This window comes from Perca fluviatilis, chromosome 17 (assembly GCF_010015445.1).
Source record: "Perca fluviatilis chromosome 17, GENO_Pfluv_1.0, whole genome shotgun sequence".
Classification (NCBI taxonomy): domain Eukaryota; kingdom Metazoa; phylum Chordata; class Actinopteri; order Perciformes; family Percidae; genus Perca; species Perca fluviatilis.
In genome coordinates, this window is record NC_053128.1 from 30,378,984 (window position 1) to 30,450,255 (window position 71,272).

General features: G+C 41.5%; 3 protein-coding genes across 4 annotated transcripts; 1 reads left to right on the forward strand and 2 right to left on the reverse strand.

The window, feature by feature from the left end:
- Positions 1-2,997: 2,997 nt before the first annotated feature.
- ddx56 (DEAD (Asp-Glu-Ala-Asp) box helicase 56) lies at positions 2,998-20,126 on the forward strand. The gene is made up of 14 exons (XM_039779707.1): positions 2,998-3,109; positions 6,095-6,256; positions 7,626-7,780; positions 9,323-9,493; positions 9,768-9,858; positions 11,757-11,998; positions 13,199-13,345; positions 14,436-14,549; positions 14,729-14,823; positions 16,376-16,449; positions 17,327-17,416; positions 17,538-17,643; positions 18,188-18,291; positions 19,775-20,126. Exons 1-14 carry the CDS (start codon positions 3,053-3,055, stop codon positions 19,853-19,855), a joined length of 1,689 nt encoding a protein of 562 aa, XP_039635641.1. The 5' UTR covers positions 2,998-3,052; the 3' UTR covers positions 19,856-20,126.
- Positions 20,127-21,150: 1,024 nt separating this feature from the next.
- On the reverse strand, positions 21,151-52,281 carry aebp1a (AE binding protein 1a). 2 transcript variants are annotated; one of them, XM_039779690.1, is made up of 21 exons: positions 51,987-52,281; positions 51,620-51,896; positions 44,941-45,216; positions 43,531-43,590; positions 41,413-41,472; positions 40,210-40,269; positions 40,045-40,104; positions 36,302-36,379; positions 34,428-34,537; positions 32,744-32,883; positions 31,596-31,680; positions 31,362-31,506; positions 29,713-29,792; positions 29,495-29,618; positions 29,209-29,405; positions 27,145-27,318; positions 26,910-27,035; positions 26,572-26,818; positions 25,968-26,107; positions 24,650-24,749; positions 21,151-23,153 (listed from the first exon to the last, which is right to left on the reverse strand). In XM_039779690.1, the coding sequence occupies exons 2-21, from the start codon at positions 51,870-51,872 to the stop codon at positions 22,588-22,590; spliced, it is 3,081 nt and encodes a 1,026-aa protein (XP_039635624.1). In that variant the 5' UTR covers positions 51,873-51,896; positions 51,987-52,281; the 3' UTR covers positions 21,151-22,587. The 2 variants fall into 2 exon arrangements, with proteins under 2 accessions (XP_039635624.1, XP_039635625.1); XM_039779691.1 differs by lacking the exon at positions 43,531-43,590 and having other exon boundaries at positions 51,620-52,281.
- Positions 52,282-58,543: 6,262 nt separating this feature from the next.
- Positions 58,544-60,472, reverse strand: pnx (posterior neuron-specific homeobox). Its single transcript, XM_039779062.1, has 2 exons — positions 60,355-60,472; positions 58,544-58,983 (listed from the first exon to the last, which is right to left on the reverse strand). The coding sequence occupies exons 1-2, from the start codon at positions 60,470-60,472 to the stop codon at positions 58,544-58,546; spliced, it is 558 nt and encodes a 185-aa protein (XP_039634996.1).
- Between the last annotated feature and the right edge of the window lie 10,800 nt (positions 60,473-71,272).

Consider the following 71,272-nt stretch of genomic DNA (forward strand, 5'->3'; position numbering starts at 1 on the left):
TTTGAAGAACCAGGAGTGAAGAGTTTGGATCCATTCAAATTGACGAAAATAATTAAGAATCAAGTTGGCGAGGTTATATATGCTAAGATTCTAAATGTTGGCAATTTATTGATAGGATGTAACTCTGAAGAGCAGATTGGAAGAGTTTTAACCCAATTGTCTTCTGGTCGGCCATGTACTTGTTGTCCTGGGTCAAAATTATCACTTTTTCTTTTTTTATTCTCCAATGAGAAGGCCATGCAGTAGTGTGACTGTTCCTCATTCACATGCTGACATACAGAGCAAAGAATTTCCAGGGACTGATGTGGTGGTGGCTGAACACCCAAATGGACACCCACAGTGAAAAGGTGTTAACGGTCCCATGGCATGAACATTTCACTTTAAGAGGTTCTTTTTAACATTAATATGAGTTCCTGATCTCGAGAACTCCAGTTTTCTACTCCCAGATCAGCCTGGTATCTTGAGATAGAGAAAATTTGGAGCCGTTCGCCAAACGACCGACCAATCAGCGTTGGTTTTGAGGCGGGTTTAGGTGTGATGCAACGAGAAGCGACTGTTCAGTCTAAACAACGTGGCGGCTTCCACGGAGGAGATGAGCGTAGCTATCGCAGCAAGTTTTATCCAAATTAGAAAGTATTCCTTCATTGAAAGAAGAGCCAAAAAAAAAAACAGCACTGGAGGCTTTTCTCGGAGGAAAAGATGTTTCTGCTCTTCTCCCGACTGGGTGGTGATAGACAGATGGTTTATCCAATCAGCTAACCAGTATTTTTGCCCCTTCCCAAAAGTTCTCCAACGGAAAGTTCCCAGATGGATTTGCCGAGCAAATGAGAAGCGATCCATCTGGTGGAGTCAGGTTAAGAGAATACAGCCCCAAAAAAAAAAATTCCCCCCCAAAAAAGACACACAATACAGCTATCTTTCGTATCAGGGGGACATGAGGGAGGGAAGCTAAATCATTAAAAAATACTACCGTGTTTCTACTGATACAAAGCTTAATGCTAATCGGTGAAGTATCCCTTTTAAAAAACAACATTAGCAGTAAAGGGCTCCAGTCCTGCCTCACATCCAGGTTACGTCTCCTTCACCGGCCCCTGTCCTTAACCCTCGTGTTGTCTTCACCAACGTCCATGAACGTGTCATTCTGGGTCAAAATTGAAAAATGCACCTTTTTTTGGAACTTTTTCTGACATTTGTTTCGCTTTTTCTATGTTTTTGGCGCTTTTCTTTACGTTTTTTGTCCTTCTTTTCAACGCTTTTTTTATTCATGGTAAATAAACCTAATTTAAATGACATTATACCTCATTTTTTAGTTTGAAAAAAAAAAGCTGATATTATGAATTATGTTGACTAATAGAATAGTTAAGATCAGAGGATGTTGAGTGAATCACAGACTGCTTTATGTCAACGTTTGGTCAGGATGCTGTTTTGAAACCATTTAAAAAAAAAAAAAAGTCAAATTCTATGAAATTAAATAAATCATCCAAAATTCAGTGGATGTAATCATTCATTTTACCTGCGAAGAACATGGATGCATGGATGTATGTGTTGTATGGGTTCCATACAACGTACATGCATGCATCCAAATTATTTTGGGGCAATTTGGTTGTTAAAAAAAACATATTTCTGATATAAAAATCCCTGAGGACAACACAAGGGTTAAAGGGACATAGAGACCAATGGAGCAGGAGGCCACCTAGATGGGGGGCAGGACCCGAGCTCTCAGGGCCACCTCAGTGGTCAACAGCGTGAGCTCCCAGCTAGAAGGAGAGGGTTTTCGGTGATCGGGCCTGAGCCTTTCTGAGTTTGTGTCTTGTCTACTGTGGCTGTATGTTTGGGTTTACCCCGGGCGCTCCGGTTTTCTCCCACATTCAGTCCATATAACATCAAATAACTGATTCAATAAAAAATAAAAGTAAAATTGTCTTACCTGTTTTATCATTTGCTGTTAGAGCTGTAAATATGCAACTCCCAATGAAATTCTGCTGATTCTGTTAAATATATGAATACCAGCCAATAAAAAAATCTTGTTACATTTAAGTTTCACACACCAGTTTCAACATATAAAAACTACATTTCCATATTTCGCAATGTCAGTGTGCACCATACCACGAAAATGCGTGTGAATGCTAACTAGCTAAATTGCTAAAGATAAACTGGATTAATAGCTTAAATCTTTAAGAAGAAGTTGAAGTAGTGAGAATAGTTGGAAAAGTGGGAATGGTTTTTAATAAGTATGAATTTAATTGACGAGTTGAATAACCCCATTAATGTAAAAAAGATGTGGAATAATGAAATTTAAACTGTCTAAAGCTAAACTGGATTGCTGGTTAAAATGTGTAAGAAGAAGATGAAGTTGTAAGAAAAGCGGAAAAGTGATAATTGTTTTAATTAATATATCTTTAAAAGATGAATAATAGCCATATTGTATGGAAGTTGTAGGTGTTACAACAGTGGCACAGCGGTGGCAAACGACAGACATATTACTGTCTGTAGTTGCAATTTGACTGTCTGGCAAAAATGCTGCGTCATGCTTACTAATCAATTCATCTTTTTGGGCCCTCACATGAGGGCCCCCCCAGTCCGACGCCCCTGATTTAGCATTGTAAACGTTTCGAAATAAAAGGTAATGACACTGCAGGGATAAAGCGATCTCAGAGCGATCAAATTAAACTTGGGCCTATTGATCCATGTGATATTTTGCCAAGAATTTCAGGAATTTTTTGTATGTAATGTTTTGTTTCTTTTTATTATCTGAGGAGAACAAATCTGATTGAAAGAATATGATAGATTTGTATTCTTGGTTATTTTGATTTAAATTATTTTTTTTGGTATTTTTTATGTTCTTTAAGTGTTTGCATTTATCACTTTATCTTTCTTTTACTTGTTAGTGTTAGCGGCTTAGATTAAAGTTTGTTTGCCAAAAAAAAAAAAAGAAAAAGAAAAAGACGAAAATTAAAGGGATCTTGGGAACACGGAGCTTTAGAGGAGGGACTTGAAGGCACCATGACGTAAAAATCTTGCGACGCACGTGTGAGAGAAGTGAGGGGCAGAGATGGCTGCTGAAAGACTTCAGTTCCATGAAATGGGCTTGGACGACCGTCTTTTAAAGGTAACAAAGCGTCTGACATTATCCGTACGTGTGAAATAAACTGTAAGGGAAAGGTCAGCCCTTCAGCGGGAGAGTAGGAGCCGAAGAGAAGTGACGGAAACTCGACGTAAACACAGGAGGAGAGCCTCAACAAACTCGTCTCGTGTGACGGATGTAGCCTAACGTTACTTAACATGAAATTGCCTTGTTATTTGTTTACATCCATGTACCGTTATATCCTCTCAGCGCGAGATAAAACGGTACATGGTGTCAGTATTTTATACATCTATGGACATGTTTGAAGACGTTTATCAGATATACGTCACTAAAAAAATGCTTCCTCCATTGTATTATCTCCAAGGGAACTAGCCTAGGTCTCATTTTAAATGTATGTTTCCTAGGGGTGGGAATATAGCTGGGCAATATATCGATATTATATCGATATCGTGATATGAGACTCGTTCTCGTCTTAGATTTTGGATATCGTAATATGGCATAAGTGTTGTCTTTTCCTGGTTTTAAAGGCTGCATTACAGTAAAGTGATGTACTTTTCTGAACTTACCAGACTGTTGTAACTGTTCTATTATTCACCTTTACCCACTTAAGTCATTATATCCACATAACTGATGATTATTTATCAAAAATCTCATTGTGTAAATATTTGATGAAAGCACCGATAGTCAACACTACGATATCGCTGCGTTATCGATATCGAGGTATTTGGTCAAACGTATCGTGATATTTGATTTTCTCCATATTGCTCAGCCCTAGGTGGGAATCACCAGAGGCCTCACGATACGATATCACCACGATTCTTATGTCACGATACGATATTATTGCGATTTTAAACATATTGCAATATTCTGCGATATATTGCAATGTATTACCTTTTTTCCAACTTCAAATTTTTCCCAATTTAAAATGATGTCCCCAAAGGAAACTTTGTCAACATCTGTTTTATCTAAAAAGATACATGTCTCTGTTTGTTCATCTCACTTCAATTGTATTGCTACAAAATGGATACAAGTATAGCCTATAATAAAAGATCGATACTTTGCGTCTGTGTATCGATACAGTATTGCCACGGAAAATATTGCGATACTATGCTGTATTGATTTTTTTCCCCCCACCCCTAATGTTTCCTACAGCCCTATGTTTCCCACAGCCCTATGTTCCCAAATTTCTAGGACATTTTCAAAATTAGGTCTTGTGTTCCTACATTTCCCTTCAAGGGTTAGGGTTAGTGTGGGTTAGGGGTTAGGCGAACATAGGGCCTAAATTAGAAAACATTTAGAAATGTGGGAACAAAGGGCTGTGGGAACATAGGCACGCTCCCGGTGCAATATGTTAAAATCACTTGGAGTTTTAAACTACTTGAAACCTACACTCTCAAATTTGCCAGCAAGACCATTTTCTTGACTCTAGACATTGATATCCCCACAATGGCTGAACTGATTTACACCATTCAAACTGCTTTTGAAACGTCCAACAACCCTTTTGTATATTGCAATTAGAACCGCGATGATAACCCTTCCCAATCTCTGACAATGTTAGTTTATATCAAGAGACATTTACACTACCGGTCAAAAGTTTGGGGTCACTTAGAAATTTCCATTCCACTCCATTACAGACAGAATACCAGCCGGTCTGAGTGGATGGCTGATCTTTAATGCAATATCTACACGGTGTTTCCTTTTGTAGGATTTATTTTTTTATTAAGGTCTGTCCAAAAAACCTACACTTAGAACGGACCCACCGCGGTGACGATTTTGGTGGAGCTGTTTAATAGTCGACTCTGAAGAAAGCAAACGTTTTGACGATAAACTCCATCAACACAACAGTATGTGGAGTTAAACTGGACGGGCCCAATAACCTCTGAATAGTTCTAAGTGTTGTTAAATTGCAATGTGGGGGGTGCATTATGTCGGCAGGATAATTTAAAAGGCAACTGCGACTATATTTTTTTGTACAGCACTATTCATGATACCGTGGTGGCAGAAATTTTGCCATGGTGGGCCGCCACTACAAAATCTACATATAGGAAACAGTGTCTACATTGCCCATTATCAGCAACCATTCATCCAACGGTCCAAATGCCCATTCTGTTTACTAATCTGATATCATTTTAAAAGGCTAACTGAGAAAACATTGGAGAACCCTTTTGCAATTATGTAAGCACATGTAATCTGAAAACTGCTGCCCTGGTTAAAAAAACAATGCAACTGATCTCAGCTGGTATTCTGTCTGGAATGGAGTGAAATGGACATTTCTAAGTGACCCCCAAACTTTTGCCCGGTAGTGTATAAATATTTATTTTTTTATTTTTCAACTTCCATACAATATGGCTATTATTCAACTTTTAAAGATATATTAATTAAGACAGATGTAAAGTGTGTCTTGTGTGTTTATATTAGGATAATGCTGTATTTAGAAATGGTCCCAAATGTTGATAACTGAAAGCAGGGGTTCTTCCCTGGTGCCCAAAATGTTTTGTGTCTTCATTTCTTTATTGTATATTTAAAAAAGAATCAGGCAATATATCAATATTACATTGATTAACGTGTTTGAGACTAGATATCATCTTAAATTCTGGATATTATGCACACAAGGCATAAGTGTGCCAGTCTTTTCCTGGTTTTACATACTGCATTACAGTAAAGTGATTCCATAGATTGTTCTAGCTGTTCTATTATTTGCCTTTAACCACTTAGTCATTATATCCACATTATTGATGATTATTTATCTAAAATCTAAGTGTGAAGATATTTTGTTAGAGCACCAATTGTCAACCCTAGAATATCGTCGCATTATCGATATCGAGGTATTTGGTCAAGAATACCGTGATATCTGATTTTTTTTTTTCCATATCGCCGAGCCCTAGTTACATTAGCTACATACATATATTCATATCTCAAAGCTGTCGAAATAAGACCTACGTATGGAAATTGCTGTATAATAAAAAAGTATTCAGACATCTAAAATGAATCCTTGTTGTCATGATGTAGGCGGTTGCAGATCTGGGCTGGTCCCAGCCCACTCTGATCCAGGAGAAGGCCATCCCTTTGGCCCTGGAGGGGAAAGACCTTCTGGCCCGAGCCCGCACCGGATCAGGAAAGACTGCTGCTTACGCCATTCCTGTCATCCAGCGCATCCTGGCCTCCAAACAGGTGAGAAAATCAACCTCAGGAGGAGATTAATTCAGAGATTTTCTCTGTGTGGTACATGAATGATTATTTTCGGGATTAATTGATAGCTTGCTTGTTCTATGAAATGTGGATCAGTGTCCCAGAGGAGAGACTAGAACATATTCACATTTAACAAGCTGGAATCTGAGAATTTGACTAAAAACGATTTTAGTCACTGGGCAATAGAGCTGGGCGATATGGAAAAAAATCAAATATCCCAATATTTTTTACCAAATACATTGATGCCAATATTGATATCGGTGCTTTCACAAAATATTTACACAATGAGAGTCTTGATAATTAATCACCAATAATGTGAATACAATGACTAAAGTATATAAAGGCAAATAATAGAACAGCTACAACAGTCTGGTAAGTTCAGCAAATGACATCACTTTACTGTAATGCAGCCTTTAAAACCAGGAAAAGACAACACCTATGTCATATCATGATATTACGATATCCAAAATTTAAGTCTCATATATCGATATCGATATATTGCCCACTTAATTTAATAGTTGACAACTAATCGATTAATCTTTGCAGCTATAATACATAAATACATATCACCCGGCTGTTTCCTCCTGACCGCTAACTCTGTGTTTGTTAGTGTTATTATCACAACACGTATTTCCCTATTACATCTCTCCATAATGTGAATATTCTTATGTGCAATAGTTTATTAATTACATGTGCAATATCTGACATTATTGTAGTCTAATATGTTTCAGCCACTTGTTCACTGCGGTCCAATAGCATCTGTACAATCCATGATTTTAGCAACATAATCTTTTTGACCCAGTCTTATACACTTATTAGTCTATATCGGCGACGTTTCATTTATTGGGATTGCTCCGGTGACGCCGGAAATTCCACCGGATGGCCCTCATTTCGGCCAGATGTCCGTCCCCTTCCTCTGTCTCTGTGTTGGCGTTCTAACCTCCGGTGGATTTGTGAGGACTATGGTTAACTGCTCCTCAGATCTCTGCAGGGTAAATCCAGACAGCTAGCTAGACTATCTGTCCAATCTGAGTTTTCTGTTGCACGACTAAAACTACTTTTGAAGGTACACCTGTTCCACCAAAACAAGTTCCTTCCAGAGACTATTCAGCAGAGGCACCGTGGCTCCGTCCGGCGCTTGGCTCCGCCCAAGATGATTGTGATTGGTTTAAAGAAATGCCGATAAACCAGAGCACGTTTTTTCTCCCATCCCGGAATGCTGTGTGGACTAGCCAGACCCTCCTCCGCAGCGCTGTGGAGGAAGGTCTGGCAGTGCGATTGGACTGTGAGCTACTGCAACTCAACAATTTTCCCCGAGGGGTCACTAAAGCATTCTGGTTGTGATCTTCAGAGCGTCCGAGAGCAGGACGTCAGAGCTCTGATCCTGGTTCCAACCAAAGAGCTGGGTCAGCAGGTCCAGACCATGATCAGGCAGTTAACGGCGTACTGCTCCAGGGACGTCCGAGTCGCCGACATCGCGGGGAAAGCTGACCTGTCGGCACAGAGGTCAGTCCACACGTACATTACACACAAATAAACAAAAATACGCACAATACGCATTTGTGTGTGTGTGTATATACAATGTTTTCACATCACCACAGCAGTTGATCAAAACTGCAGGCGACAATACCTCGTCTCAAAAATAAAAGTACTGAGTTAGACAACAAAGATAAAACCACACCGTGCCGTGGCTCCGTTTGGCGCTTGGCACCGCCCAGGAAGATTGTGATTGGTTTACAATACCAGGTTTCTCCCTAAAAAGGGAGTTTTTCCTCGCCACTGTCGCACTACATGCTTGCTCTTGGGGGAATTACTGGAATTGTTGGGTCTTTGTAAATGATAGTGTGGTCTAGACCTACTCCATCTGTAAAGTGTCCTGAGATAACCCTTGTTATGATTTTATACTATAAATACAATTTAATTGAAATTTAAAGAAACGGCAATAAACCAGAGCCTGTTTTTCTCCCATCCCAGAATGCTGTGTGGACTAGCCAGACCCTAGTGTTAATTTCGTCAGACGAGACGAGACTAAATATGTTCGTCAACAACCTTTTTTTCCATGACTAAGACGAGACGATGACGAGACTGCGCCAATGTCCAAAAACGCTGACTAAGACTAAATTAACATGCATTATTGTTGACGAAAAAAGACGAGACTAAAATGTTTTGCATAAAATAAAAACTAAGATAAAATCTCTCTTCATTTTCGTCTACAATCGTCTACTTTTTCATCATGAGATAGAATATTCAGCTGTTACCGAGACCCGGTGCTACGGCACCGACAGGTGCCCTAACAACTGTTATCTACCGGACCGAATAGCAACGCAGATTTTGGTTCCACTTAAATGCCTGCGCTTCTCTCTGATGCTCCGAAACGGACGTTAGAGTCAACCGAAACATCGCTGCATGGGGCGCTAGTTAACACTACACTTGGCAGCAAGTAACGTTAGCATACCGTTAGCTAGCAGTTGGAGTAAACACGGTTACAATCATTGACATATATAAAATGCTGACAGCTAAACGGTGTAAAGGTTTGTCTCTATTTCACTGTGTAGGATTCCAACACGAGACGTACGACAGTCTGTAGCTGCCGTTGTCTGAAAAACAACACATATGTTGCGTTCACTTGAAATACGCCTCGCCAGTTTCGTGCTGCATTTATTTTATTGTAAAATATCCTTTTCCAATGCAGTGGTTGTTTTTGTCGTTTACTGGTGAAATAAGGAAGAGGCTCAATATTTATATAACTTTATATAATTTATTTATTTTTATAACTATTTGACTGAAATGGTTATCAGAAATAATGTATTTAAAAAAAAGACTAAAATGTTTTGACTAAAACTTGACTAAAATGGCGAGACTTTTAGTCGACTAAAACTTGACTAACAAAAATGTTTGGCACAAGACTAAGACTAAATTAAAAATAGGTGACAAAATTAACACTACCCTCCTCCGCGGCGCTGTGGAGGAGGGTCTGGCGAAGCGAGACTAAAAACTATATATGTATTGATTGGTCATGGGTTGATGCTGTCTGCTGTGTTTGAACAGGCCTATCTTAATGGAGAAGCCCGACGTGGTGGTGGGCACGCCGTCCCGCGTGCTGGCCCACCTCAACGCCCAGAACCTGGCGCTGCACTTGTCGCTGGAGACGCTGGTGGTCGACGAGGCCGACCTGCTCTTCTCTTTTGGCTTCGAGGCAGACCTGAAGAACTTGTTGTGGTGAGAAGACACAGACAGGTTTTTAATTCACTTACCGGAGGCAGCTGCACACAGTTCAGTGGCGAGTTTGAGTTCTTTCCGATTTTCTTTGGCTTGTGACTTCTTAAAATGACAAAGTTAAGGCCTAAGTGTTGATATGAGAATAATATACCTTCTCAGACTGATGTTTGTGATAAACTGGATTAAGGATGAAGTGTTAGGAAATCAATGACAGGGTGAATGCAGATGCATTACTAAATGAACCTGTTCTCTGGATTTTGTTGTGTTTTCACAGTCATTTGCCGAAGATCTACCAGTCGTTCCTGATGTCGGCTACTCTCACGGAGGATGTTCAGGCCTTAAAGGAGCTGCTGCTACATAACCCTGTAATGTCATTTTCACATTCACATTCTTAGCAGGGCTGCACGATATGAGGAATATCTGCGAAAACGTGGTTGAATATCACGATAACGATATTACTTAGCTTTTAAATCAACAGATGTTAAAGTGTGCTCAGTTCTGCTGCTTTCAGTATTCTACTTAAATACAACAAACTGCATACAAACAAATAAAAGCAAACCATTTCCAACTTTATTTTATTGAACATTGATTTGAATATTAAAGCTAACACTTAAAAAAAAAAACTGAAAGTTAGATTTTAAAGTGCAGTTTTCTGCTGATATTTTCTTTCAGCTAACACAAAAAAATTCTGAGTATCTTTCGCGATGTGTCGCAGCCTTTTGCGATGCCTTTATTGCGCAAGTTGTTATCGCTATGACGATAAATCCATATATTGTGCAGCCCAGACGCTTTGGCCACATTGAACGCGTGATGTATGCGGACCGTTCGCGGAGCAGAATGTATCTTTTTATCAGGCTACGCGGGCTGCGCACACACAGCGTAGGATTGTGTGAGTCACAGGCGAGACGGCGAGCGTTTGCTTTGGGAGTTTGTTTATTTATTTTTTAGGAGCCGGCACGGCGCTGTGAAACTCCAATCCACTGTCAGCTGTTATCAGAGGACGCAGATGAGGGGGAAAGAAGAAATAAAAACAGTAACTCTCAAAATGAAATTGCCGATACGCTCACTGTCATTAAATCGTTTCCTGTATATCTGTAGTTTAATTTAAAAGAAATATTGACACTTGATCCATTTCTGCGTAGAAGGGCAGCTTCTTAAAAAATATAATTAGCAGACGTCCTATTTTTACACTTGGAGAGCAGATCTCTGCGGCACATACGCACCACTTAGGCGCTGCTCTAGTGCCCGGTGTCGCCTGTTTCATTTATTATAGTGGAAGCGTAGAGTTGGAACATCCACCCCGCATACGTTCGGCCGGCTACACGCTGCCTGCGTGGCGTGAGCGTGTCAGCTGCGTGGCTGTTTATATTTGGGCACCCATGTTAACAGGTCAGAGCTTACACACTGCCTGCGTGACACGCGCGGCTCGTAAACGCGTGCCTCCTAGAAATAGGACCGACGCCTATTTTTCATGCGGCATGCTAGCGTGTTGGAAGCGTTTCCAGGCAACATTGAATAGGAAAAGATGTTAATATGTTGTTTAGACACTAAAACACATTAATAAATGACATGTTTTGAAAGTCTCGAGGTTTTGACATAAATGCAGATATGAATGTAATTAAAAAAAAAAAAAACTAAATATTCTGGAGCCTATTTTGCTGTCAACACTGCCGACGTTGTCTTTGCTGTAATCAAATCAGTATATCTTTATGTTTTAACATTTACTTTTATCAATGGGAAACATCCATGTGTCCAGACAAGGCTAGCAGCAGCAGCAGTGCCTCGTCAGACACCTTTCTGGTGTGTAAAGACAAAATCAGAAATGCCACGCTAACGCCACGCTGGCAGTGTGTAACCGGCCCTACGCAGGCAATGTTGTCGGCCCGTAAGTCTAACAAATGTTGTCTGTGTGTTACAAAGTCTCTGCTTTAGAAAAAAAACCGCTGCACAGTGTCTGTTTCTTTAAAGCAACACTAGAGAACTTTGACCGCTTCGGTCCCCCTACAGGTTGGAAGTGGAATTGTCCGTTACATTACATTGTCCAGTTCATTCGAACTACAGATCGGCTACCCAATCTGGCAAACTTGCATAATGTAATGTAATGGACAATACCGCTTCCAACCTGTAGGGGGACCGAAGTGGGAAAAGTTCTCTAGTATGTCTTTAAGTTCCTAGTAGAAGCAGCAGTAACACATCAGAGATGTTGCACAGAGTGTAGTCGGCTCCGGTTCTGTCTTCATACCTGGGTCTGCGTCCTCCTCAGGTGATCCTGAAGCTGCAGGGCTCTCAGCTCCCAGACAGCAGCCAGCTGCAGCAGTACAGCATCAAATGCGAGGAGGAGGACAAGTTCCTGCTGATCTACACGCTGCTGAAGCTGCGGCTGGTTCAGGGGAAGACGCTGGTGTTCGTGGGAGCGGTGGAGCGATGCTACCGACTCAAACTGTTCCTGGAGCAGTTTGGCATCCCCGCCTGCGTGCTCAACTCGGAGCTGCCCATCCAGTCCAGGTGAGAGCGGAGAGGCAGACCGGAGTTACTTCTCAGATGTCAGCTGTTCATCCCCTGTCTCCGGATGGGATGATGTTGAATGTAGGGCTGCAACCAACGATTGTTTTCGTTGTCCAGTGTTTTCTCAGAGTCAGAAAAGGTTTTTATTTTATTTTGACAATAAGTTGCACTTGAGGAGCAGTTAACCATAGCCCTCATAAATCCACCGGAGGTTAGAACGCCGACACAAAGAATAGCCCAGGGCAACGGATATCCGGCCTAAATGAGTGAAATCCGGCGCATTTTCGTGCCGCGACGGAGCAATCCCGGAAGTGGAACGTCCAGGATATAGACTACCGTTCAACTAAATCAAACTGCTGGCCCAGTTATCTATGATATCCAAAATGTAAGATGATACATAGCCTCATATATCAATACCGATTTAATATTGATATATTGCCCAGACCTACTCTTGATTTGTGTCTTTCTTACATTACATTACATGTCATTTAGCTGACGTTTTTCTCCAAATCGAGATACAATTGCTATATATGATGAATCGCAGCCATCGCCACTGTCTGCTTTATTCCCCTATAATGCCCATATTTAATGCTGTCTTTTTTTGTAACTTTATCCTTCAACTGCTATATAGTTTTTCTATTACTAGATCTACATCATTCTCTGATATTGTCCATATTTAATCTTGGTCTCTAGACTTTATCCTTGCACTATTGGACTTATTTGCACTATACCACCAGGACACCCCCTCTCATAGAGCACCCTACCATGCAGACACAGGGTCAGTCCCTGCCCTGTCACTGCAAGCCTCTCATGCTTATACAGCCCTTAATACATTCATGTGGATTTTTTTATTTAGTATCTTTTCTTTTATTGTCTATATTATTCATGTGGATCGGTTATTTTATCATCCTGTTTATGATGTATGTGTATGTTGTGTGTGAGGTCTTTAAGCCACTGGGACCTTGAATTTCCCCTTGTGGATCAATGAAGTATCTATCTATCTATCTATTTATCTATCTATCTATCTTAGTCCAAGTCACATTCAGCAAAGTTCAATACGTACAACTCAGCAACAAGAATGTCGGCTGAAATTTGCCGTTCAACTAAATTAAACTGCCGATCTAGTTATCTATACAGTACGACATGTTAATCCCCTTTTCTCCTGTTTTATATTGATGTTTTCCCGCCACACTACTGCAGGTGTCACATCATCACCCAGTTCAACCAGGGCTTTTACGACTACATCATCGCCACGGATGAACAGAGTCTGGCCGACCCCACTGCCGCTCCCCAGGCGACTGCGGGCAAAGGGAAGAAGAAGAAGAAGGGCACAGAGCGAGGAGGAAGGTGAGTTGAATGAGATTCTGTTCAATATAACAATCACCCCTGCAAGTTTAGTTTCCTTCTCAGAAACGTTGAAATGTCTGTGTGTTTAGAACTACAGCTGGGTATCGGTAAAAATATTTGATGCCGATACCAATACTGTGACTTTGATGCCGGTTCCAAAGCGAAGAGAGATCATGCAAATAATAGGTTGTTGTACTGAGGTTTATTTTATTTTTTAGATTTCTTTTGGGGCATTTTAGGCCTTCATTTGTGACAGGACAGCTTAGACATTAAAGGGGAGAGAGAAGGGGGAATGACATGCAGCAAAGGGCCGTGGGTCGGAATCGAACCCGTGGCCTCTGCATCGCGGACTGAGCCTCTGTATATGGCCGCACACTCTACCAGGCGCCCATTTACTGAGGTTTTAAAGGTCCCATGACATGGTGCTCTTTGGGTGCTTTTATATGGACCTTAGTGGTCCCCTAATACTGTATCTGAAGTCTCCTTTATATAGACCTTAGTGGTCCCCTAATACTGTATCTGAAGTCTCTTTTATATAGACCTTAGTGGTCCCCTAATACTGTATCTGAAGTCTCTTTTATATAGACCTTAGTGGTCCCCTAATACTGTATCTGAAGTCTCTTTTATATAGACCTTAGTGGTCCCCTAATACTGTATCTGAAGTCTCTTTTATATAGACCTTAGTGGTCCCCTAATACTGGATCTGAAGTCTCCTTTATATAGACCTTAGTGGTCCCCTAATACTGTATCTGAAGTCTCTCATGGGGGGGCCAAATTCTCTGGGCGGGCGAAGCAGAGAAAGGGGAGGTAACCTTGCTCCTTATGACCTCATAAGGAGAAGATTCCAGATCGGTCCATCTGAGCTTTCATTTTCTCAAAGGCAGAGCAGGATACCCAGGGCTCGGTTTACACCTATCACCTTTTCTAGCCACTGGGGGACCATAGGCAGGCTGGGGGAACGCATATTAATGTTAAAAAACCTCATAAAGTGAAATGTTCATGCCATGGGACCTTTTAACAAGATTGCCGAGTATGCGATGGTCAGTTTTGAGAAGGAAAGAATAAAATGTCTAACTGCTGTTTTTTAAAGGACGAAGGACAAGGAGTATGGAGTCTCCAGAGGCGTGGACTTCCAAAATGTCGCCAACGTCATCAACTTTGATTTCCCCACAGCCGTAGAATCGTACATTCACCGAGTGGGAAGGTGAGTCGTGTTTCAGTTCAGTCCCACTTCAGGATCCTTTGTTCATCAGCGCTCGGTTTGCTTGTTTTGGGACGCAGTAAGAAAACGACCTATGTCTGGGAATCAAATCCTAACGATCTCTCGAGTTTAAATAAAGGTTGGCTGAATGAATGAACGTGTTCCTTTTTGTTTTTCTGTAGAACGGCGAGAGCAGACAACCCCGGCACAGCTCTGTCTTTCATCTCTCACACTGAGCTGGAGCTGCTGTCTGAGGTGGAGGAGGCCCTCGCCGGAGGTAACGAGGACTGATTTTAAACCATTTTTACTCTGAAGAACTAAATCCTCCACAAACCTCATCATTTAGTTTATAGACAAACTGGCATTACACTTCGTCATAGTTTATATACACAAATTAGCTACTTTTTATTATGTATAACCTATTTAGAGCCGCATAGATTCATCGATTAGTTGTCAATTCAGTAAATCGCCAGTCATTTGAGGAATGAATGCTGTGGGGCCAGAGAGAGAGAGAGATCCAAACTATCGGCATTTATAATGGCTGATAAATTAATATATATTTAAATTTTTTTTATTTTTAAATATTCATTTATCTGACTCATTTATGATTTGATTTAAAAGATAAAATAAAAAAGGACGAAACAGCCTGAGTGTTGGCGTTGCGTAGTTTGTCCACCAGAGGGCGCTCTACAACGTACCTCGTGTTTAACCCTTTAAGTTTCATATGTTAAGTTTGTATTTTTATACATTTTATTTATCAGAACTTTAATATATTTTGATGTTCTGTTGTGACAATAAAACAAACAAGTTTATATTTAAACTGCATTATCATATTCTAGTGAGGACTCATAAATAACTACAAATAACTAATGTTGGGGACATCTATGTTTTGTTAGCGTTTCTGGATTATTAAAAAAATAAATTTATTGGAATATCAGATTTTCACCAAATATTTGTATCGATATCGGCCTTAAAAATCCTTTATCGGTCGTGCTCTAATAGCAACCAGACTCAACAAAGGTGTCTCATCTGAAAAAAATAAAATAAAAAAACCACTCTGCCCTATCTGAACTGCTCCAGCGCTCCCAGCCAGGTGTTTTCAGAAGAGCACTGGCACTTTCAACTGGGGGGAAAATGCTTTGGTGGACAGGCGCCTTAAGGGGTTTTTACACTAGACGCATCCAAGGTGGCGTGCGACATCGTGACATCAAAATGATGTAATATCCGGCCGGCGCGTCCGAATAATGGAGCCTGGCGAGGTCGCGCACGGCTCTTTTTTTTTTTCTTTGCCAGCGGCGCGCGACAAAGCGGAAACAGGAAGCCTGAACGAGTTCGCCGACAGCGTGATGCCAGGACTCTCAGAGTGACTGCAGGTCTATCTGGTAAACTCACCGGGTTAAGATGAGCTCTTTTATGGTGAATGAAAGGCTTGACCCGACCAGGTAGCTCATCCAATCAGATCGAAGCGTTGACGGCAACGCTGCTGCCAGTTCTGCCGTTGTTTACCTTTTTCTTCTTCTTCTAGTCCGTAGAAAGAGCGACGTCGGTAGCCTTTGCTCATTAGCGCCACCTCCGTTCAGGAGAAGACTGCAGCTAATATAAATCACGGCGATCCCATGACGTCACATTTGTACGCGCCAGCTGGGCTGCATCTAGTATATAAGAGCCTTTAATGAAAGGAACGCCAGCAATCGTCCGACCGATTTGGACGCACATGAGGGGTATCGACCATCTCTCACATCTGCGTCCAATCCTATCTGTTGCTGTGACTGTAGTAGAACATTAAGATGTTTATGTATTCATATGAAACGTGTGTATTTTGTTTCTAGAGAATGCTGATTCTGTCCTGAAACCTTACGAGTTTAAGATGGAAGAGATTGAAGGCTTCAGGTACCGATGCAGGGTGAGTATCAGACCCAGAGTAGTTGATTGATCCCCTCGGCGGAATAGTTCAGATGCAGTATCTCACAGTCAAATATAAGTCAAAATAAGAGTAAGAAGAAACTAGACAATACGTGTTTAAAGCAACATAGCTTAAAAGACAATTCCGGCGCAATATAAACCTAGGGGTTAATAACGTGTACCGAGTCGACCGTTCTATGGGATCTGTTTTCAAGAATGCTTTGTTTGAGCTACGTTACTGGTTGCACGGCGTTCGGCGTTCGTCTGGTTGTGACTGTTTTCCAAGATGGCGCCCGCATGTAAACATGAACGCTACTGTCTTTTATAACCCTATATTTTTGATAAACTGTCTGTACGCTTACAAAGTTCTCAATGCTTCTGTTTACATGTAGGGACCCTCGTTATGCTACCGTGGAAGTGTGGTGCTATTTTGAGCCTTGTTAGTGGTGTAGAAATAGAGATTTACCCTGTGCCCTGAAAGCTAGCGTTAGCAGCTTCTCACCGGTTTGTGCTAGCTTGTTTCAAGCTACAAACGCATTTGATTAGCATGAAAACATATCCCAGAGAACGGTCGACTCGGTACACATATGTTATTAACCCCTAGGTTCATTTTGTGCCGGAATTGTCCTTATAAGTGCAAGAAATAAGAAGTTAGGTGAAAGTAAGATTTGGTTAAAAAGGCGGTTATACATTATGGATTATACGAGCGCTATTGAACACAAATAAAGTATCCTCGTCATATCTGTGACATGTGAAAATGCCTCCAAGCAGGACGAACGCTGTCTTCGTTTACCTTTTGCTAGTGTTTCTAATACGAGGAAAGTTAGTTGGCACACTTCCCCCCCCCGGCATCGCTAAACCCTTTGTCTTGTACGCAGGACGCCATGCGCTCGGTGACGAAGCAGGCGGTGAGGGAGGCCAGGCTGAAGGAGATCAAACAGGAGCTGCTCAACTCGGAGAAACTCAAGGTGCGTGTCGGTCGCTCTCCTCCACGGAGGGAGAAACGGAGAGGGCTGGGGGTGTGGGTGTGTGGGTGGGTGGGTGTGTGGACATTTTGTGATTTGTTGGCGGCTTTCTGCTGTCACTCAGACGTATTTCGAGGACAACCCCAGAGACCTGCAGCTGCTCAGACACGACAAAGACCTGCATCCCGCTGTCATCAAACCCCACCTGAGGAACGTTCCCGAGTACCTCGGTAAGACCATTAGCATCAAAATGGACTTTGTAAAGATTAGTATTTGGTGGACTTTTGGGGCTTTATGAGAGAGAGAGAGAGAGAGAGAGAGAGAGAGAGAGAGAGAGAGAGAGAGAGAGAGAGAGAGAGAGAGAGAGAGAGAGAGAGAGAGAGAGAGAGAGAGAGAGAGAGAGAGAGAGACGCGCGCAGCCAAGGGTCGGATTCGAACCCAGGCCACGGCAAAGAACTCAGCCTACATGGGGCACCACAATACTTCATTCAGAATAGTTCGACACATATTTTGCCTTTAACAAATATAACGCTAGTGGATATAGCACTAGTCCATATTGCGATTTCAATATAATTGCGATTTAATTGTCCAGCCCTAGCCCCTGCCCCCCAAAATGTCTGTGCACGTCCCTACTCATTATGCAGAATGCCTCATTTAGAATAATGTATAATTACTGTATGTTACTGGATTATACTTATTGATTGCAGTGTTTGAGTAACTGTACTTGATCCGTCCATCATTGGTTGCTCATTATTTTCCGCTGACTTCCTGCAGTCCCTGAGACGCTGAGGGGCGCGCTGAACCCGCTGTCCCACCGCAGGAGGAAGAAGAGGAAGGAGCAACCCAAACCGGACGGAGTCGTCAAGAGCAAGTTCAAGGTGAGACTGTGGAAAACGTTTTGGACAATCTGTGAAAACTGACCGAATCATAAAATCCCAACTCATAAAGGCAACTGCGGTTATTTTGTGACGCCGGCGCTCCGATGAGCAGCTACGGAGCCGCTTAACGAGTCTGCAGGTCTTGGAGATATTAAAGGAACGTAAACTTTCCTTTCACAAGGCGTTCAAACAAGCTACTACAGACCAAAGTGCCACCTGCTGGCAGAAGATTAAAGTGTGGGTTCACTGGTTCTGAAAAACTTAGATATTAATATGATTGTGTGTTGTGTAAAACCTCCTCGGTTTCAGCTGTGATCTATCATTATTCTGCAGTTTAAGGTCAGTGGTTAATAGATGATTTTTAAAATGGTGTTGGCGCAGAGACAGTTTTCTCGCAATGCCAAGCGCTCCTCTGGGTGGAAAAACAAACGTATGCACGCTTAAAGCCTTTGGCAATCAAAGTGGATAGCAGAACATAAGCCCCGCTCACGCCACGCAGGCAGCGTGCAGGAGGCCTCAGGCGTCTTTCTGAGAGGATTACCAAATATGAAAACGGCAAGACAACGCGGTAAAATTGAGCTAAAGATAGCAACCCAAACTGACCGCAGCGCGTACAAACCTGGAGCAGTACGGCAGCACGTTGGGGAGAACAGGTATGTAACCAGTCAGATTATCACATGGGTTCCACGGTGTGGGGAAATGTGAAACAGCACATTATGTCAAGTTATGTCATTTTCTGGGTTTGAATCTGTTCAAATTGGTTTTTGCCGCACCATTTTTTTCCACCTAAATCGTAGATATAATAAAGTGAATGTTTCTGGGTTTTATACCCTCAGACATTGTCAGACTGCGGTCTCTGGGAAGTGTTTTCTGACTTCTTAAAGCCCAAACGATTAAACGAATGATTGAGAAGAGTGTGTGTGTGTGACCAGATGAGAATGAGTAAAATTTGCGACGATACTGGGGGGGGGGGAGGGGTGTAACATGAATTTTAAAACTCAGACCAACTGTCTGTCATGTCTGCGCTTTAACATCAGCAACATCCAATCCAATCACTCCTTCTCGTGGCTGCCTGCACTTAACGTGAATTTCGAAACTCTGCACCGAAATGATTTATTAGGCTATTTTTATTCAGAAACTCAACTGTCTGTCTTGTAAACCCGAAAATACAAATAAAAAAAATCATTAAAATTATGAACTCAAGTGATGACGGGAGCTGGCTGCAGGACGACTCAATTAAAACCCACCATGAACACTTTTTAATGTTCAATCAGACTATAACTACTCCAGAGTCTGCTCTTGAGACTTTGCTCTAATTTTATTGGGGCAGGATTCGGGATTTGGGACAACTGCTTGGATTTTTTGTGTGTGTGTGTGTGTCTGTGTGTGTCAAACTGCATATTAAATTGAAGAAAAAAAAATGGTTTGAATAACAATGATATGGAAGAGGGTTGCTTCAGTGATTGATTTTTCACCCCTGCAGAACATCCAGGGGAAGAACCCACTGAAGAGTTTCCGATACAGCGGAGTGAGGAACAGGAAGGGCAAAGCAGGCCACTCATAGCTGCAGCACACCTGGATCTCAGAACTGTGCACAGAGACTTTTCACCAAAAGGACAATTCTGTCTCCAGCGTTGGCCCCGATGGACGAGACACACACACACACACATATATATATATAAAATGAATGGAAACGGGCCCATTGAAGCTCTATGGGCTGCAGATGAAACATATGTAGAAGAATACAGTGTCTGCTTTCTCTTATTTCTAATGCATCTGTTCTAAAAACCTAAAACATGTTTATTAAAATAAAATGATTTCTTCTCAAACGTTAAGTATTTGTATTGTAGTTTTCTAGTGGCTCATATTTACAGTGCTAACATGCTGATGTTTAGCAGATATAATCTTTAGCATTCTTACATGAACTAATTAGCAGTAAACAGCTGAGGCTGATGGGAATCAGTACTGCAGGTACTTGGTCATAAACTAAAGTATTGGATGCTGTTATGTGCCTTACCCCTGTCTTCCACCGGGCGTGTCCCCCTCCCCAAAGAGGGTCTAAAATCGCCAATGGGTGAACTAAAGTGACCGACCGACCGGCAAATAAAAAGTACAGAATAGCCCTTTTTCAACTTTGGCAGGAAAGGAAGGTAGTGGTGGAATGTAACTAAGTACATACTTTACATATTAAGGTTTTTGCACACAAAACATGTAGTTTATAAAATACAATGTTATATTAAAAATTGAAAAGGTGAGATTAATGAGACAAGCCTGTGAGCTGGGGAAAGCAGTTATTTTTGGGACTTTTTTTGGATCCGATTCCACTTCCTGCAGCTGAGCGCTGAGGAACATGTCTGCTCTGTTGGCTGATAGATGATATGATACCTGATATGTTCTCTGATGGTCGGAGCAGGAAAGAAAAGACATGAGGAAAAGCTTGTATTTGCCCACAGTTTCTATTGATTCAGTATGCAAGACATTTCATGCACAAGGAAGCGTTGGCTGTAATGAAACTCTTTAGAGCAAGGGCGGAACTTTGGGTTCAACATTGGGGGCCTTGAGATTCTGTATTTAAAATAGTGACAAAAACATCTGAAAAAGCCTCAAAAACGACAAACTCAGAAGGCGACAATATGGAAAAGCACCAAAAACTTTGAAAAAAAACCCTGAAAAATAGGCGACAAAAACGTCCCAAATTGTCAAAAAAATAACTTGGGGAAAAAGACGATTCAAACTCTGCAATAAAAAATCGTCAACAATTTCAGAAAAAGCTAAAAAAAAAAAAATGAAAACGTGACAAAAAACTTAAAACAAAAACAGCCCACTTTTGATTGTTGGGGAATAATACACAGACTAAAGTAATTTAGAAAATCATTTTATTCAAATGCATTCCGCAGTACATGAAATCAGATTAACTGAGTCCGGCAATCACACTGTAAAGCCATTTAAAAAAAAAAAACAACATAAAGATATACATACATTTCTAACGCAGACGTACCTAATGGTATCCTGTTTGTTTAGTGACGTGATGCACTTTGTTTTATTGACCCAATTCAGTTCTGTATAGTCTCTGCTCAGCAGAAACTTTCTATTTCAGATCACCTCTCTGTGAAGAATTTTCCAAAAACCCATTTGGGATGTCCCGATCAGCTATTTTGGCCCCGGATCCCAGTGCAATTGGATTGAATCCCAATATCTGCTGATACAGAGTCCCGATTCCGATACTTGTATTTGCCCAGATAATAGAGCTGCACACGTTTTTTTATAACTAAGTAAACAAAGTAACTAAAAGATGTCTTCAGCTTAATACATTTAACAGTGCACCTAGCATTTTTGTAAAACTTGCATATAAAATCAACTTTTACTTAGAATGGTGTAAAATTGACTGACGTAAATATCGGAGTAAGGGGACCGGGGTGACTGCAAATGCCCGATCAATTAAAAAGTGCCTACATCGGCTCCGATTGGGGCTTTAAATTGACATCTGGCAACCTGCCAAATGCGGGTAAAAATGTACTTTGGCAGGTAACATTTTAAAGTTACTAGCCAATTTGGCCGTTGATGAATGAAGCGAAGCGTCTGTTACCCTGTTTCCACCAAGGCAAACCCTCGTAGCGCTAGTTTTCCTGGCCGAGAGACGGTTCTTCGGCTGTCCAAACACGAAAGCACCGGCTCCGAAACCGGCCCTCAAAATGCCTTGGTGGAAGCAGGGTTTGTTTGAATCGGCAGGCTGCAGAAATGTTTCCAAATTGGTCTGTTTTGCGCCAAGAAATTTGGGCGGTTTTGTGCGTCTTTGGCTTGGAAACCTAATCTTCATTTGGCAACACTGCTTTAATAATTAAGTAAATGCTTTACTAATCCTAAAACACTTTGTCGTGACGTGTTGTGCAACCTTTGGCTACGTGCATAGCGTGCGTGGTATCGATTACGAGCTACGCTGAAGAAGAAGTTAAGTAGTTAGGAAAAAGCAAACGTGGCTTGTGGAAAATCTGATTGGCTGGTAGCTTTCAAAATCTGCTAGCCGTGTTGGCTGGTGATCAAAAATAGTTAATTTAAAGCCCTGGCTCCGATACTTCCCGATCTGATTGGGACATCCCTACACATTTATCTTATGGACAGTCCCTTAAAGTCACATTCATCTCCACACTCAATGTTTACCCAACAAGTGAAAACTTTATGAGAACTAAATAATTAACGACCTATGTGTTCTTGTATTTTTTATTAAAGCTGTGATGTTGCAGCAAACTGAAGTGGTTAGTAAGGTATACATAGATGTGGGGTCGCTGAATGTTGTAATCAGTCGATAGTGTATTCGAAAGGATAGTCCTGTGTGGGCACCGAGTTAAAGATGACGCTATCGAACGGGTTCTCGGTGATCCAACTGTCCACCGGAAACCAGGAGTCGTACCAGGAAGTTGTCCTCTCTGTTTCAGGTATTGTTGTCGGGGCTGCTGTCGTTGTGGTTGTGGTTGTCGTTGTGGTTGTTGTAGCAGGAGTTGTGCTAAGACCGGCTCGTAATCTCTGCTGACGCAGCCGGCGTAAACGCATGATCCGGAGCCGCCTGAGTCGCTCTGCGTTCTGAGCGCTAGCGTGACTGTCGACGGTGGCGGTCGCAGGGCTGCTGGCCGCGGTCGTTTTCGGCGCGTTGACTTTGGTGACCAGTCGAATGGGCCTCTTGCCGTTGATCGCCATGATCTGTTTGATGCGGTCCCAGTTGGATTTGGCTAAGGTGAAGCTGCAGGAAGTGGCCCCGGAGTCGTAGCCCACCATGCAAAGTCTGGTCTGAGGGGTGTAGCCGTCAACTTTGGCCGTCACCCTGTACTCGCCGGGATTCAGCAGCCGCCAGTAGTCGCCACTTGGAGCTAGAATGAGTGTAGGTTAATGGTTAGGAGCTGAAATTCTTTCAACGTGCAAAAATCAAGTGTTCAAATGTTATGCACATGAACCATTCGTACATATAGCTATGAAAAGCAATGCACTGTAATCGTATGTATTCCACATATCTAATACCGTATGGAACAGAATGGCATCCACTTTATGAGAGTGCCAAGATCTGTGTAAGGGGGAGCGAAGTTTGTGTTCCAGAAGAAGTTAAGAGGGTAAAACTCATGACTTTGTGTGCTTAATCCAAACCACAATCTTTTGTCTAATCTTAACTGGTCATTAAAACACAGGGCTTTCAATCCGGGGAGTGAAGTTAAGGGGAAAATGCAAGACTTTCACCCAGGAAACAGGTGTTCATGTCCTGGAAGAAGTTAAGGAGAAAACACAAGACTTTCACCCAGGAAACAGGTGTTCATGTCCCTGAAGAAGTTGAGGAGAAAACACAAGACTTTCACCCAGGAAACAGGTGTTCATGTCCTGGAAGAAGTTAAGGAGAAAACACAAGACTTTCACCCAGGAAACAGGTGTTCATGTCCTGAAGAAGTTAAGGGGAAAACACAAGACTTTCACTCAGGAAACAGGTGTTCATGTCCTGGAAGAAGTTAAGGAGAAAACACAAGACTTTCACCCAGAAAACAGGTGTTCATGTCCTGGAAGAAGTTAAGGGGAAAACACAAGACTTCCACCCAGGAAACCGGTGTTCATGTCCTGAAGAAGTTAAGGAGAAAACACAAGACTTTCACCCAGGAAACAGGTGTTCATGTCCTGAAGAAGTTAAGGAGAAAACACAAGACTTTCACCCAGAAAACAGGTGTTCATGTCCTGGAAGAAGTTAAGGGGAAAACACAAGACTTCCACCCAGGAAACCGGTGTTCATGTCCTGAAGAAGTTAAGGAGAAAACACAAGACTTTCACCCAGGAAACAGGTGTTCATGTCCTGAAGAAGTTAAGGAGAAAACACAAGACTTTCACCCAGGAAACCGGTGTTCATGTCTGGAAGAAGTTAAGGAGAAAACACAAGACTTTCACCCAGGAAACAGGTGTTCATGTCCTGAAGAAGTTAAGGGGAAAACACAAGACTTTCAAACAGGTGTTTGTGTCCTGGGAAAGCTACTCAAGGGGACCTGTGTTTTAACCCAAACAACAAACTTTTTTTTAAAAATCTTAACTAGTCATTTTGGTGTCTAAACTGTAGTCATCATAGGACAGTCACCTTTTGTAGGCTAAACTTAACTGCAACGACCTTAAAAAAACATCCGTAACCTCACGGTCCTGTGTACTCGGCTCACAGTTACCTTTTCTCTGCTTAATTTAACTGTAAAGACCGCTGAACCGTGTCATGTGACCGATCGTCATGTGACATAGGATATTACGATATTGTTGTGCAGAAGTGTTCGTACGATATACAAACCCGTTGATGAGAATGCGTTGTAAATGTAAATGTCATGCAAAGTGTTTTTTGTACCAAACATACCCGTTTTGACATCATGCCGTATCCCCTCCACAGATATGGTGGCATTAGGCAGCGGATTTCCCTCCACGTCTCTCACTACACCCTTTATCCCTCGGTTAACCTGCACAGGACACCGCATGTCATGCCTCAAACAGAGCCAGTTTGCAGAAAAATTAAACAATCCAGTGGAATACATTGCGTTCAGTCCATTGTTTAATGTCCCAGTGAGACACTGAAATACAATCCAGGAAAAGAGGTTTGAGTAACACATCGGTGAGTTTGAAGTGGTCATCAGATGCCAAAAAACTGCCAGAGGTTTATTATACTATGAGGAAAGATTTTACTACCCTGGAACGTTGTCACGCTGACAGTCTATTTATCTTTCGTCACATCAATCGTTCACGTAACGTTCAAGTAATCCATCGGGAATGTGCTCTTGCAAGCATCTCATTGTCCAACACAGCTGCTGATGTCTGTCTGAACACAGGCCTAAGAGTATCACTCAGCCCTCTGAAAGGCTTTTCTAAGAAAAATATTGTTATGAATAATGTTACAGTCCACATTCCATTCTGTAAAAACTCGCTCTCATCTGTTTTATTCCAACAGGTTCTCACTCCCAATCTTGTAAAATATGGACGTAGTATAAAGTAAAGTATTCCGGCACCGTGCCGGATCTCCGGCGTGCGGCCGTGAGGAAAAAATTAATAATAATTGGGAACTTTCATGCCGTTTATTATTTTCGTGTCTATTGATTTCACCTACCAATCATATGAGAGGAACGCAGCTCTAACTAACGCAGGGCTGAAGTACTCGGGCCTGGTGCCCGATTTCTGGTGTTTTGACTATTTTAGAAAAATAAATGCATTAAAAAGTCCACATGGGATTTGTTTTTGATGCGCTGGATTTAACCAATCGTCGAACTTCCACCTACCAATGAAACGAGTCCTAGCCAATCAGATGCAAAGTAGTTGATGAGTGACCTGGCCAAAGTAACAACACAAGATCTAGAAAGTTTTGTTTTCACAATGATTCATTGTAGGATTATATTATCGCAAATGTATCCAAAACTTTTTCTCAAAGCTTCTTCAAAATCCTGACTTTTATTATTGTGTAATGTAAGGACTTTTTTTGCCAGTCAAATTTTCCTATCTCACTACATGTCATCTAAATGAATGTGTAGCCATTGTTAGAAAATATGTACATCCTCATGTGTCTCATTAAACCTTTAGAGCATTGTGAACTGAATCCTGCTTCGTGTCGCTTTGTTCTCCGAGATCTGCATATGCTTAGGAGAGTTTCTGTGCGATAAGTGTCTCACGCTTATCAGTTCGGTTCTCACTTGTTCGATGAAGGACAACAGAGCCTCGCGGTTGTTCTCCCACTCCAGAGGCAGTTCACTCTCATGGGGAAACTTGTCACAGCCCAAGAAGATGGACAGCTCAAAGCAGTTGGTGTGCAGGTAGCTGAAGTCATTCATACCTGTGGGAGAGGAAACGATCAGCTCATTTACTCATGTTGGTATCTGCTCATGGTTTTCAGTTCACCTCTTCAAGTATCCACCACTGTTATAATGGAGGTACACTGGTTTTCCGATATGGTATTTCAATGCATCAATTCATGACATTCGACAAACTCAACAGCAACACGTCTTTCGAAAAAAAATGCCGCGGTTTCTGAGGATAATTTCACTGTCAACAGGTTTCATTTGGAACAATTTTTTTTTTTTATTGAAGGTAGAAACTACTGTGGGTTATCCAAAATAACCAGGACACTGTTTCAGGGAAGACATGTTGCTGTTGACTTTTGGAGCACCACAAATGTAATGCCATTCACTTCTATTGAGTTGGACCCCAAACCGATGAATCAATGGATAAGTGGGATAAGTGATTTGCTTTTTCACATCCTTTTACTATTTCTTTGAAGCTCTCTGTGTCAACACTTACTGCCCACCACTGGATCCCAGCTGGCTCTGTTGGTGATGCCCTGTCCCCCGGTGATATCGTCACCGTGGCAGGAGCCTCGGTAGGTCTCCGTCATGGTCAGGTGGCTGTGGGCGTACGACATCGCCAACCAGCGAAACATGGCGTCGTCGGGCGTCTCCCTCAGAGATCCATCCCTCTGCCGCTGGATGCGAGCCCACGTCTCCTCGTTCATGTCGGCGTTACTTCTCCAACGCCGGCTGTCGGTTAACTTTAACAACATCGAAGGGTTATAGGATTATTATATGGGTGCTGAGTTGATTTATATCTTTATTTAGTTCTTCTTTGTGAAATAGCCTTACTGAAATTACTGGACGCTGCATGTCAAAAGGGTACGCAACCAGTTTTTCTCCTCCTTGCAAATTAGCTCCGAGCACAAACGGGTTGCGCTCCATCCAGGAAATGATGGCTTTTGTCTCAGTAGCAAGCTGTTAAAAAAATAAAAAATAAAAGCAGAGAAATGTTTGAGTGTCAGCACATTGTGTAGGATCAAAGGGGGGGCAATGGGCCCTTGGTGGCATTAGGAACAAAACTCACCGAGCCATTGAGGAAGTTTTCTGGGAGGGGGATGTGATGGTTGGGCACGACGCGAGGGACCCAGCCTCTGTCCTCGGCTCCCCACAGGATGCTGTTCAGGTCGGGGAAGTTCTGGAAGATGTCATAACCTTCTTCGGTCCAGTGGCCCAGCGCCCAGTTCCCCATCTCCGAGCCCTGGAGGAAAAAGGAGGAGGACCACGTTAGCACTCAAAGAACATTTGAACAACAAGTGTTGCATACGTATGTAGCATTTTAGCATCAGTAAATAAATATTTGAGAAAATGTTCAGACGCTGCAAAAGTACTCTCTTAGACGCCCTTCCAGTGGAAAAAATGTGATGCACTGCTATATAGGCTTCTGTCATAGACCAAGCTTCCGGGTCTGAAAAGTGAAGCCAACGAGGAAGTACCTTAAACCTGTATTCCATCTGATTTCCAGCAGGGGGCGACTCCACTGGCTCCAAAAAGAAGTCTGTTTCTACTGAAGTCTATAAGAATATGAGCCTACTTCGCATTTGATTTATTATGTCAGTAAACGTTTTCATAATGAATTCATCGTCTCAATCGCTAGTTTCAAGTCTTCTTCAATACAGCATGATGTTCATTCAGTAAATGATGGTCCCATTTATTTTAAAATAAGACGATAAAGCGGGGGATGCTTTAGGACCTGTCAATCAGGACAGAGGCTTAGCGATGCTAACCATGCTATCACTGGAATGGAATTAAAATAGGCCTGAACTTGTTTTTGGCTGTCGTCCACGTTTTTATCTTAAACTTTGACCCTCTTACTGTGTTTTTCCACTTTAGAAAAGTTACCTGGAACATTTTGGTCATCTAAAATGTCTTGTTCAGCGTTCTGCCATCCAAGCTAGCAACCGCTAGCTTTAGCTGGTAACTTAGGAGAAAGTTTGGCGATTTTCTGTCCTGCCGTACTGAACAACAGCAGCAGTACCCCGAGGTCCGCATTTACCCACCGATAAATCTCCGCTGGATCATTCTCTTCAGAGGGGTTGAATATTGGCAACTTTTCCTCCTTAGCATTTAGCTAAGCGCAGCCCCAAAACCATAAACAACACTGGCTTAGGCACGGCATCTCTCCTAAGCTCCAAGCTCACATACAAAAAAAAACATGATGGGGCGGCAACTGGCAAAGTCGCGGCTTCGCAACGAACGTCGGCCTACCATCAAGTCTATCTACGGTGCCGTTAAAAGTTCTACATGCAGATAGAGAGCCGAAGTCCCGCTCTTCTACTTCCGGTCCATGGGACCTTAATTCGGAAAAACTATGAACGAGAGTCAATGGAGAGATGTTAATTATTTTTTGATCCAGTTTGAATTAAGCCATGGATTACAAATATGATGTTTGTCAATTTAAAACATTATTTTTCCACCGAAGAAAGTAGCTAGAAGTATAAGACTGTGAAAATACGTAATTAGAAAGACTACACACTTCATGGATGACGTCTCGCTGAAGCTACGATATCTGTGTGTATCGTACCGAAGATGTAACGTTACTCTAATGAGCAGAGGATCCCGCTTGTTCTTCTGCTTCTCTGCTGAAAACACTTGACTGGATAAAACACAGCAGGTAAGATAACGTTACATGTGTTTGTTCTAGCTAGCTAGCGAGCAAGCAGAGCATCAAGCTAGGTGAGGTAGATTGTGTGAGACGGGAGATGTAGTTCACTGAGCGGTTTTATGACAAACCTACGGCTAACTGAGACTTTCTTCGGTTGAAAAATGATCTTTTAAATTGATGAACATCATATGTGTAATCCATGGCTCAATTCAAACAGGATAAAAAAATAATTAGCCTCTCCCCGTTAACTACCGTTCATATTTTTTCTGAGTTAAGGTCCCATGAGGTCCACCAGAAGGGGCGGGACTTCGGCTCTCTATGGTGCCACTATTTCTTCCGCCCCTGCCCCTCAGACAGCCTGAGTCCCGCCCTGACTGAGAATACCCATATTCTACTGATATTCTGACCGATCTCAGTGCTTCCGGGTACTGAAGTTACACAAACGTTTTGCAGTTTAAATTCCGTTTAATTTATGTTCCAACGTACCATCTCGAAGGCCAGCTCGTAAGCGTCGGGGTTGAGCGAGGGCACCAGGTGTATTCTCACTCCGTCCACCAGGCGTTGCACTCTGGGATTCCCATCGTTGTACTCTTTGCACAGAAACTGCATCAGCAGGAGGAGAAGCTCTCGACCCAGCGCCTCATTCCCATGCAGACCGGCTGTGTACCGAAATTCAGGCTCCCCTAGAGACGGTGGGCACCAAAAGGAACAGTTAGTTTGACTGTGCGGTGTCACGTTTCCACACTCGGGATGTTCTTGAGCCGTCTCGTACCTGTCTCGTGCTCTCCGGGGTTGTCGGAGATCTCCATGGCGTACATCTTCAGGCCCTGAGAGCTTTTACCGATGTTGTAGATCCTGGTGATGTTGGGACACTCTTCGTTTATCACCTTCATCATCTACAAAAAGAAACGCATTTGTTATATTTGTTTCTGCAGAATTATAAAAAGGCACACGTGTTTTTTTATTTATTAGGCCGATCTAAAAACCGACCTGTCTCATGTCCTTGTAGTTGTGGTGTTTGAAGTCCAGGTCGTCTGATGGGTTGACTTCATTCTCACTGCGGTAGCTGCCTGAAAGAAGCAACACGCTGATTGTAGACAAGATTGGATTATCTGCTGCAGAGAAGATTTTACTCTTAAAGCTGTGTATCTTTCTGTTGATACTGAAACTACTAGTTAGCATTTTACAGTTACATCTTAGCTGCTCTTTGCAAAGAGAAAAAATCCAAAAACATGTATTTAACAATTTAATGTTACACTGTCTGACGGAAAACTAATAAAGTCGTTAGGACTTTAAAAGCATTGGTGTCAGTTCTAAAATGTCCATTCTAGTAAACACAATGTGTTTCTGATAGGTAGAAGTAGTCAGTGGGGGGAAAAAAAGTACTTAGATCTTTTCAGTTAAAGTAACAACATTACAGTGTAGAAATACTTCGTAACAAGTAAAAGTCCTGCATTTATAATTGTACTTAAGTCAAATATAAGTATTAAGTACCAAAAGTACAACAAAGTAAAAATTATGCAGAATGGCCCATTTCAGAATAATATATATGATGTTATTGGGTAACACTTTACAATAAGGTACACCAAAAATAGGTAGTTAATGATTAGTTACTGTTTTTGAAAGCGTAACGAATGATTAGTTACTATTAGTTTTTTGTGTACCTTATTGTAAAGTGTAACCTATTGTATTCTAATTATTGATGCATTAATGTGTTCATCACTTTAATGTTGCACCTGGAAAAGTTGGAGTTCATTTTACTTACTTGCTTATTCTGCTGGATGAGTCCCCCAATCATAATTTATTAGTTGATTATGTTTCGTATTATTAATTTGAATTTTGCAAAGTGACACCATTTATAACATAAATGTAGAGGAGTAGAAGTATAAAGTATAAGAAAGCAGAAATACTTAAGTGAAGTACTTTAAAATAGTACTTAAGTCCAGTACTTTCCAGCAAGACTGAGTAAACGTAGTCTTGGGAAACAGTTATTCTGTGATTCAGTTCTGTGCAGTAATGTTACCCTTTCTAACCCTGAGGTTATGGAGTTTGGGTTGTGAAACTGTTTTAACTCAAAGTCTGGCAAACAGTTATGTTTTTCCTTTCAGTGGAGGATGACGTATTCCTGTAAGGAATGAGAAAACTCTGACTCTGGAGGTCAAGAAACTCTCCAAAAACCTGCGAAAAACCTGCTTCATACCCCGGCTTTCTAGCGGCTGAAAGAGATGAGACGTTTACTTGTGATAGCAGAAAATTTAAATATTGAACTCCAAACACTTAATTTTCTGCATTCTGGTGGATTTTTCTTCATCAATATTTGGTGCAAAGCTCTTTGTTTATGTAAAAGAAATTATAATAGTTTTTTTGGGGGGTTGCACTGGCCAGTTTTGGTTATTCGGGAGGTTGTAACCAGGGTCCAAAATTAACTTTTTTGTCCACCAGACAAATGGCTAATGAATGTTCAAATTTGACCAGCCACTCAATAGATTACCATTGTTTTTTGGCTAGTGAGTGAAGCAAATCTACCAGCCACTTGTATATTTTACCAGCATTTGTAGATGGTGCTAATTTTGGACACTGGTTGTAACCCCCCATTCACCCCTGTAAATTACAGCTATGGTGGTGTCTGTGATACTGACTGGGTAGTTGACACGCCAGGATCTCCGCTCGAAGACACAAGCTGCCGTTCCAGCTCTGAGGCAGGATGCGGATGTAGCGCGCCACCACGGGCGGGCTGAACTGACCCAACACCGGCGTGTCCTTATCCACATTCCCATAGAACAACTGCAGGAGAAGATCACAATCAATGGGAACATGTAATTATAATCTATCTATTGTGAGATATGAGTTATGTATTGTTGATTTCCACGCACCCATTCAGCGTAGCCGTCTTGCAGTGTTGTCCAGTCACGACTGTCGTTACTGAAGGCCACAAAGTAGGACGACACAAAATCCTCCCTGGGAAGAAAATGAGATTAACCACTCCATATTTGATCTGTATGGAAGCTACGGTATGTCAAAAATATATATATATTTTTTTTTAAGATGATTTTTTGTAGCATTTTGGCCTTTAACCCTTAAACCCTCTGATATCTAAGGATATAAGATATCTTCTTGAATTCTCCTTTTAAGGGTATTTCCATATAACTGATCCCCATGTGAATTCATATCAAAATGTTCAGAACAAACTCAGCTTTCTGCCCAAAATCATTCCAGAGCAATGTGTAAAGAGATAATTTGGCCCTAAAGTGGAAATGTTTCTCAATCTCTTGTGAAAACATACCTATACTCAATTGTTTTGGTGCTTGAAATGAGTTTACAAAAGTTTTGGGTTCACAAAAGTAGCAGTAGTATCTGTCCAATCTGAGTTTTCTGTTGCACGACTAAAACAACTTTTGAATGTACACGTTTCATCAAAACAAGTTCCTTCCCGAGGCTATTTTGCAGAGGCACTGTTGCTCTGTGTGGCGCTTAGCTCCGCCCAAGACGATTGTGATTGGTTTAAAGAAATGCCAATAAAATGCTGTGTGGACTAGCCAGACCCTGCTTCGCAGCGCTGTGGAGGAAGGTCTGGCAATGCGAGACTAACCGTGAGGTTATGGTCGTTTGAGCGGCCTTTGCAGTTAGGTTTAGCCGACAAAAGGTGAGCGTCATGTGGCAACGTTAAGTTTAGACATCAAAACGACTAGTTAAGATTACGGTACGTTGTCTAGTTTAGACATAAGGTCGTCTTTCCTGCCACCGCTAGGGGGTTAATTTATGAAACGCTCTTGAGGGTCGTATATGAGGGTAGGAATAAATGACATATATTGTTGTTTGGAGGACTTGTTGAGCATTTAGAAGCTAAAGAGAGTCCAAAATCATGAGAAAGTATATATGGTATCACATAATTTTGACTTTTTTTTTTATGTCAGTCCCAACATTGTCTTTCTTTTCTGGCAGAAATTAGCTTCTGTAGCTCCACAAGCAAGCAATCGAACAAATCACTGCATGCATCTTATGAAGTGAAGTCCAGACTCACAGTTGCTCTGAGTTTCTTCCCTGAGTGATGACCCCCGTGAACTCCACCTCTCGGCGGGCATCGACCTCAAACCAGTGGTTTTTCTCTTCTGGCTCGGCGCACCACGCTCCGCCGTACAGATCTTCCTCGTCCTTAGAGCCCTGCACGCGACCCACCACAGCTTGTTTTCATCCAGACTTGTACACAGATGATTACTTTGAGAGCAGCACAACTCATTTCACATACATGAAAAAGATTCGGGAGACTTTCGGGAGGAGCATTTAATGAACACTCGAATGAGGAGAGAATGAAGCAGGCAGTACAGATGAACCACCATGTGTTATTTAAAATAACTTAGTTTGCAGTGTCTTTACTAGGGGTGGGAATCACTAGAGGCCTCACGATACGATATCATCACGATACTTTTGTCACAATATGATATTATTGTGATTTTAAACATATTGAAATATTCTGCGATATATTGCAATTACTTTTTTTCCAACTTCAAATTTTTCCCAATCTCAAATTATGTCCTTAAAAGGAAAATTTGTCAACATCTGTTTTATCTAAAAAGATACATTTCTCTGTTTGTTCATCTCACTTCAGTTGTATTGCTGCAAAATGGGATTGTCAAGCAGACAAACTGACCAACACATATATATAATAAAAGATCGATACTTGCCGTCTGTGTATCGATACAGTACTGCCATGGAAAATGGTGCGATACTACGCTGTATCGATTCCAAAAATTGTTTTTTTTGTGATAGTTGCGGGCAAAAATCCTTGATTATGCGGCACATTTTCTTAAAAAATGCGATGGAATATGCTATATGAAATTTATGCAATTTTATGCGATGAAATTGCGGGAACTTGCAAAAGAGAAAAAAAAAGTGATTCCCCCCCCCAACACCCTGCTTTTCGATGATGTTCACGTCGCGTAATTACGTCACTTCATAACGTTCCCATGGCAACAGGGGAAAATGGCTGCTCTTGTGTTAAGTAAACGCAACATTTTTCAACTTTCTGCTAAGATATATTATGGGACTTTTTTGCAATGAAAATGCGGGGATTATGACATCATGCAAGACCTGCATATTTAGCGCGGAAATCGGCAATTTATGCGGCGAAAGTGCGGCATATTTGAAAAAAATGCCTGATTATGCGTTGAATTATGCGATTGCATAATCACGTTTTTCTGGAGGGACTGTCTAGTTCCTGTCTTCCTGAAGGTGTATTTAAACTCATGCTGGAGGCGTCGCATTTAGCTGACCCTTTAAGGTAAACAAAGATATAGCAGGCGCCTAAAACACTCGGGGAAGTATCAGACGCTAAAGCCTACTCCAGCCTCTCTCTCTCTCTCTCTCTCTCTCTCTCTCTCTCTCTCTTTCTCTCTGTCTTTCTCTCTCTCTGGGAAGTATGCTAAAGTGTGGCAGGCCCTGCGACCTCCAAAAGGAGACAGTCCTGAAACAAAACATTCCCTTTATCATGCAGCTGTCTACACTCCCAGAATCTATAGAGACAGGTTTGGTTGTTGGCCGAATATTCTCGTCCCCTGACCTGTGACCTATGAATGACCTGATGTTGTTTAAGCTTTCCCCTTTGTCTCATCGTACCGCAAAATGTTGTTTCTGGAAATTCCACCACACACACCCCATTTTCCATCTTCAGTTGTTGTAGTACTTTTTTGAGTTTTTTGAGTTTATACCTGCATGTTGAGCCGCCCCCTCTGAGCCGTGAAGCCGTGGTGAGACTGCGAGGAAGCCAGCAGCTGGTCGTCCTCCACCCGGTGAGACTCCAAGCCCAGAGGAGGACACTCTGAGAGGGAACGCATAACACACAAACAGGATCTGTTCAACGTGCCAGAAACACTCTGATTCAAAACACTCTGGCTTCATTCCTGGGAGCAGCAGAGCAGCTGTTATCGAGTCTGTCAGAAGCTCTTTTTCTTCTTTTTAATGAGACGCAGTAAAACATTACCTCCTTTATATACTGTTGGGTAGTTTGAATCTACAGCAGTGCATCATGGTCTATAAGATCATCGTATGTTCGTAGCGTCGCTGTCCTGTGAGAACCACGGATCTCTAAAAAGTTTTAAAGCTTTTCACGGTGTCAGCTTTGTGACGATTAGCGCTGCAACTAACGATTATTTGTTAAATTACATTGTTGTTGTCATTACTTTGAATTCCTCATGGGGGAAGTACGTACTCTAGCTTTAACTTGTTACTTTACTTGAGTAAATTATAAACGCAACACTTTTGTTTTTGCCCCCCATTTTTCCTGAGCTGAACTCAAAGATCTGAGACTTTTTCTATGAACACCAAAGGTAGCCCGACAAGCCAGACCCACATCCAGATGTTGGGTCCATTGGCAGGGCTCAATCTGAGGGGGCGGGATCAACGGTTGTCTTTGAAATTCCCTCTGCACGCAATAGGACAGCGCTCCAACCAACCAGAGCAACGCTAGTTGATAGATTCAACTTTAAACTCCGAACACATCTTCCTTTTTTTAAGAATGACTTCAGTGCCGTTCTTTGTTCTTTTCTCAAAGAAAAGCTGAACTCCAAGTCTTCCAGAGTCGCGGCCAAAGCCGATTCCAAAGACTGCTGTTCGTCAGCAGCAGCTGCCATCTTCTTTGTTTTCAAGTAGCGGGGAATTCACGCGGAACCGTCGCAACTCGGCTGTCATTGTGTTAAGCCCCGCCCACCGACTCTATACACGATGTGATTGGCCTGACCAGAGTTTGGTTTTTCCAGCTCGCAAGCCAACGGAGAGTTGCTAGACTGACCCTGGCTGAAAATTACATTTGCTGCCACTAGGGGGCGTCTAGATTTCTATGCTACACAAAAGGCCTAGTTCTCTCAAAGATTTGTTCACAAATCTGTCTAAATCTGTGTCAGTGAGCACTTCTCCTTTGCCGAGAAAATCCATCCACCTCACAGGTGTGGCATATCAAGGTGCTGATTAGACAGCAGGATTATTGCACATGTGTGACTTAGGCTGACCAAAATAAAAGGCCGCTCTAAAATGTGCAGTTTTACTGTATTGGGGGAGCGGTCCGAAAACCAGTCAGTATCTGGTGTTGGGTTAGGGTTTCTCTCTCTCTCTCTCTCTCTCTCTCTCTCTCTCTCTCTCTCTCTCTCTCTCTCTCTCGACCCGACTGCAGTTCGTCGTTGTAACCGACTTGAGAGGGCAAATGCTCACATTCGTTGTCGTCTGGCACTTTGGAGAGGTGTTCTCTGCACGGATGAACCCTGACCCTGGCAGTGTCAGATTTAAAAAAAAAAAAAAAAACTCTTGATACCTTGGAGGACAAAAATGTCCCCATTCCTAAAATTTGCTATAAAATATTATACATTAATATTATTTTCCACTTTCACCGAGTTAAATCTTTTAACCCACATCAGTTCTGTTTCATAACTAACCAAAAATCCTTTATTTTGATGCATCATCTATAAAACGAGTCCCTGTATCTCACTGAAATATTACCAGTTAGGTGACTGTGTCTGAAGTTAAGTGTTAATAGATATTTTGGCTACAATGTAGACAAATACACTTGGTAAGATTTTACTTTTTCTCTTACTTTTTGGCTCCACCGGCACGGAGATCTGCTTCAGTCTCTCCTCTTCCTCCTCCTCCCACTTCTTCCTCTGCCGCTCGGCTTCACGGCGTGATGAGAAAACAATGTGTGTTAAAACATGCTTTAACATGGACCTTGCTCTCCAGCCAACAACAACCACCACAACCACCACCACCACACAAAATACTACCATATGTGTGCTTCAGTGCACTTTGGTCTCCACTCGTACATTCCCCATCTGTTTCCCGTCTGAAACATGGGCCAGTTTAGTCGTTTTGAGCTCATATCTTCAAAGTTGTTCGATGCATAAAACGGTAACTTCTTCTTCTGATTTGACAGGAAATACCTAAATGGTGTGTCAGACTTTTGACAGGCGGTTATCAAAACTGATCTTTTCAGTCCCTCCCTTCCTCTTGATATCATCGTAACATCACCCAGCTGGTCTCTGGGCTTTATATAACAATCCACATTCTTTCTCCCACCTCTATCTTCTCTAGTCCTTTTTTTCCCTTTATCAATCATTAAAGCAGGGGGGTCAAACTCAATTTCACTAGGGGCCACACTGGAAAAAGAGAATCACACCAAGGGCCAGACATGTGCTTTTGTTACTGTGTCACTTTTTTTTTAACATTTTGTTAGCTTTTTTCCTCATTTTTTGTTGTTTTTGTTCCAACTTTTTTGTGGCTTTCTCAGACATTTGTCACCTTTTTTGTAAATTTGTTGCTTTTTCTGACATCTTTGTACGCTTTTTGTCGCATTTCTGTTGAGATGAAGCCCTACAAAAGTCATCAAAAGAGTTCCTTAGCCATCGTAGAATTTAGCAAATTAAGCAAAACAATGATAAATGAAAAATGGCTTATCCCGGTCTCCTCTAGCTGTAGATAGGTGGGGTCTCCCCTAGCTGTAGATAGGTGGGGTCTCCTCTAGCTGTAGATAGGTGGGGTCTCCCCTAGCTGTAGATAGGTGGGGTCTCCTCTAGCTGTAGATAGGTGGGGTTTCCTCTAGCTGTAGATAGGTGGGGTCTCCCCTAGCTGTAGATAGGTGGGGTCTCCCCTAGCTGTAGATAGGTGGGGTCTCCTCTAACTGTAGATAGGTGGGGTCTCCTCTAGCTGTAGATAGGTGGGGTCTCCCCTAGCTGTAGATAGGTGGGGTCTCCCCTAGCTGTAGATAGGTGGGGTCTCCCTTAGCTGTAGATAGGTGGGGTCTCCTCTAGCTGTAGATAGGTGGGGTTTCCTCTAGCTGTAGATAGGTGGGGTCTCCTCTGGCGCTGTAGATAGGTGGGGTCTCCCCTAGCTGTAGATAGGTGGGGTCTCCCTTAGCTGTAGATAGGTGGGGTCTCCTCTAGCTGTAGATAGGTGGGGTTTCCTCTAGCTGTAGATAGGTGGGGTCTCCTCTAGCTGTAGATAGGTGGGGTCTCCCTTAGCTGTAGATAGGTGGGGTCTCCTCTAGCTGTAGATAGGTGGGGTTTCCTCTAGCTGTAGATAGGTGGGGTCTCCTCTAGCTGTAGATAGGTGGGGTCTCCTCTAGCTGTAGATAGGTGAGGTCTCCCCTAGCTGTAGATAGGTGGGGTCTCCCTTAGCTGTAGATAGGTGGGGTCTCCTCTAGCTGTAGATAGGTGGGGTTTCCTCTAGCTGTAGATAGGTGGGGTCTCCTCTAGCTGTAGATAGGTGGGGTCTCCTCTAGCTGTAGATAGGTGGGGTCTCCTCTAGCTGTAGATAGGTGGGGTCTCCTCTAGCTGTAGATAGGTGGGGTCTCCTCTAGCTGTAGATAGGTGAGGTCTCCTCTAGCTGTAGATAGGTGGGGTCTCCTCTAGCTGTAGATAGGTGAGGTCTCCTCTAGCTGTAGATACGTGGGGTCTCCTCTAGCTGTAGATAGGTGGGGTCTCCCCTAGCTGTAGATAGGTGGGGTCTCCCCTAGCTGTAGATAGGTGGGCCAACGCATTTTTTGTGCATGCATCGTTTTAGTCCGGTGCAACACTGGCAGCGCCGCCGCTAGTTAGCTTAGCGTAGTGAATGGAATCCTATGTTGCATGTTGTGAGTTGTGAGTAAAAGTGAGCCAACAAAAGACAAAAAAAACAACCTAATTACTTGCACTGAGACAAAAAATGCGTTGGCCCACCTATCTACAGCCAGGGGAGACCGTGATAAGACCTATTTCAACAAACGGTGGAGTATCCCTTTAACAACAACCTGTTTCACAGCCTGAATATGAAAACTCTCTGCAAATCTGACATATTCTGCTTTGAATGTCATATAATTGCAGTTTAAAAAAACACTTTCTTGTGTTTTTGGTTTGGCGCACAACTAGGCGGGCCAAAATTTATAGTGAACCCAAATTGATATACGGGCCGGATCTAAATCTGCAAGGGGCCAGATTTGGCCCCCGGGCCTTGAGTTTGACACGTGTGCAATGTGCATTAAAGGATAACTTGGGTTTTTTTCAACCTGGAGCCTGTTTTCCTATCTCTTTGTGTCTAAGTGACTGATGGGAACAACAGTCTTTAAAATTGGTCCAGCATTAAGCAAGACCGCTGTGGTTTAACAAACAAAATAAGCTGCAATTTAACGTTGATGGGCAATTGTGCACAGTCAATTTGCGTCCACTAAAAGTGCTGTTTTTGCCTCAGATTATTATTCTGATTGTCTGACAACATTATGGAAAGGATCCGTACAGAGACAGAACTTTTTGGTAAAGAGTATGATCCTTTTTGTTCAATAAGAAACAGCCCCGAAATCACTTTCACCAAACCCACCAGACTTAAACAAACGGTACTTTTATCGTCGTAAAACACACTTCATTCAAATTGGACGGAAACAACAAAAAACTATTAAAAGCCGTCTTGGTTCATCTTTCCACTGTTCCAACAATCACCACTCTGGTTTGGTGGAAATAAACCCTTAATTCACTCATTTACATGTGGAGATATGCTGGCTCTATACACGCTAAAAGTCCTGATTATTTACATGGAGTCTGGTGGAGATATGCTGGCGCTATACACGCTAAAAGTCCTGATTATTTACATGGAGTCTGGTGGAGATATGCTGGCTCTATACACGCTAAAAGTCCTGATTATTTACATGGAGTCTGGTGGAAATATGCTGGCTCTATACACGCTAAAAGTCCTGATTATTTACATGGAGTCTGGTGGAAATATGCTGGCTCTATACACGCTAAAAGTCCTGATTATTTACATGGAGTCTGGTGGAAATATGCTGGCTCTATACACCAAAAGTCCTGATTATTTACATGGAGTCTGGTGGAGATATGCTGACGCTATACACGCTAAAAGTCCTGATTATTTACATGGAGTCTGGTGGAGATATGCTGGCTCTATACACGCTAAAAGTCCTGATTATTTACATGGAGTCTGGTGGAAATATGCTGGCTCTATACACGCTAAAAGTCCTGATTATTTACATGGAGTCTGGTGGAGATATGCTGGCTCTATACACACTAAAAGTCCTGATTATTTACATGGAGTCTGGTGATGCATGTCTCAGCTCCAAGCCTATTGGTTCCTACTGATGATGTGCATCTTTAAAAAAAATTCACAAAAAGTTGTTGAATTTTTTTCTAAGAGCTCAAGTGACTTATAGGAACAACAATCTTTGAAATTGGTCCAGTATCGAGCGAGACCGCTGTTTTTTTTAATCACACAAACCGGAGGAAATACTTCTTTGTGGGGGACTATTTTCAGCGGCAGATTTATCCACAGGATTCCCAGAACAATTTAAATATTAAAAACCTTTTTCCGCCTTTTCTTTACGAGCTCTCTCCTCCTCTTCTTTTTGTTTCTTATCGGCAACTGTGAAGAAAGAAACAGAGCATAAGGCGTCTCACTGCCACGATCAAGCAGTGCAGAACGTTGTTATTGGTGCGAAGTTATATTAATGATGGATGATGGACGTACAGTCGGCGTAATCGTACTCTTCGTACCAGGGGCCGACATACGGGACGGTGGTGACTTCCTCTGAAACAGACGCAGATACACAATTAGAGATAAGGCTGAAGATTTAAAATATAATAAAGTACATATATTGCAGTAAGGGGGCTTTTAAATTTAGGGACCTGGGCCCAGATCCGGGTACCTCTGATCCCAAAGTCCAGTTCATTTCATTAGTTTAAACACTGTGTACACATGTCCACATTAGACAGAAACATACAAAAACAAAAGTTAACCACTATTTAACCCTCAAAAAGTCTCTATATCAGAAATTTGGGTTTCTTTCAACCAAATTGTCAAAAATAATAACGTGGATGGTTCTGTAAAACCATTACTCTTCACAAATGAAATAAATGATCAGTTCACTACTTTTATTGAATTTGGGTGTTTTATTATTATTATTATTATTATTATTATTATTATTTATTATTGGGTGGTGATAGCACAGTGGATATGACACGTGCCTTTGGTGCGGGACATCTGGGTTTAATTCCCACTGCGATACATCAACCAATGTGTCCCTGAGCAAGACACTTAACCCCTAGTTACTCCAGAGGCATGTGACCTCTGATATATAGCAAAATGTAAGTCGCTTTGGATAAAAGCGTCAGCTAAATGATATGTAATGTTATTCAAATTGATAACAATTTAACAAAATTGATAAAAGAATGGTGAAAAAAAGTGACAAAAATGTCGGAAAAAGCTTCAAAAACGTGGCATAAAAAACACGTAAAAAAAAAAGGAAGAAAAAGTGGCAAATAACTTGGAAACAAAGTGACAAAAAACGTTGGGAAAAGCTTCTCAAACTTAGGGAGAAGTGACAAAAAAGGGACAAAAAACGTCGGGGGAAAAGCAACAAACGTGTCGAAAAAGTTATAATTTAAAATCATGACCCAGAAAAACAAAGTTGCATGAAAGTTGTGTTGCAACCCAAGGGTTAACGCGACTATAAGAAGTTATAAATCTGTCTCAAATCAATACTTATGCCACTCTATCAGCAGAGGCTTCTCCTCCCAATGTTTTTGTGCTGGTCAATTTTCTTTTGGTTCAGACTGAAACCTCTTTGGGGTAGCCCCAAAAATTCCTCTATGCAGTACAAAACCCTGAGTATAAAACCCTTTGCCACATACCAAGAAAAACCTGGACGCAGAATGTATGACAGAGGGGTACCTGGTATATACATGATGACCTCAGTCGTCGTGGTTTTAGAGCGTCCACCAGGCACCTCACCTGTGAAGAACCCAGCACATACTGAAATATTATAACATTTTACGGCAAAATATCCGCTACTACGCATTAACTGGCACATTTTTCTGGAAGACTCACCCCTCCCCTCTCTGTCCTCAGCCCCTCTTATCAAACAAATATGTCTTCTGTACTGAGGCCGCTGTGGAGTCTCACGCAGTCAGCATCTAAATCCCTTTACGTCCAATTTCATAAATAAGCCCTATGAGTTTAACTAAAGGTGCAGTAGGTTAAGACTTATAAAACTAACTTTCTGTCATATCTGCTGAAACTGACCCTCTGTTCCAGTAGAACTACATGAAGCAGGTCATTTAAATAAATCCAGCTCCTCTTAGCGGAAAGAGGGTAGGGACTGAGAAGTTGTTGATGTTCAAATTGTTAGGCTAAGGGGGGCCATCCACACAGAGACGCTTTTTGGTGCAAACGCACGTTTAGCATCGTTTGGGCCGCCCGTCCAAACGGATCCTGTAAACGCACTGCGTGAAAACCCACTTTTTTGAAACCTGGTTCCAGGGTGAACATTTTTTTTAACGGCTCCCTTTTGGCTTCGTTTGGACGGTGAAGCCTAACTCGCATACTTGCGTATCGATGACGTCATCGCCACACCCCTCAACCTCACAGCCTTCGACCTCTTACCCGCACTAGCACTAATGCACGGCCACTGCGGTGAAGCTAACCATATCCCATCTCCATGGTTAAACCAGCTCACTTCACCTAAATACTTTGTCTCTGCTCCCTGACACTTCCCTCTGCTCTGCCGGTCCTGGATTCTACACAAGATATATTGCTAACGTTATGTAGCTAATGTTAAACATCGCTAAAGTAGCTGACCGCTCCAGCAGGGACGTAACGTTAAAGTTAGCTTTTATGGTTAGCTGTTTATAAAGTGGAAGTAGACAATTTATCAACTAGCTAGCTAATCTGTCTGCTTATCAACTCCTTGAACAGATTATAGTAACTTTTAGCACGGCTTATTGTAGAAAGGCTATCGCAAAAAAAAGTGTAGATTATCAAAAAGACATAGGATCATAGATGTTTGTTTGACTGCCGATGTTAGCTAGCAGAGCTAACGTTAGCGCGCTAACCTGGATTCCTGGATCTTCGCAATCCTACCTGCAGCACATTTAACTATGTAAAGGGTGAAATGGCAACCAAAAAAAAGACACCACATAACACTATTCATCCCCATTGTGATCCTGATGCCGTTATGTAACTGCAGTTCCCTGGGAATGCCCCCCCCCCCTCCCTGTTTCCTTTGTAAAGCCCTTTGAGATGACACACTGTGATTCGAGGCTCCAGCTCGCTACAGAAACATGAATTTGAATTAGCCGCAGTCGTGAGCCCTCGGCTAGTTGGCAGAAAGCTAAAGCCTGAAGTCTTGTTTTCTCTCAGAACATTTAAATTACAATATATAGTGAAAGATTATTATGGAATTTTTGCCCAATGATGCCATAAACAAAACTGCCTACCCCAGCTTTAAAGTCTTTTATTATTTACCCAGATTAAAGACAGTAGTCTCTTTTTATTCGCTCGTTGAAAACATCTAAATCATAAATCTGTTTCATTGAGAGCAGCAGTATTCTCCATGTCCCTTTTCACCGCCCTCCTTAACCCGCTGGAACCCTTTAGCTTTGTCGTAAAAAGGCTTCATAAAACCTTTGGCTCTGAGTGAGTGAATGGTGACGAAAAGAAACCACGTACATCCGGCATCCCAGTAGTCTGCATCAAGTTCACTGCGAGTTTTTGTCGGAGAGCCCTAACCCTAACACTAACACCCAAAGATGGCCCCTTTCTTTCGGGCAACGGCGCAAGCACCCACAAGGCCTCCGAACCTGAGTTTTAAGTTCTTTTAACCTCACTGTAACCTTTTACTCCACAGCTTTAATTAAGGAGCCTACCTTCCTTTTACTTTTCTCTTAATTTTCTTAATCCCCCCTCTCTTTTTACCCAAACCTAACCCGGGGCTTCTTGGAGATGTCAACTGCATGTTTTGTGAACAAAGCACTAACACCGGTTCAGTGTCCCCGTGAATGAAAGTCTCACCGAGGCCTGGCTCGACGGGCTCTTCCCCTCCAGGCCCCTTCGGGGTCACAGGTGGAATCACTGTGAAGTCAAGTTAAAGAGTTCAAATGTCTGGAATCCCAACCGTCCCAGCAGATCAGAATAATGAACATTTTCTTCAAGAATATACGGTAACACTTTACTTGAAGATATCTACATAAGAGTGACATGACACTGTCATGAACACATGACACATGAACCCTAACCCTAATGTTTATATATTCTATGATGTATTTTAAATTATTTATGGTTATTTATTGTGTGGGACTTTTTACTTCTTAAAGCACTTTTTAAACATAGCACTTATTATTAACTCTGAATGATATGTGTATAGATATTTTTAACCTCAAGAGCAAGTAACGCAGACAGTATTTCATTTTTTTATTTAAATAACATGGTTTTAATATTGGAATAGAATTTATTTTATATTGGGACACCAGGCTTTTTATATTTTTATTTATTACACAACTTTATATATGTATGTAGGCATGTTGGTGTTTTTTATTTTTCTACTTTGATATTTCTCTGGGAGAGACACCGGAGTAGTTGTGGAGGTGACCTTTTATTTAAAGTTTTAAATTCCCGCTGTCCCTCCTGTCCAGTGGTTCTTTTAACCTCCTTTTAATATCTGGCCGTTCTTTTTAAACAGCCCCGTCTTTTTCATTTAACCGAACCTGGTTTTTTAAGGAGTTCTTTAAAGTGTTTTATTCACACCAGTGGTCCCCTTGTGCCCGTGCCCCTCGCAGCACCCATTCTGGGTTTATGACTTGTATATAATGTTTATGACACGTTCATGACAGTGTCATGTAGAGCCCGACCGATACAGGATTTTTAAGACCGATATTCCGATATATCGGCCGATATATATATTTTTTTTTAAATCCAGAAATGCGTAACAAAACAGATTTCCCTAAGATGAGTTATTTGTAGTTATTTATGAGTCCTCACTAAAATAATATGATAATGCAGTTTAAAAATAATAGTTTGTTTTATTGTCTTAACAGAACATCAAAATATATTAAAGTTCTGATAAATAAAATGTATAAAAATGCAAACTTAAGATATGAAACTTAAAGTCCTTTGAACAAAAAGACAATAACAACAAACTGTACAACGCCAACACACATAACATGGTTGAAGGGCGTTTCGTCCATTTTTATTAAATTTTTTTAATATCCAATTATCAATCATTTGTCATTTGCCATTATAAATGGTTCTGATGAATGAATATTTAAATATATCAGCCATTATAAATGCAGATACCGATGCCTAATATCGGCCCGCCGATATATATCTAGTGTCATGTCACTCTTATGTAGTTACCTTCAAGTAAAGTGTAACCGAATATACTTCTGATTCCCTCTTAAAAACCAGAGTATGATGTGTACGTACGTGTGTCCCAGCCCAGTTCAATCAGCAGCCGCTCCTCTTCCTCGTCCAGAGCCGGACGCTTGGTTGTTGTGGGCTGCACTGTGGTCGTCGCCTTTGGTTTCTTGGTGGCTTTGGTTGCTTTGGGCGCTTTGGGCGCTTTAGGCGCTTTGGGCTTCTTTGTGGGTTTTGGCGCTTTGGGCTTCTTGGTTGGTTTGGGGCCTTTTGGCTTCTTGGTGGGTTTAGGAGCTTTCTGCTTCTTTGCTTTGGCTTCCTTCTCTGCTGCTTTCTTTGCCCTGGCTAAAGAGAGATGAGTTTAAAAAGAGGAATTAGTATACAATGGGTGTGTTTACATACGTATGGCACATAAAGCAGCTGTGCAGCTACTTTAAGCATTTTATTGGAGGCTTACATGAGCTTTTATCGCTAAAATGTTTCTCTTCTGTTCTTGCCTTGTTTGTTAGCACAGTCGTATTTAAAGCAAACGTCACACTGTAACTATAAAACAAGTTACAACTCCGACAGACAGACAGACGGCCATAACACATAAACGCAGCAGGGCCTGGTTCTGAAAGAGAATACCGCCGGTTCATTGGTTTGGTTTGGTCCGAGACCAAACTAAAATAGCACTCACTAATAATCGCCCCAGTTGTTCCTTTGACAGTCAATCCTGCAGGCTGTTCTCATGAACCATTCGTACAATAAACTACTAAAGTAAAGCATTGTAATTGGTATGTATTCCACATATTTATTCCTGTCAGCACCACATTGACTAATGCTGGATAAGAGCGTGAAGAGTCTCGTAGGGAGGAGGTCAGCGGGCATGTTTGGCTCCTAAAATACAGTCGGGGAGCGGAGTTCATGTCCCTGAAGAAGTTAACGGGAAAACACAAGACTTTCACCCAGGAAACGGGAGTTCGTGTCCCGGAAGAAGTTAAGGAGAAAACTAGAGATGCGCAGATTACAACTTTCTAGGCCAATTCCGATTTTTGAGTTAGGCCAGTCGATACCGATTTTAGCCGATTCCGATTTCATTTTTTCTAACCACTTTACAGCACACACAAATATTTATTTTCTATCTTTTGTTTAATAGAACATTTTGCACAGAACAGAGAACATTTTTTGAACAGATAATGGATCACTATAAAATAGAACTATATAAATAACTCCTGGTTGGGAAATTCACACACATCTAAAGTGCAATGTTAGAACCATTTCCTTCTTTTCACATCCAATATCCAACTAAAAAAATGTGATTTTGGTTTTTGGTGTAGTCCCTCCGTGTGTGCGTGCATCCTTGAGAACTGTAACTCGTATAACTTATGCTGTCAGTTAATTGTAGCGTTGACCGGCATGAAATCGGCATATGTCAGACTGACCTGCCGGTCACGGCTGAGCATGTGAAAACCGGCCAATTCCGGTCACTGGCCGGTCTATCGGTGCATCTCTAGAGAAAACACAAGACTTTCAACCAGGAAACCTGTGATCGTGTACCGGGAGTACTACTTAGGGTACCAGTGTTTTAACCCGAACCACAATCTTGTTTCTAATCTTAACTAGTCATTTTGGTGTCTAAACTTAACTGTTGTCACTGCGGGACGGCCACCTTTTGTCGGCTAAACTCAAATGCAACAGCCGCTGAAACAACCGACAGCCCACGGTGCTCTGTACTCAGCTCACAGTCACCTTTTCTCGGCTAAATTTAACCGTAAAGACGACTGAACTTACCTGTCATGTGACCGGCCGTCACTCGCCCTAATTTCGTAGGATATCATACGAACCTGTTCATGAGAATGTGTTGAATACTGTACAGAGAATATGACGGAATAGTTATAGAAGAGAAAAAAAAAAAGGGGGGGGGGGGAAAAAAAAAAAAAAAAAAAAACGGTGTTTTAAGCCCCCAACGTCGACTTCAAGGCACCTAACCTTGACCCTAAACCTAACCATTGCCTAATCCTAGCGCCTTCCAGGCAGCACTGCCTGGAAGACGACGCTGGGGGCTTAAAACACCAAACACAGAGGAAAGGTCATGGTCATGTTTTTAATTCTGCCAAGAAGGTTATGTTTTTGGCTCTGTATGTCTGTCTGTCAGTAGGATTACGGAAAAAACTACTGACCCGATTTCAACCAAATTTGGTAGAAGGATGAAGCATGAGTCAAGGAAAAACCTATTAAATGTTGGAGCGGATTGGAGTCACAGGGCAGATACACAAATCATGTTTTCTAGTTGCACTGTAAAATCAAATGAAGTGAATTAAACCAACTCAATGTTTCTTATTCAAAATAATCACATTAAACAAACCACATACAACATGCAAATTACTGAGCTTTAGAATTGTTGGTAGTAGTATTTTTTAACAGAGCCATGCTGTTTACCCCTTCCTCCTGTTACAGCTATGTACTTTAAGGGATTTGTTCAGATGTTTTGAAGTGTGTTTGTATGAGCTGGGCAATATATCGATATCGTGAAATCGTCTTAGATTTTGGATATCTTAATATCATGATATGAAGTGTTATCTGTCCCAGGTTTTAATGGCTGGATTACAGTAAAGTGATGTAATTTTTTTTAACTTACCAGACTGTTCTATCTTTTCTATTATTTGCCTTTACCCATTTAGTCATTATATACACATTAATGATGATTATTTTTAAAAAAAGAATCTCATTGTGTAAATTTTTTTTTATGTAAGCCCCATTGTCAACCCTACAATATCGCTGCAATATCGACATTGAGGTATTTGGTCAACAATATCGTGATATTGATTTTTTCCATATCGCCCAGCTCTAGCAGGAGTACCGACACGGAAGCTAATAAATGTTCTGTACTGCATGTTTTTGTTATATACGCCGATACTGACATATCTGTCGATGTATTGACCTGGCTGATTTATAGTTTGGGCTCTAATGATTTTCCAGAGTGATGCATGAGGGAAACTAAGAACTCTTGTCAACTAACTATTAACAGTTTAACAAATTCAAACGTGGTAAGTTATATTTTATGTTGTGAAGGCAATGTAATGTTTTCACAGTGTGTGCACAGTAAATATTCTGCAAATCCAGCCTCTAGTTTCCAAGACATTCAGATTTATACTAGCGGATGGATGGAGGCGGTCCCCAGACCCTTCAGTCAGCTCAGTGTCCCGTTACACCCCCTCAACTGTCTGATGAGAGACGGCTTAAAGACTTAAAAGGTCCCATGTTGAACTAGACGGGATATTACAGAGAGGAGATCTTCAAAGAGCTTCAGGGGTTCAGTGTTTTCAATCCGCCATGGTTATGTAACCATCGTCCGACTCCAACGCAGACACAGAAGGCGGCTTGTTTTCTCCTGCTAGACATATTTCCTGATGTTCCACCGGTCCCTAAACACAACGCTGCCAACGTATTACTCACCCCCAGGTGTACTGGGCAGCCACTTTTCATTAGTGTCCGTCACCTTTTCTTCCTGTGTGACAGTACGCAGACATAACATCATACAACATGTGTTCTATGCTCCAGTGTTCGGGCCTCAAAGCTTTTATCTGTTTTAGGTTCTCCGGCACAATTATGGTTTTATTTCAAATGGTTTCTTTGCAAAATGTTGTGTGTCATGGTAACATACACTGGAGAAAAGGCCACTCCAAAGCTACGAAGCTAATTAAGACTCCACACAACTCTCTCTGGATCTCTGTGTGACTATGTTCAGAAGATTGTGGCGTCCGGCGACTTTCGCACGCAGAAACTCGAGTGAAGATAATGACCTCTTCTGAAGAGTCCATCATGTTTTTTTTAAATCCTCCGTGTCCTCCTTGGCTTCTAGCAGCTGTGTGGAGGAGGGAGGGGGGCGCGTGTGCGATCACAGAAGACTTATATCATGTGGACGCGCCGACAGTTTTGTTGTCATTACTTAGAATTCCTCATGGGAGGTGACAGAAACTACACACTATAGCTTTAAGCAGTTTATTTATGTTCTTTTTACGTTATGACTGGCTGTCAAACTAGATAAGACTCAGACTTAACCTTGATGACTCAAACTTGGGCCTCAGACTTCGACATTGAACTTCTTTAGTGACTCGGACTTGGACTCTGACTCGACACTTTAGTTTTGGGGGATTAGGGGCCAGACGACAACAACTTTTCTGCCCATGGATACCATAAATGTTATCAATGCAAACAGAAGATAACTGCATTCATGCCTTGATAGACTGCAAAAAGCCTGTAAAACTGGTCTGATAAAGATGTTGCACACTCAGCAAAGCCTTCCCCGGATAAACAAAGCCTGAAAGAAGTGAAAAAAAATTGTTTTGGTTCTCAGGTTTAGTTAATTATGGCCTTTAATGTAACTTAAATCAGCCACACATGAAAAGTTTTGGCTGCTAGCGGTTTTGCTTCATGCAGCGGAAAGTTAACATTCAGAACATCAGTGCCGTTGATCAATGCTACTGAAAGCTGGCGCTCTCCTAAATCCTGTCTGCTCACTTCTGGAAAATCGTAGTGGAAATATTTCTGCTGCTGCTCAGACTCTGTGTTTTTCACAGATGTGTCTTTCTTGGGAGACATAATTGAGGCACACAGGCGTCTCTCTAGCTGTAAAAGCTCATTCTCTCATCATTGTGCCGGACAAAACATGCCACTAAAACTTTAACACACGACCTGTATTCCTGGCAGAGATCATGTCCGCGGCCAGGCTGCCAAGAAAATGTCAGACCACCAACCGGACGCACTGCGAGTTTCTGCCCTGTCATCTCTGAATCACTGAGAAAATGTTATCTGGTTTCTGAAATGCAACTCATGTGGCAAACACACACGGCTTCTGTGACCATATGGAGGCAAGCAAACTGTCTGAGACAAAGAAATCTGTGGACGAGTTCAGAGAGAAAGCTGGAGCACTTGATAAGAGAGAACCAAATGTTTTCCTGCCTCAGAGATTGATTGCAGTCTTTCCTGTCTGTGTATCACCAGATTCTTGGCTGCAAGCTGTGGCTGCAAGCTCAGAGCAGAGCAGATGCCAGGAGAGGTCACGACAACTCTGCACACCTATGCCCTTAGACCAGGGGGTCTGCAGCCTCTGGCTCATTAGCCCCTCTCCAGTTTCTCCCTGTGGCTTTGCATACAATTCTACATATTTTTCAAACCTTTAAGTTTTCATTTAGCATTGTTGTAGGCCTAAAGTGATTCTTACCATCTCCATTTACATTTTTTTTTTCAATTATTAGAGAGATAGAATATAAATGATCTATTCTAGCAAAAATGAGGGACTCAAGTTTGAGACTCGGACTTAAGTTGCACACAGAGTGACTTCAGACTTCACTTGAGACTCGTCCTCAAAAGACTTCAGACTCGATGTAGAAAATATGTGGACTCTAGCTCAAAGACTCGAGACTTGGACTCTGGCTCATAGACTTGACTTGGCCACTAGCATAAAGAGTCAAGACGTGACTTGGACTCTAGCCAAGAGACTCAAGACTTGACTTGGACTCTAGGTCAGAGACTTGACTTGGACTAAGTCTCTAGCTCAAAGACTCAAGACTTGACTTGGATTCTAGCTCAAAGACTTGACTTGGACTCTAGCTCAGAGACTTGACTTGGACTCTAGCCCAAAGACTTGACTTGGACTCTGGCTCAGAGACTTGACTTGGACTCTGGCTCAGAGACTTGACATGGACTCTAGGTCAAAGACTTGAGACTTGACTTAGACTCTAGCTCAGAGACATGACTTGGACTCTAGCTCAGAGACTTGACTTGTACTCTAGCTCAAAGACTTGTGAACCTCTCTGATAGACTTCAGGTCTATCAGAGAGCCTTCAGCCTATTAGGTCTAAGCTAACTTAGACCTAATAGGCTGTTACCTTCATTATAAGGCTCAAATAGGTTTTGCAGCTGCAGACACATCTTTAACTTTACTATGGCTAAAAATGTTAACTCTTTTGGCAGTAAAGGTGGCCGACCCCTGCCTTAGACGCCAGGGCTGAACAATATATTGTTTCTTTATCGTCATCACGATATCAACTGGCACAGTAAACACACAGCGAAAGGCTGTGACATATATCGCGAAAGACACTCACAGATCTTTTGTGTTAGTTGAGAGATAATATCAACAGAAAACTGCACTTTAAAAATGTAACTGTCATTCTTTTTTTTAGTGCTGTCTTTTATATTCATCTCAATGTTCCATTTGCTCGATAAAGGAAAGTTGGAAATGATTCCATTTTATTTGTATTAAATCCAACAAGCTGTTTGTTGTATTTTAACAGAATACTGAAAGCAGTAGGAACTGAGTACACTTTAATATCTGTTTATTGATCACAACTAATATCTAGGGCTGCTCCTTCTTAGTCGATTAGTCGACTAATCGGTCAACTTGGATTTCTTTAGTCCATTAGTCATGTTTTATGCTTTTTCATGCTGAATGACTTATTTCCAAGAAACGTACGAGCACATCTCTGGTAAACACAAGAATTAAAGTGGTGCTTTTGCATGATTCTTTGCGGAGAAACTCAGATTTACAGATCTGTCGATTAAATCAACTAATCGATTAGTCGATACAATTGAATGAGCGTTAGTCGACTAAGAATTTCTTCAATCGAGCAAAGCCCTACTAAAATCGTTAACGTGATATTCAACAACATCAGGTATTTTCCTCGTGTCGTGCAGCCCTAAATTCAATCGCAGATTAGCGCCGTCTGAACGGTGGCCTTGTGTCTGTGTTACAGCTGCTTCTTACCTGCCTCAATTTCCTCAGGTGTTTTCTTTTTCTTTGGTTTTGTGCTCTCGTCTGGCACCACTTCAGCCGGCTCGTCTGACATTTCAACACCCCCTTCCTCCGTCCGTCTCCTGGGCTCGACCAGTCCTCGGGTTTCTCTCACCTGGACCCAGTCTCCGGAGAGTTTGTCCTCCTCCTCCACATTTTCTCGAGCAGCGACCGGAGCGCAGCACAGGGTCAAAGCCACCCAGGCGACCAGCACCTCAGCCCTCATTTTCTCCAGTGAAAAACAGCAACACTGGCACGAAAAAGAGCAGACGCACTCCAAAATAAAAAAACAACCTGAAACTCAAACGAACTTTTGGACGCACAGTGACGAAGATCTGACCTGCAGATGCACAGATTCTCTTAGAGGTCCTTTAGGAAGCGTCGGAAGACATTGAAAAGGGATGCAGAGAACAAAAGGATGAGCCTGTGGACGTCTGGGGAGCTTCCTCCTCTCTGATGGCGAGTCAGCGTGGAGAGAGGGAGAAAAGGTTGTGGGTTGGAAGTTTTTAAAGCTGGCCGTGCTGGAGAGGAGGAAGTGTGTCTGTCTGGAGTGGATTTTCTCCAGAAGTAGCAGCAGAGCAACACACCTCCCTCTTCCTATTCTTCCTCCTCCTCCTCCTCCTCTTCTCCCACATATTCCTCGGTCACATCTCTCCCTCATGGCCCTTCACCCCCTTTTTTTCCCCCTCACCCATGTCTAAGCAGAGGGGAGGAGCATCTACCACATGTGACATTCCTACCAGGGAGGGAAGAAAAGAAAAGAAAAGAAAGAAAGAAGAAACATTAAAGGAAGACAGCTGATTCTGGTTTGCAGTTGTTCATAGAATGACTCAACCACCGTGCAGTAGATGTGGATTTAATCAAATGATAAAAAACATACATTGAAAGACAACAAAACAAGGTGACTTCTCACTTCTTCTGAATGCAAACATCCTCCTATTCTAAACTCCCAAGAGATATACTGTAGTCTAAAGCAAGACTAGTTCAAGAAGAGATTAAAGGCCCTCTTTTCTCAGTTTGTTTAATCTCACATTGTCAGACCCTCCTCCACAGCGCTGCGAAGGGGGGTCTGGCTAGTCCAAACAGCATTCTGGGATGGGAGAAAAATGTGCTCTGGTTTATTGGCATTCTTTAAACCAATCACAATCGTCTTGGGCGGTGCTAAGCACTGGATGGAGCTGCAAAACAGCCTCGGGGAAGGAACTTGTTTTGGTGGAACATGTGTAAGTGTACTGCCATCTATGCGTTGTTTCTGCCTACCCCTTCTGACCAAGAACAGATCCAAATTCTCTTTCGTACCACAAGCCATAAAAGCCTTAAATCATTCAGAATAAGCTAGTCGTCCAGCTGGCCTAATCATACCCAAGGGTGTATAGTGTAGTGTAGTGTGTGATGTATATTCTTCATGTTATGTCTGTCGGTGTCTGATGTAAGGACTATTTGTTTGTATCATATGTCTGATGTCTTGTCATAAAGTGCCTTGTGATTGTGCTGCAAACCCAACTGCCCCACGGGGACAATAAAGTTATCTACTACTGCTACGTTGAAAAGTAGTTTTAGTCGTGCGAGAGAAAACTCCGATTGGACAGATAGTCTAGCTAGCTGTCTGGATTTACCCTGCAGAGATCTGAGGAGCAGTTAACCATAGTCCTCACAAATCCACCGGAGGTTAGAACGCCAACACAGAGACAGAGGAAGGGGACGCACATCTGGCCGAAATGAGGGAAATCCGGCAGAATTTCGCAATCCCGGAAGTGGAACGTCGTAAATATAGACTACAGTTTTTTTTACTGCCGTGGGAAAACAAAACCCAAGAATTTTAAGTTTAACATTTTGAGAAATACTTGATGTCTTACTGACAGTTAGACAAGAAGATTGATACTTGAGCTGCAAAGATAGTCGATTAGTTGTCAACTATTAAAGGTCCCATATCGCGCTCATTTTCAGGCTCATACTTGTGTTTTGGGTTTCTACTAGAACATGTTTCTATGCTTTAATGTTAAAAAAAAAGTCATTATTTTTCTCATACTGTCTGTCTGATTATACCTGTATTCACCCTCTGCTTGAAACGCTCTGTTGGAGCACCTGTCTCTTTAAGCCCCCCCACACCCCACCCCTCCCTGTAGAAGCCCACTCTGCTCTGATTGGACAGCGATTCTGGGTCTTTCGCATCTGTGTACTCTGAGTCTCTGCACCAGGCTGTCAAACGCAGCCTGGGAATGACTGTAGCGGCACTTTCTACCTGTATACATTATAGTTGTGAAATCACAACCACACAGAAGTCCTGACGGCTCGTTTAAAGACACAGTTTCTGAATACGGGCTGTGGGCATTTCTCTGAGGATTGAGCATTTTTATACTTTCACAGTATTTATGCATTAGCTCGACCTTCTTTATAATCAAAAATGAAACGGAAGTCTCATGTTTTACAATATGGGACCTTTAAATGAATTGGGCCTGCTCTGCTGCCGGGCGATTGGGAGCAGCTGTGTGGGAATGAGAGTTTGAAATTTGAAATGGAGATGCCGTTTCTGAATGTCGCGACGGAGAATCCTTTCCAACGAGGACAGGTAGGCCTACTCACGCTACCTGTAGCCTGGCTGCAGGCCCAACAGCCAATAGCAAGATAGTGTCCTGACAATACAACCTGGTCTCACGCCAGTTCGTAAATAGTCACGTAGTCGGGACTCACCCGGAAATGACGAGCGAAATGAGGTGACTAAAAATCTCTCTCAAAATCTGACGAAAATCATTTAAACTGACCATTGTTGAGCTGAAATGAAGACAGATTAGGCAACTGCACGGCCTATTTCTCTCTTCAAATGTTTTCAGAAACATGTTTCGGTGAACTACTTTAGTACAATATGAGATCGTATTCTGAACGAGCCGCCATGACAGTCTGACTTTGAATTTCCGGAGAAAACAAACCCACGTGACGCGTTCGTCCAATCAGCTGCCGGTTTTCATTTCCTGGGCAACAATACAGAGTAGCGCCGCCTGCTGTTATAGAGATGTATTACGTCTCGTCTCGTCTTTTTGGTGTGTTCTGTGGCACTTTTTGGACCTCGGGGACGCGACTGATCATTTCCACTGGCTTTTCTGCCGAGGGTCGGCCGTCTGGTTGGTGTGTAACCACCATTAGTATGGATTCCTTTTTGTGCCTTTAAGTCCAAGCAAAACTTCTCAAGGATCAAACAAAGGTAAAACTTAAAACTAGCACACCAAACATGACTCATGATGACTCATGGCCACGAAGCAGAACAACAGCAGCTGTGTCATCTGGAGGCCTATGAAATCTGCTCAAATACCTTCGAGACATTGTGCAATTATTTTGGTTTGTTTGCTTTATGGTGCGGTGGACAAAGTATTCAAAACCACGTATCTCTAAAAAAAGTTCAAAAACTTTTCATGGTGTCAGAAAAACAGCCCCTGTTTTCAGCTTTGTGACGATGCATTTTTCCCAGCTGATTCGTGAGGCTTTTTATAGACTTTATTTAGCTTAAGAAGAAGGAGAAACATTTCCTCAACACATAAAGGAAGACTTCGTCCTTCAGTTTATCCCAAACATTCAATATCAACACATCTGGAGATACGTGGTTTTCCCTGGACAGGAAGGGGAGGAAACACTGTCATCTGAAAAGTAACTAAAGCTGTCAGACAAATGAAGTGGAGTACAGAGTACACTCTTTACCTCTGAGATGTAGAGGAATGCAAATAGAAAGTAGCAGAACATGGAAACATTCAGTACCTTGAATGTGTACTTCAGTACAGAACTTGAGTACATGTACTTAGTTGTATTCCCCCTCTGGTTTTAGGATCTTAATTTCTGCAGAAAATGACAGAAAAGCATTTGGCTGTACCTCACTTTTCGTCTTTTATCACGCAGAGTTCATGGAAAACATTCAATTTGTTTCCATTTAGATGTTGGCTCATTTCCCTGCTCACACTCCTAATTTTCCTTTTTCAGACCTGTGTGTGTGTGTGTGTGTGTGTGTGTGTGTGTGTGTGTGTGTGTGTGTGTGTGTGTGTGTGTGGGGGGGGGCTTGTTTAACTATATTCGTGGGGTCCAAAAGCCGGGAGTCCAGTATACTTGTGGGGTCCCGACAGCTTTGTGGGGCCAAAATGCTGGACCCCACAAGTTTAAAGGACTGTTTGAGGGTTAAGACTTGGTTTTAGGATTAGGGTTAGAATTAGGTTATGGTTAGGGTGAGGGTAAGGGTTAAGGTTAGGCATTTAGTTGTGATGGTTAAGGTTAGGGTAAGGGTTAAGGTTAGGCATTTAGTGGTGATGGTTAAGGTTAGGGTAAGGGTTAAGGTTAGGCATTTAGTTGTGATGGTTAAGGTTAGGGTAAGGGGCTAGGGAATGCATTACGTCAATGACAGGTCCCCACAAAGATAGTGAAACAAACGTTTATATGTGTGTGTGTGTGTGTGTGTGTGTGTGTGTGTGTGTGTGTGTGTGTGTGTGTGTGTGTGTGTGTGTGTGTGTGTGTGTGTGTGTGTGTGTGTGTGTGTGTGTGTGTGTGTGTGTGTGTGTGTGTGTGTGTGTGTGTGTGTGTGTGTGTGTTTTGTCTCCATCTGTTTCTAATACCTGTTTGAGATGAAAGTGGTTTCAGCCATTTCAACAGCTGTCTGTTTCATCTTCTTAAAAATCTATTAATGGATATTTGAAGATGTATTTATGGAGTGAAGGAATCTCTGAATTTGTAGCACCTGGGAAAAAAAAGTCGATGCCCCTGATGTTTGTTTTTTCTTTGTTCAGGATTCAAAAAATAAAAAATAAATTCACTGATTGGTCTCGTTCACTGTAATGGAGAACCCCCTGACTTCTGGGGATAAGAGCATGTGCTAAATTACACACAGTTGTGTGTAATGCGTGCGTGCGTGCGTGCATGTGTGTGGTGTGTGTGTGTTAGTATGTTAATGTGTGTGCGTTTGTGTTTGTGTAAGGGTGTGTGCGTGTGTTTGTGTGTCTGTGTGTGTGTGTTAGTGTGTGTGGTGTGCGTGTGAGTGTGTTTGTGTGTGTGTGGGGGGGTTAGTGTGTGTGTGTTATTGTGTGTGTGCGTGTGTGTGTCTCTTTAAAAAGAAAAAACACTAAAACAGAAAGTAATTTTGTGTGTTTTTTTTAAATACTTTTCGTACAGAATTGAGTTTCACACACACACACACACACACACACATACAGAGTTAAACTGATCCGAGGCCAGTCGTAAAGGGTTGAAGGAGTTTTATTTTTCCCAACTCTTTTAAAATCTGATCCTGATACTTGTTTAGATTAAATGGAAACCAACATGTACATTAGAAAAGTTGTTTCAGAAGATACACACATTGATCCCTGTGTCTTTATGTAATAATTCAATATTTTGTAGCCACGACAGCGATGTAGCTTCATGTCAGTCCGTGGGTCAAGACAGAAATATAAACAACTGTTGGATTGATTTTCATAAGAAATGTGTTATTAAATTAAGGTCCTAACCTTTAATCATAACTGCACAACCTACCTTGAGACAATATTAAGAAAATCACAGTTTAGGAATATGTAAAAAAAATAAATAAAATGTATTTAATTCATTATAGTTTCTTTGGAGATTTAAGCACATGATTGCATTTGTTCCAACAAGTTATTTTGATTTAAAAACAGTCAACTTTATCTTTGATTCTTTTTCTGGCACAAAATATACGTCAACAAACAAGAACAACTTCAATAAAAAATTATTATGAAAATAAGTTATAGCATAAATACATTAGAACATATTTAACATTTCTAAACTCAGTCGTGTTTGGCACTTTTAACAGCTCTCCGGAATAATCATAATAATCATAATTGTGCCATATTTTGCGGAAACTCTCCCCTGGAGATTAGGGCTGGGTACCGAACTTCGATACTTTTACGACAATGACCGAATTGCCTTCTTAGTAACAAGTACTGAAAAATGCCTCGTCATTCAATCAGCGAGCCAATAAGCACGCAGCGTGCTTCTACCAAGATCTAATAACGTTTGTGATTGGCTGTGATTGTCTAACGTTACACGTCGTAGAGACACGTAGGAAAAACTTTACGTTACACATAGACGAGGCTCAGGGCCGTCGGACTGGGGAGAAAAAGGGGACTGAGTACCCAGGGCCCTCATGTGAGAAGGGCCCAAAAAGATGCTAGAATGAATAGCTGTGGATGTGGGGAGGGGCCCATAGAGAATGCCTTTCTACAGGGCCCAGAATGTCGTGCTACGCCCCTGACGAGGCTCCTGTGTGTGTTGTTGTATTTTGAGAGGCTTGACTACAGTTTATGTGATATCATTGTAAAGGGAAACATTTGGGGCTCAGCCCAAACCTAGAGGGGGCCGTTAACCAAAGCTACATGCATTTGTTTTCACGCCATTTGACAATAAAATGCCTAAAACTCAGAACATAATTTGGGGAAAACATGATGGTTACGATAGTTGTTACATTGTATATTTTTTCAACATTTTTGTTGCTTAATTTGACACTTATTGACGCTTACAACGGACGTTTGTCGCGCTTTTCAAAGTTTTTTTCAAACCCTCAATAATCAAAACTCAACCCCCCAAAAAACCCTATTATAATTTCCTTTACATAAATAAAGGCATTTGCACCATAACTTCATGAAGAAAAGGCACACATTGTTCAATTTTGCTCAAAAGTGGAGATCCCCCACACCCAATGTTGAACACAAAGTTCCGCCCTTGCCCTGATGTGTAAGTTCATTTCTTTTTGTTAAATGGCTTTTTATAAAATTTGTATAGAAAAAAATATCGATCAGGAACCGGTAGGCTATCAAAGTCACTGTAACGACACCGATATTAAAGTTTTGTTTTAGTGATACCCATGTAGGCTACTGGAGATGCTGCATGTTGGTCCATAATATGCTGAGTCACCCATCATGTGTAATAATAATGATGATAGGGCAGCATCGGCAGCGGTGCAAACAGCTGCAGCGGCGCGCGCTGCTGGCAGTAAAGCGGCCCGTAGGTCAGAGGATGTGAGGATGTGAAAGTGGCTTCCTCCTCCTCCTCTGCCTCCTTCCCCCCCTGCACGCGCTCCTTCTTCCACTTGGTGCGTCTGTTCTGGAACCAGATCTTGACCTGAGTCTCGGAGAGGCGCAGGGCGGAGGCGATGGTGTTCCGCTCCAGCGCCGACAGGTAGTGGCACCGGCGGAAGCTGCGCTCCAGGATGTGCAGCTGCTCCAGGCTGAAAGCCGTGCGGATCCGTCGGCTTTTTGCCTCGGAGCTGCGAGGCTGCTCCTCCTCCTCCGGGCTGCCGCCGCCATCGGCCGCAGGATGATGCTGCTCCCTGGGTTCATCTCTGCCCGTAGAAGCACCTGAAAGCACGGATAGAAGTAGTATTCAGAGTCCTTTACTTCAGTAAAAGTAGCCTACTAATACAACACTGTAAAAGTACTCTGTTACAAGTAAAAGTTCTGCATTGAAAATGTTACTTAACCCTCCTGTTGTCCTCGGGTCAAATTTGACCCATTTTCAAAAAGTCTCCACAGTATATCAAACATTTGGGTTTCTTTCAACAACTTGTCTCAAAAACAAATAACGTGGATGGTTCCATACAACGTTCTTTAGTGTAAAATAAATCAATACTTTCAATTAATTTGGGTATTTTATTAGATTGATGGAAAAAAATAAGATAGAAGGTTGAAAAAAAGTGCTTCAAAAACGTGGGAAAAAAACAAGAAAAGTAAAAAAAAAAAATAATAATTAAACCGACAAAGACATTGGAAAAAGTGACAAAAAAACCACAAAAGTGGGGAAAAGACCACCAAAACATTGGGTTTTCATATTGACCCAGAATGACAAAAAGCTGCGTGGTCAACAGGAATACAACACGAGGGTTAAGTAAAAGTTTGGAAGTATCATCAGAACAATGTACTTCAAGTATTAAAAGTAAAAGTACTTGAAGCAGAAAGATCCTCACAGAAGATGCATTTACGTGCATTATGTTTTGGACATTTTAACTAAGAGATATCAGCATTAAACCTAGATGACAGCATTAAGACTGTTCTTTTTTGAGTTTTCTGAGAACGTTATGTTTGAATATGCAAATGAGGCATTATCTTATGCTAACTTTTGGTCAATTTAGGAGCAATCTACAGACAGAAATGGACACGTTTTGGAAAAATAAACATCTAAATGTGTATTTTGGATGATTTTTTCCCCCACATAGTCTGAAAGAAGACATGTTATGGAAGCAATTGAAAAATGTTGTTTTTGCCATTTTAATACTTCCCCAAAAAAGTATAAAAGAATACACGTCAGATAAGTGGGGTCATCCCCACTTTGGCCACTCACCCACTTCTCTACACATTATACTTATATTTCCAATATGCATCTTGCACACTACTTTGCACTATTACTTTTTGCACTTTACATCCCACTCCATGTGTAGGCTACTTGTCTTGATATTATGTCTTATTTGTATATTTATATATTATGTTGATATGTGCCTATATGTATATTGTTGTCTCTACTGTACAGTATGTCTATATTACTATTTGTCTACTGAATGTTTACTACTAGGTGTCTATTTGTTGAATGTATAGAGAGTTAACACCTACCGAAGTCAAATTCCTTGTGTGTGTCAGTATACTTGGCCAATAAATCTGATTCTGGTTCTGATTCTGGTCATGGAATTAAAATAGAAAACACGTTTTCTGCCTGCAGTGTCCCCTCTTAATGCTCACCTGTCGTTGCATCTCGAGCACAGATTCCTCTCCTTGTGAACTTTGTTGGATCCAAAATATCCTCCACAGAGAAAGGCGTCCTGTGGCTGAGTGGGCCTTTGGCTGCGACTGGCTGCATCTCTCTCTCTGTCTCTCTCTCTCTCTCTGTCTCTCTCTCTCTCTCTCTCTCTCTCACTGTGGATGTGGATCAGGACGCAGGTGGAGGCAGATGTGGAGGCAGAGCGCATGACTGCCTGATCTGCTCCGGGGCTCTATATATATAGGCCCATTCGGCCTTTTGCGCACGCTCTTTCACATTTACATTTCATTCAAAAAAAAGTTACCAAATGAAGTTTGAATTGGAGCCGCCGACACGCTTCGGCCCCGTGCAGCTCCCCCCGCGCGGGCACTTGGAAATGTAAATGCCGCGCTCTCAGCTGGAGGTGCGCTCGCCCTGTTATTTATTGCCAGGCATCTGTTTAAAACGTGCCTCCTTTCTCTCCCTCCGTGTTCCTCATTGTGGTTTGTCTTGTCATTATTTGCAAATGTGAGATTTTACGGTGCTCGGACACGTGAACGCGGCTTGTGATGTTAATTGATGGACTCATCAAAGGGACAGTTTGAGCCTTTCTCTCTCTCTCTCTCTCTCTCTCTCTCTCTCTCTCTCTCTCTCTCTCTCTCTCTCTCTCTCTCTCTCGTTGTGGCCCAGTTTGCATTGAGACGTTTGTCCCGTTGAGTGCAACATCCCCAAAAAGCACAAAGCACTTCGGTTTAATTAGAAGCCCACTAACAACTATATGAGAGCCGCTGGCCATCTGATCACTTTTTTTTTCCTCTTTTTTTTTTTGTTCATAACTTTACTGGGTCCAACCAAAATGGGCTTGTACATTCTTTTCATTAGAATCAGAGTGAGATATAAATAATATGTTTATTGCCAGGTAAGTAGCACTTACTAGGAATTTGCTTTTGGTTGATGGTGCATGAATAAAAACAATAATATAAAATAATACAAACAATAGATACAGAAACATATAGCCCATACACACATACATAGGCCTACATATTAAGAAGGAGAAAAAGAGGCTGTGTGATTTGTGTGGGATGTACAAACATGTAGAGGGACGTGCATCCTTTAGATATGTAGCCTACAATAAGACATACATACAAAATAGAACATTTGACAAACATACACGCGCAAATATAAACCAAAGAACTTTATGTAATTACATGAAATACCTTATAGGCTACACCATAAGTACAAAAACAACACAAACAGCTATAAACAGAGGTCAGGAACTTCAAAAGTGCAAGTTTTCATAAACTTTCCAGGCTTGTTTGGGTTTCACATTTCTCAAAGTTTTCATGAAATTTTTGAAAATCGCAACCCTATGTTTATGTTTTAGGTATTTAACTTATTGGAGCTCTGCAGAGTGCAACACAAACTATTTAAAAATATCCTGTTTTTTTTTTGTGTGTGTATGTGTGCATCTGTTTGTGTGTGTGTATAGTTGTATGTATGTGTGTGTGTATAGTTGTATGTATGTGTGTGTGTGTGTGTGTGTATATATTTGTATCAGCATGTGTGTGTGTTTGTATATGTGTGTATGTGTGTATGTGTGCATCTGTTTGTGTGTGTGCGTCTGTGTGTATATATTTGTATGTATGTATGTACTGTATGTGTGAGTGTGTGCGTGTGTGTGTGTTTGTATATGTGTGCGTATGTGTGCGTCTGTTTGTGTGTGTGTGTGTGTATAGTTGTATGTATGTGTGTGTGTGTGTTTGTATATGTGTGTGTATATGTCCGTGTGTGTGTGTGTGCGTGCGTGCGTGCGTGCATGCACTCATGTCCTTCACAGTCAGTGATCAGGCTTCAGGGACTAGTAAGAAATCACAAATGACATCTATTGATCAGCCTAGAAAACTCCCCCAAATCACAAATTACAACACAAAGGAAGCGAAAGGTGATATCTGAAAAGAGTGAGATCCGGTGGAATTTCCAGCAGAACGAGAGCAATCCTGGAAGTGGAACGTAATGGATATAGAATATGTATTACGTGATGTTTTAATCTGTGACTACAGCTGTTAAATAAAGGTAGTGCAGTACAAAAGCACAATATTTTACTCTAAAACAAGGGCCCTGGGACCAGTAGGGTGTCCTATGAGTCAATGCAGGGGGGCCACAAAATTATTGTTAAGTTTTGAAAATGATGAAGTCTTAACATGAATCCAACATATTATTAGCAAATATAATAATGAATAATAGTTTGCACTATTCAGCAGCTTCCACCTCACTGTTTAACTACAGTATGTTCTATACATACCTCACATTTGCAATCCCTACTGTCTATATTTTAATATATACTCACTGATACTTTATTTTTGTACATGTTGTAAGTTAGAGCTGCAATATTTACTCCTGCACTTTCTGTAAATATATATATATATATCGCTATATACTTGCACTCTGGTTAGATGCTAACTGCATTTCATTAGCTCTGTACTTGTACTCTGCTTAGTGACAATAACAATGAAATATCTGTATATATATTAATCCCCTCTGATGATAGGCTTACAGGCCTAAGGCAGCCAGCCACAGATGCACTTCATCTTAAGGATTCACTGTTCCACATGTATGTTTTAATATTATTTATAAAATCATGCCAACAATTACTATTTGAATAGCTTACTATTCTATGCAAAAAAGTAATGTATAAAGGCTTTAGGTGGCCCTACATGTTTAATATGCAACTTCATTTTATACAATATATGTAGTAGGGGGTCCGTGCGCCGTTTCTCTTTCCAACCCAGTCTCACAGCAGTGTGTGAAATGTTCAAGTAATTTAATCTATTGATTCGTGTACACGGACATGTTTATCTCGTTTTTTTCGTGATGGTCAGCATGTTTTTTAAACTAATGTATTTCAATGGGAAGCATATTTCGTGATCACAGCACGATTCTTTCTGCCAGTCAGGCTGCAGCAGAGAAGCTGCATACAGCTTTGGAATTATTGGTATTTTTAGCCCTATAACCGCTGTTTTAGCTTACGTTTCCTTGACACGCTGGACAATAACGGTACGCTTGGGTTTAGGTAAAGAAGAAAGCGACGAAGAACCAACCTCCCTACGCGGATTTTCGGGCTTTCATACTACTCGCTACCGTAGTCGCTCTGAATGCTACGTCATCTTCTCATTGACTTTACATTGGTATTGTTTTCCAAAGAATTGTCCTGTGATCATGAAAGATGCTTCCCATTGAAATACATTAGTTTAAAAAAACGTACTGACCATCCCGAAAAAAAACCCAGATAAACGTGTCTGTGTACAGACTGGGCTGCTCTTTCAGTTAAAAAAAAAAGTTGCTTAAAAAACATTGAAGACCCCTGCTCTAAAATCTTGTAAAGTAGAAATACTGTATAAGGTAGCATAAAATGCAAATACTCTAGTAAAGTACCCCAAATTGTGCTTGCACTTTCCATCACAGCCTCAGTCAAAGCGCTTTGTTTTTAATAGGTGCTATACAAATGAAGTTATAATAGCAATACACAGTAACACAGCCAGCAATGTGACTAATCCAACGCCTGACTGGAAAGATGAGTCTTTAGCTGCTTTTTTAACAAATACCATCAAAGGCTGTAGCTCTCTTTGAGTAAATGTAGCCGTTGACTTGTTACTCGTTGCTCTTAACATGTATTTATGTTGAATTGGCTGCCGCTCCACACATCTATCTGCCTTCAATTGCTTCATTAACTTTACAATTCAGCTAACAGATGCATCTTTAAAGCCACATTATCGGTTATAGTTTGCTAATACCCAGAGAGGCCTCATGTAGTAAAGGAGGGTCCGGGGGGGGCTTAGGAGTAAATGATCCTGTGGAGGCAGTAAGTCATAAAGGTGGCAGCTGCCGGCGCGCTCGCAGCTCCAGACACCTACGGAGAGACTGGTATAGAAAGCAGAAGAGAGGCCAGCCCAACAGGACAATTAGCAGATGTCACCAGTAGGCCTGACCCTCTCTGACCCTCAGCTTTGTTTCTGCAGGACAACGGGAAACGGGTCGACTCGGGGGGGGGGGGAGATATGAAGAAATGATGAAGACAGAAAATATACGTTGGTGTAGACAGGATAGGAGATACGGAGAATACTTTAGCTGTGAGTAAAGCAAGGTTTTGAGTTTGGGATTTTTAGTTTAGTTTAGTATGAGTTAGTTTTCAGAGTGTGTGTGCTAGTTTAGTTTAGTTTCAGTTTTCTGAAAGGTTTAGTTTCATTTTTTAATATTTAGTTTGACCCCACGTAGAAGACTACTTGGACAAAAACACGGGAGTTGCTGCTCTGCCGCTGCCTCTGTCGGTTAGTTAGCTTCTGTTATTGTGTCACTTTGGTGAAACCAGACCAATTTAAAGCTTTAAAACACCAACGTCTCCCACTTCTTCTTATTAAACAGCTCTTAAAGGATCAGATTCTAAATAGGTTTGGATATGATTTCATCTTTTTCTTTCTGAAGTGACTCATCTGATTGGACATTTCTTTAGATTTTCCGTGTGTTATGTCAGCGTGTACTCCCTTCACTATGTCTGTTCATGTGTGTTCACCGCAGGGGTGTAGCACAAAATTCTGGTTCCCTGTAGAAAGGCGTTCTCTATGGGCCCCTCCCCGCATCCAAAGCTATTCATTCTAGCATTTTTCTGGGCCCTCCTCACATGAGGACCCTGGGTACTCAGTCCCCTTTTTCCTCTTAGTCCGACGCCCCTGGTTCACCGTGTCCTGTTGTAGAGTGTTGAAGCACAGAACTTTATAAATGCTAACAAAGGTTCAAAAAGTGTGACAATGTGACAAAATCTACACTCATATTACTCACTTATTATAATATCTTTTCCATTTCCCATTTAATTATTCTATTTTCCCTTCTTTTTTTTATTGCAATTATCACTTTACTCATACACACACTATCAACACCATCCACACTTATGCATAACATGTTTTTCCAACTCCCTTCAAACACGAAAACCGGATCACCCAAATATGAATCGTAGATCATTCTACCCAATTACTAATAATACGTCCTTGTGTTTGTCAACTGTCCTGTCCAGTCCCGTCTTGTCAGTTCTGTTATTGTCCTGTCTCATTTCCCTCTTTTGTTCTGTTTGTCACCTTGTCACGTTTTATGTGTTATGGGTTACACTTTGTACATGGTGCTTTAATCCGATGTTTTTGAAGTTTTTATCGTTGTTTCGACAAAATGATTTTTTCTTTACATTTTCGGCACTAATTTCAACGTCACATATTCAATATTTTATTACTATTTGTCTATGTTTACTACTACATGTCTGTTTGTTGAATGTATAGAGAGTTAACACCTACCAAAGTCAAATTCCTTGTGTGTGTAAGTATACTTGGCCAAATCTGATTCTAATAGTAAATATCAGATACTGTGAGACTTTTACTCAAGTAATATTCTAAAAGGTGACTTTAACTTCTACCAAAGTCTATTTTCTGGTAAGATAGCCTACTTGTACTTTTACTCAAGTATTGCTTTCAAGTAAATACAAGACTGCATACAACCATACTTCAAAAGATCCAAACTATCCTTCTAAATATGAAAGGTTCTTCTTGACAGCCCCTGCCCTTATATAGACCCAGGGTCTCACTAAAACAAGGTGAATGGTCACGGTGGGGCAACCGCTAATGCACTGAATGTAATTCTAAATCTGAATGTAACATATTGTGTATATATATATATAAAAATAAATTGCTCTATAATAAAAATAAAGTTGTCCTCCGAAGAAAAAAAAAATCTTTTCCATTTCCCAAACTTGTTTGCATTATTGGTGAATGTAAAGTCAAGTTGTTAAACAGTCCTCAACACCGAATCTGTTTGAAAAAAGTAACTAAAAGTAGACAAATTGCACGACATTTGCGGATCAAGTGAGTGGATTTATCTGCAGAACGTATCCTGACACATTTACGCCCACAGCAGCTGATCCGATGTTTGAATGTGCAAATGTCTTCTCTACTTTTCCAACCTCAACATTTCCATTTACTGTCACAAGGTAGAGAGCGCGTATAAAAAAAGCTTTGAGACGACGTGAGACCACCCGACGCACGTTCTGAAAGTCAAACGTAATTTAGAGGTTTTGTGGCGCCGTTCAGGCACCAGTAAAAGAGACGTCGAGCACAAAGACAAAGTGTGCCAGCAGAGGTCCCACAAAAGGCCAGGGGAATGCTAAGAGCACCCCTGGGTGTTGCCATAAATGCCTTTAAGCCTTTGTTTTGGGAAGATAATAGTTGTGTTCTCTCCTCCCTTTTCCTCCTGCAATGGAGACACATCTGTGACGTTGAGATAGTGTCAGGAAGTTGTGATAGGGGACCGAACTCACGGGACTTTAGGTATTTATTTAACCCTTGTGTTGTCTTCCCACTGACAGTGCAACGTTTAGTTTTTCTGGGTCGAAATCTAAAATTCAAACTTATTTTTTTACATTTTGGTCGACTTTTTCGACACTTTTGTGGCTTTTCCCGATGCTTTCGTCACCTTTTCCAACGTCTTTGTCGATTTTGTTCTGCGTTTAAAAAAAATGTTTTTGTCGTTTTTTTTCTCCGACATTTTTGTCACCTTTTTCAACATTCTTCTATGAATTTATTTTCAAATGCTATAAAATTAAATAAAAAACACGCAAATTCAATGAAAGTAGTGAACTGATCATTTATTTTACCTGTGAAGAGTAATGGTTGTATGGAACCATCCAGGTTATTTTTTTTATTTTTATAATTTGGTTGAAAGAAACCTGAATTTCTGATATAAACACTTTTTGAAAATGGGTCAAAAAGAAGAGGGGGGGTTAATGTTGTGAAGATGTATCCAGTCTGGATGTGAGACTTGAACTGGTTCTTGTTCAATCTGCCTCCTCTATTCACCATCTTACAGTTTTTTTCGATTGCTAAACGACAGTGGGCACAACTGGAGTCACATGTGCAAAACTCTAACTACAGTCTCCACAGCAGCAGTTCATGTGGACCAAACTCTAGTTCATTTCTCATTGCTTGAACACAGTTTTCAAAACTCTACACACTTATCCCATGCCTTTAACCACAACGTGCACAACACTGTAGATTTACAGCACTTTGTTCAAATGCTAACACACTGCTGTCAAAACTGTTAACCACACATTCAAAACAGAATAGATTTCAGTCTGGTGCCTATCAAACACTGCTGATTGCAACTTTAGCTGAAAGCCTAAGCAGGTGTCTTGTTTTAGACTAGTTAGTGAACATATATGGTATTTATACAGAGAAAGCTCAGAAAGTCTTTTTTTGTATACAAACACCAAATAAGAATGAAACAATTCTACACTGTACTGTTTGAGAGAAAAAGGTAAAAGAGCAAAGATACCAACATGTCCAGGGAAGATGTCTGAGGTTATGTACGCAGCTATACAAAAAAGTGAAAAACACTATATCTTTACAATAGTAAAACTGTGTTCTTACTGTTTTTCAGAAAGTAATGTAAGTGAAAGCAATAGAAACACCACATTACAGTAATTTGTATTTAGAGATGATGCAGACATCCAATGTGATAAAGAGAACTTGCCACATGATGCTGGAGAGAGGCAGGATTAGTCACACTATTCGTTGGTACTGTTATTTACCTTTAGTTTTTTTCCCCAGTAATTCCATAAATTACTAGAGACAACAAATTACAAGAAAACTGATGATTTTCATTCCTTCTTGTTTACCTTATGTAAAAATTGGTATGCTATACAATCTATATTTTTTCCTTAAATAAACTGTTGAGTAGTGTCAAGTCACTCAAATTGTTCAAACTGTAAAGATGAGAAAGTTTGTAATTTCTGTATTGGTGTGTGATGCTAGTGTTTTTACCCTCAGTGTGTTCTGAGTGACAGTGTGTGTTATCTCAGTGAGGCCTGTGCATACTGTTTGAGACGTGTGTTAAGAGTTGTGTTGCTTTGAATGAGTTTTGCAGGTGATGTGAACTGTTTAGCTCAGGTGACTGTAGGTAGTGCAGACTGTAGTTTGAGTTTTGCACATGTGACTCCAGTTGTGCCCACTGTCGTTTAGCAATCGAAAAAAACTGTAACCCTCGTGTTGTCTTCCCGCCGACTATGAAGAGAAACACACTTTTGTTGTCCCTATCTCGACGTTTTTGTTGCTTTTTTTACTTTTTTTAACGTTTTTGTGGTTTTTTTAGACCTTTTGGTTACTTCTTTTCAACATTGTTATCGCTTTTTCTGATGTTTTTGTCACTTTTTTGTAACTTCTTTTGATACTTCTTCGGATGTTTTTGAAGTTTTTACCGTTGTTTTGACAAAATTAGTTTTTCTTTACATTTTTGGCACTAATTTCGACGTCACATATTTTCGGATCTTAAAAAAAACTCTGGAAAAACTGGTCAAATTTGACCCGAGGAATGCTCCTGTGGTTGTTGTTTATATTGTGGGTGTGCGTGTCTCTGTGTCTATGTGTGTCTTTGTGTGTGTGTGTGTGTGTGTGTGTGTGTGTGTGTGTGTGTGTGTGTGTGTGTGTGTGTGTGTGTGTGTGTGTGTGTGCGCGTGTCTCTGTGTGTTTGTGTCTCTGTGTGTGTCTCTGTGTGTGCGTGTGTGTGTCTCTGTGTGTGTGTGTGTGTGTGTCTCTGTGTGTGCGTGTCTGTGTATGTGTGTCTCTGTGTGTGCGTATGTGTGTGTGTGCGTGTGTGTGTGTGTCTCTGTGTGAGCGTGTTTCTGTGTGTCTCTGTGTGTGTGTGTGTGTTTATCTTGCACTCCCGACTTCAGATCAAATTTCCCATTTGGGATAATAAAGTGACTGAACTGAACTTATTCTGCATCACAGATCCATTTCTTTCCCCCCTATATTTTTTATTTGCATTCTGTACAGTTTGACATACATTGTTTGTCTCATTTTAAGGCTGTTTTGATCAACTCTTGATGTGATCAATGCCTCTTTCACCTTATGGTTGATGGTTCTCAAGACTTTCTTTTTTCCCAAAATTCTTCCACACAAGGTGAAATTCAAGGTCCCAGTAGCTTAAGGACATCACACACAACATACACATAAATCATAAACAGGATGATAAAATAACAGATCCACATGAATAATATAGACAATAAAAGAAAAGATGCTAAATAAAAAATCCACATGAATGTACTGAGGGATGTATAAGCATGAGAGGCTTGCAGTGACAGGGCAGGGACTGACCCTGTGAGTCAGTCTGCATGGTAGGGTGCTCTATGAGAGGGGGTGCCAATAAGTCCAATAGTGCAAGGATCAAGTCTAGATGACGGTGGACTCTCCTACAATATCAGGTTTCAGCCACAACCACTGGTTGCTCTTTCTGGCTGCTTTTTCTGAAGCTGCAGAAATCCTGACCACGAATCCATCATCCAGTGAGGAAACTATGAGTGAGTTTTGACTACAAATCCACAGCAGCCAACTTCCACAAAAAAAGCTTCCAACACATAAACGTTATAATCTTCTCTGACCAAAGCACAAACCTCCACTTTGTCTTAACTCAACTGGGAGAAAAAGAAACAGCCACAGCGTACAAAGTTTCCACAAGATGCACCAAGACAAAAAAAACAAATAGTAGACTGTCACATTGTTGTAAATTAGAATAAATGTTCTTAAAAACATCATGTCATATACAAAAAATACATTGTTACAGATAACATGAAATAACAAAAAAAAAAAAAAGTCCCATGGCATAAAAATATTTTTTTATTTTTTTTTAAAAAATTTTCCCCCCCTCTCCCTCCCCTCCCCCCCTGCCCCCATAAAATTTGAAATGGTGATAGGTGTAAACCGAGCCCTGGGTATCCTGCTCTGCCTTTGAGAAAATGAAAGCTCAGATGGGCCAATCAGGAATCTTCTCCTTATGAGGTCATAAGGAGCCCCCCCTCCCCCTCTCCTCCTCAATAGCTACAGACACAGAAATGGCACATCCTAAGGAAAGCTCATTGTGGGACTGGCTCTAGTGGCTGTAATTCTGCACCAAGACTGAATTTCGGGAAAGAGACTTCAGATACAGTATTAGGGGACCACTAAGGTCTATATAAAAGAGACTTCAGATACAGTATTAGGGGACCACTAAGGTCTATATAAAAGAGACTTCAGATACAGTATTAGGGGACTACTAAGGTCTATATAAAAGAGACTTCAGATACAGTATTAGAGGACCACTAAGGTCTATATAAAAGAGACTTCAGATACGGGGACCACTAAGGTCTATATAAAAGAGACTTCAGATACAGTATTAGGGGACCACTAAGGCCTAAAAGAGACTTCAGATACAGTATTAGGGGACCACTAAGGTCTATATAAAAGAGACTTCAGATACAGTATTAGGGGACCACCAAGGTCTATATAAAAGAGACTTCAGATACAGTATTAGGGGACCACTAAGGCCTAAAAGAGACTTCAGATACAGTATTAGGGGACAACTAAGGCCTATATAAAAGAGACTTCAGATACAGTATTAGGGGACCACTAAGGTCTATATAAAAGAGACTTCAGATACAGTATTAGGGGACCACTAAGGCCTAAAAGAGACTTCAGATACAGTATTAGGGGACCACTAAGGCCTAAAAGAGACTTCAGATACAGTATTAGGGGACCACTAAGGCCTAAAAGAGACTTCAGATACAGTATTAGGGGACCACTAAGGTCTATATAAAAGAGACTTCAGATACAGTATTAGGGGACCACTAAGGCGTCTATAAAAGAGACTTCAGATACAGTATTAGGGGACCACTAAGGCCTATATAAAAGAGACTTCAGATACAGTATTAGGGACCACTTAGGCCTATATAAAAGAGACTTCAGATACAGTATTAGGGACCACTAAGGCCTATATAAAAGAGACTTCAGATACAGTATTAGGGGACCACTAAGGCCTATATAAAAGAGACTTCAGATACAGTATTAGGAGACCACT

Bases quoted from the DNA above. Each gene is read 5' to 3' on its own strand.
- ddx56 (XM_039779707.1), top strand. From the start codon at position 3,053: ATGGCTGCTGAAAGACTTCAGTTCCATGAAATGGGCTTGGACGACCGT. The intron at 9,494-9,767 runs GTGAGAAGACAC...GTGTTTTCACAG, and splicing joins GACCTGAAGAACTTGTTGTG to TCATTTGCCGAAGATCTACC. The intron at 17,417-17,537 runs GTGCGTGTCGGT...GCTGTCACTCAG, and splicing joins TCAACTCGGAGAAACTCAAG to ACGTATTTCGAGGACAACCC.
- aebp1a (XM_039779690.1), bottom strand. From the start codon at position 51,872: ATGAGGGCTGAGGTGCTGGTCGCCTGGGTGGCTTTGACCCTGTGCTGC. The intron at 41,473-43,530 runs GTGAGACTTTCA...GGTTCTTCACAG, and splicing joins GCCCGTCGAGCCAGGCCTCG to GTGAGGTGCCTGGTGGACGC. The intron at 26,819-26,909 runs GTAAGGCTATTT...ATGTTGTTAAAG, and splicing joins TGCAGCGTCCAGTAATTTCA to TTAACCGACAGCCGGCGTTG.
- pnx (XM_039779062.1), bottom strand. From the start codon at position 60,472: ATGCAGCCAGTCGCAGCCAAAGGCCCACTCAGCCACAGGACGCCTTTC. The intron at 58,984-60,354 runs GTGAGCATTAAG...CCGTGCTTTCAG, and splicing joins TGCTCGAGATGCAACGACAG to GTGCTTCTACGGGCAGAGAT.